Below are 72,089 nucleotides of genomic sequence, written 5' to 3'. Positions count from 1 at the left end.
GTGATATGGCACAAAACATCTCGTGAACAAAATTCATAAAATATCAAATATGTCACTCGTAATTCTTTTCTGGAAACTTTTTGTAGGGTAAATTTTTGTTTTTATGACAATTATCTGTAGTGAAATCATGGCAACTTTTTTATGCATCCGAAAACCTTGATCTAGCATTTTTAGTTGTTGTTTTCATAAGATGGCAAAATTTTGGATTTTTTGTAAAATTATGACCAGGCTAGGAAGAGTACTGAATGGGTTGACTGGGTCTAGTTCACCCTGGGTGGTTCTCTCGGCGAAGGAAAAGCTCTTGGCTCAATCGAAACCCCAAGGAACAATCGTTCGCTGATGCCTCCTCCTCTAAGGAACGACAACCAATTATTGTGGTGTCCGTGCGTTGCAACGGGAGAAAAAAATCATCGCTCATACACATTGGACGACATCAACAAATCCCTTCAAATATTCCACGTCGTACGAGAAACAACATGATATGTGGTGTTACGCATAGACATAAAGTTGGGACGATTTTTCAAGTGTACCGAAGGTGTGTACAATTTATTAGACAACAGAAATATATACCTAGGTTCTTGTATCAATTCATGCCTTTGGTGGTGTTCCTCCTCAATGATGCCCAACAAATAGTGCATTAGACTAAAAGTAGCAAAGTATATTTTAGTACTCAATTATAGGATGTGCATAATAGTAACATATTAGACATCTTCATCGAAAACAATTAATCTGTAAGGACATGCATAACAAATGTTTAGGGTTGCATGTCAACATTGATATTCTTAAAGAAGTCTTTATAGGCACCATTTTTTGGAAATCAGGATTAAGTCATTGGTTTACATAAAGCTCATATGAGTAGTTTAGTGCACATCATCTATATGTGTTGGTTATTGTGCGCTCACCGAAATAGAGAGGATGGTTATGTGCCTGTGTAACCTTTAGCATTGTGACGCCCCCGATTCAATCATACACTAATCATGCAAGCAAATGTGTACGATCAAGATCAGGGACTCACGGGAAGATATCACAACACAACTCTAAAAGTAAAATAAGTCATACAAGCATCATATTACAAGCCAGGGGGCTCGAGGGCTCGAATACAAGTGCTCGAACATAAACGAGTCAGCGGAAGCAACAATATCTGAGTACAAACATAAGTTAAACAAGTTGACATAAGATGGCTAGCACAAACTGGGATATAGATCGAAAGAGATGCAGGCCTCCTTCCTGGAATCCTCCTAAATTACTCATGATCGTCGTCAGCGGCCTGCACGTAGTAGTAGGCACCTCCAGTGTAGTAGGAGTCGTCGTCGACGATGACATCTGGCTCCTGGGCTCCAACATCTGGTTGCGATGTCCGGGAAGAAGAGGAAAAGGGGGAAAAGAGGGAGCGAAGAAACCGTGAGTACTCATCCAATGTACTCGCATGCAAGGATCTACACTACATATACATGGGTATATGTGTAAAGAGGCAATATCGATGGACTGAACTGCACAATGCCAGAATAAGAGGGGGATAGCTAGTCCTACTGAAGACTACGCTTCTGGCAGCCTCCATCTTGCAGCATCTAGAAGAGAGTAGATTGAAGTCCGCCAAGTATCATCGCATAGCATAATCCTACCCAGCGATCCTTTCCTCGTCGCCCTGTGGGAAAGCGATCACCGGGTTGTCTCTGGAACTTGTCTGGGTGTATTTTATTAAGTATCCGGTTCTACTTGTCATAAAGTCAAGGTACAACTCCAGTCGTCCTTTTATCGAGGGACACGACTATTCAAATAGATAAACTTCCCTGCAGGGGTGCACCACATTTCTCAACACGCTCGATCCCTCTGGCCGGACACACTTTCCTGGGTCATGCCCAGCCTCGAAAGATCAACACGTCGCCGCCCTACCTAGGCACAACAGAGAGGTCAGCACGCTGGTCTAAATCCTATGCGCGCAGGGGTCTGGGCCTATCACCCATTGCACACCTACACATTGCATACGCGGCCGGTGAGCAGTCCTAGCAACCTCCATTACAAAGGAAGTTGCGTTACGCGGTCCAACACGGCGTGCGCCGCTCAGTCGCTGACATCAAGAAGGCTTCGGCTGATACCACGACGTCGAGTGCCCATAACTGTTCACATGTAGTTGGTTAGTGCGTATAGGCCAGTGGCCAGACTCAGATCAAATACCAAAATCTCATTAAGCGTGTTATTATGAAGTAACCGCAGACGCCGACCAGGGCCAGGCCCACCTCTCACCTAGGTGGTCTCAACCTGCCCTGTCGCTCCGCCACAAAGATCCACACAAAGGGCCGTCGGGACAAATGTCCTTTTAGCCCCTAATCCGTGAATCACTCGCGGGTACTCTACGAGCCGACCCGACTTTAGTCACCATCTGTATAGTATGTATGTATGTATAGTATATACCCGTGATCACCTCCCGTGATCACGGCCCGATAGTATAGCATGGCAGACGGGCAAGAATGTAGGGCCACAGATGATAAACTAGCATCCTATACTAAGCATTTAGGATTGCAGGTAAGGTAACAACAACTGTAGTAACAATGACATGCTATGCAACAGAATAGGGTCAAATGAAATAGTAACATGCTATACTACTCTAATGCAAGCAGTAGAGGAAAGAATAGGCGATATCTGGTGATCAAGGGGGGGCTTGCCTGGTTTCTCTTGCAAGAAGGAGGGGTCGTCAACTCCATAGTTGAACGGGGCAGCAGCAACGTCAGTCTCGTAGTCTACTGAAGAGAAGAGGGGGAAGAAACAATAAATATAATGCAAACATAAGCATGACGATGCATGACATGACAATGAGCGGTACTAGGTGTGCCCTAACGCGGTAGTAGGTGATACCGGTTAAGGGGGAAACATCCGAGAAAGTATCCCCGGTGTTTCACGTTTTCGGACAGATGAACCGGAGGTGAAAAGTTGCAGGTTCGCTATGCTAGGGATGTGTGGTTCACAAACGGGTTGCGTATTCGGATTCGTCTCGTCGTTCTGAGTAACTATCATGTACAAAGTATTTTCATCCGAGCTATGGATTATTTTATATTAATTTTCAAAGGCTTATTCAATTTATAGATTTATTTATATTCAAATTTAATCAGTAAATATTTTTGCCACATAATGCAGTGCCAGCTACAGTGTATGATGGGTGGGGTCAGGGTCAAAGTCAATAGCCCAGTTAGTAGTTGACTAGGTCAACGTTGACTGGGCAAACTGGCTGGTGGGACCTAGCTGTCATAGAGACGGGGTAAATTAACAGTTTAATTAATTTAACAGATTAAGTGGGGGGGGGGCACACATCATTGACTTAGATACTTTTAAACAGGCTTTTAAATGAAATGGGTCCACATGTCATTTTCAGTTACTCAACTAAACAATTTTATTAGGTTCTAATTAGGTGGTTAAGGGAATGGTTAAACTGGGCAGGCCCACACGTCAGTGGGCCAACCCAGTGTTAGAACGTGCATGCGCGTGAGTTCAGAGGAAGGTGGCGCGCGCGGAGCCGGTGGCTTCGGAGACCAAAAGGGCCAGCCCGGGCGGCAAACAGACAAGTGTGATGCGCCGCGTCGAGTCGTGTCGTTGTCTGGAGCTAGGAGCGGCCGAAACAGCGTCGGGGGCGATGGAAGGCGACGACTATGGCAGAGCTAGCGGAAACTAGCGCTGGAGGGCACGGGGAGGATAGGGGAGAGGCCAGGGGGAGCCGGATGCTCACATCGTTGCAGAGGAGGGCTCGGGGAGGCCGGATGGACCTTGCCGGTGAGGTCCGGCGGCCGGACGGGCCGACAAGCGCGAGGCAGAGTAGAGGCTTGGGGAGGCACGGCGCGGGAACGACGGAGAAGCTGCCTGGCAGCGGCGGCAGCCCTCGGGGAGCCGCGGCGGATGCGACCAAGACCCCGAGGCACCGGCGCGGCAGTGGTGGCGGAGGCGGGCACCGGTCGAGGCCGGACAGGGAGGCGAGCTGGTCGTTGGTGAGGTAGCAGGGTCAACGACGGGCGGAGCAGGAGAGAACAGAGGGAGGAGAGGCTGTGAGGGAGGGTCGGGCATCAGACTTTTCACCTCTGGGCGTGCGACAGCGCGAGGGGTGCTGAGGGGAGCGAGAGGAGTGGGGGGAACGGGAGGGAGTAGGCTCGCTAGGGTTCGATCGCCCCAGGGGGGCTGTAGGCGCCGGCAGGGCCTGCCTAGTTGGCCTAGAGGCCAGCTGGGCCGTGGCCCGGTGGGGGGGGGGTCTCTTTTTACCTTTTTTTGTTATTTCTTTTTTCCTTTTCTTTTGTTTTAGCTACTGTTTTCTAATTAAATGAGTGTCCAAATAATTTTTGCTGAATATTAAATTTGGTACATAAATTCTTTGGAATATTCTGAGGTTGCTCAAAAAGTTTGAGGCCAACTAGGAAAGTTTATAATTGCGTTTGCATTTAATTGGACCACTTCAAATGATGTTGGTACATTCTAAAATTAGTTAGGGGCACTTTAGAAATCTCATAAGTGGGGTTTTTCATGAAAAATATCAGTGGATTATTTGAAATATTATGAACACTTTTGTTATGCAGTTTGAAGAAATGATTTATTTAACTTTACTTTTAAAGTTTGAATTTGAACTCGGTTTGGACTAAGGTGTGGCTTAGCAAATTAATTGTGATGACATGGCACCATTTGTGTGTGATTACTGTAGCTTAACTACCAGGGTGTTACAAATCTCCTCCACTACAAGAAATCTCGTCCCGAGATTTAAGAGGTGGAGTCAAGGGGGAAGGTTCGGGTTACGTAATTCTAGCGAGTGTTCTTGGTCTTGGTTGTTCTTCTCGAAGAGGTCGATCCATACATTGATGTCTTCATTTTCTGTTTCAGGTTGCCATGAAGAAGTCGTCATCCTTTCTTCGGGAATTTCATCGTACTTACGAAAAAGGATAAGGAGTAGCTTCGAAACGGAACTCTACAAGGTTGTTTATCTGGTAGATAACATCGGGGAAGGTGGCGGAAAGTATCTCTTGAATTGAAACTTATGAAAATATCAAGAGCAAAGTAAGGAGGTACCATGAGGAGTTTCGAGCGGGCGGGCAATCGTTCGATGCCTAATCGGAAGGTGAAAGGGTTTCGGAGCAACGACAAATAGTTAGTTTGATACTAGAGTAGATCATCTCTAGGAAGGTGGCTCGTGATCCATATACGAAGCCAAGCGCGAGGAATGACTTTGATAACAGGGGGTATAGGAGAGTCAGGTTTCGATCCTATGGAACTATGGGTTATGGGCCCACCATGTGGGCCAGAGGTAGAAAGGGCGCTCACATATTACACGATCATGTACGCAAGGCAGGTCAGAGGATAGCCTGTCAGCTATGTCGGCGACAACATCGGTACCAAGGGCGAGGGACGAAGAGAACCATTTTCCTGCTCGTTGAACGAGGCGGACCAATAGGCAAAGTTCTCATCCATTCGGTGGCTACCAGAATGTCAACAACAGTAGTAACAGGGTCTTACTGACAGAGTTGTACAGTGAGGTATTTACATAAGCAGTGAATTATTACTGCTTAGATCATATAGATCACTAGAAGGGTTAAACAAAACAATGGAAAGGATAATAAGATTATCAAATTAAACAGAACAATGGAAAGGAAAATGTGTTTAAACACATACTTCAGGGGTATAACCCTCCCAAGGACAAACAGAGCAAGATATCCATGATAGGATATAAAGTAGAAAACCCTTTAGGTAAGGGGAGAGAAATTTCTTGAAATTACCCATACAACGGTGTTTGGATAATTTAGCAAGAAACATTTAGCATTGTGCTTCAAATGTTCTTATTAAAAATCAGAGTACCACAGACATGTTTTGAGATAGCATTGACATGGTCTTCAAGCAAAGGTCGGACTTTGGATACACAAAGGATCCATCAGGAACAACTCATAGAATAAGCCTTACAATTTCCTCATGGAAGAATGGCAATCCTTGCTAAAATGTAAACTGTAACAATAGGCCTCTGGCCAGATGTGCTAGGCATGACACCACCTTACCAGGTCATATAAATACAATTGTCATAACTCTTGGAAATATGTTCCAACCATCATTTCTGACAGAGATTCGGACCTGATTGGTGTCAGGAAACCTTAGACTCGGGATGCCTGAGAAGAAAAGGTGTGACACAATTTGAAGAGATGACATTGTAAGATTCTCGGGAAATGAACTACGGAAGCTATTGGGGAACGTAGCAGAAATTCAAAAATTTCCTACATGTCACCAAGATCTATCTATGGAGAAACCAGCAACGAGGGGAAGGAGAGTGCATCTACATACCCTTGTAGATCGCTAAGCGAAAGCGTTCAAGAGAACGGGGTTGAAGGAGTCGTACTCGTCGTGATCCAAATCACCGGAGATCCTAGTGCCGAACGGACGGCACCTCCGCGTTCAACACACGTACAGCCCGGTGACGTCTCCCATGCCTTGATCCAGCAAGGAGAGAGGGAGAGGTTGAGGAAGACTCCGTCCAGCAGCAGCACAACGGCATGGTGGTGGTGGAGGAGCATGGCAATCCTGCAGGGCTTCGCCAAGCACCGCAAGAGAGGAGAAGGGAGAGAGGTAGGGCTGCGCCAGGGAGAGGTCAAAACTCATCTGTTGGCAGCCCTCAAGACCTCCACTATATATGGGGGAGAGGGAGGGGGGTGCACCCCCTCTAGGGTTTCCACCCCAAGGGGTGCGGCAGCCCCAATCCCATCTAAGGGTGGCGGCCAAGGGGGGGAGAGGGGGGAAACTTGCCCCCCAAGTTAGGTGGAAGCACCCCCTCCCCAAACCCTAGGCGCCTTGGGCCTTGGTGGGGGGGCGCACCAGCCCACCTGGGGCTGGTCCCCTCCCACACTTGGCCCATGCAGCCCTCTGGGGCTGGTGGCCCCACTTGGTGGACCCCCGGGACCCTCCCAGTGGTCCCGGTACGTTACCGATAAAACCCGAAACTTTTCCGGTGACCAAAACGGGACTTCCCATATATAAATCTTTACCTCCGGACCATTCCGGAACTCCTCGTGACGTCCGGGATCTCATCCGAGACTCCGAACAACATTCGGTAACCACATACAAACTTCCTTTATAACCCTAGCGTCATCGAACCTTAAGTGTGTAGACCCTACAGGTTCGGGAGACATGTAGACATGACCGAGACGTTCTCCGGTCAATAACCAACAGCGGGATCTGGATACCCATGTTGGCTCCCACATGTTCCACGATGATCTCATCGGATGAACCACGATGTCAAGGACTCAATCGATCCCGTATACAATTCCCTTTGTCTAGCGGTATTATACTTGCCCGAGATTCGATCGTCGGTATACCGATACCTTGTTCAATCTCGTTACCGGCAAGTCTCTTTACTCGTTCCGTAACACATCATCCCGTGATCAACCCCTTGGTCACATTGTGCACATTATGATGATGTCCTACCGAGTGGGCCCAGAGATACCTCTCCGTTTACACGGAGTGACAAATCCCAGTCTCGATTCGTGCCAACCCAACAGACACTTTCGGAGATAGCTGTAGTGCACCTTTATAGCCACCCAGTTACGTTGTGATGTTTGGTACACCCAAAGCATTCCTACGGTATCCGGGAGTTGCACAATCTCATGGTCTAAGGAAAAGATACTTGACATTAGAAAAGCTTTAGCATACGAACTACACGATCTCTGTGCTAGGCTTAGGATTGGGTCTTGTCCATCACATCATTCTCCTAATGATGTGATCCCATTATCAACGACATCTAATGTCCATGGTCAGGAAACCGTAACCATCTGTTGATCAACGAGCTAGTCAACTAGAGGCTTACTAGGGACATGGTGTTGTCTATGTATCCACACATGTATCTGAGTTTCCTATCAATACAATTATAGCATGGATAATAAACGATTATCATGAACAAGGAAATATAATAATAACTAATTTATTATTGCCTCTAGGGCATATTTCCAACAGTCTCCCACTTGCACTAGAGTCAATAATCTAGTTCACATCGCCATGTGATTAACACTCACATGTCACATCGCCATGTGACCAACATCCAAAGAGTTTACTAGTGTCACTAAACTAGTTCACATCATCATGTGATTAAGACTCAATGAGTTCTGGGGTTTGATCATGTTTTGCTTGCAAGAGAGGTTTTAGTCAACGGGTCTGCAACTTTCAGATCCGTATGTACTTCGCAAATCTCTAGGTCATATTGTAAATGTTGCTTCCACGCTCCACTTGGAGCTATTGCAAATGGTTGCTCCACTATACGTATCTGGTTTGCTACTCAGAGTCACTCGGATAGGTGTTAAAGCTTGCATCAACGTAACCCTTTACGCCGAACTCTTTATCACCTCCATAATCGAGAAACATGTCCTTATTTACTCCAAGGACAATTTTGACCGCTGTCCAATGATCCATTCCTGGATCATTCTTGTACCCCTTGACTGACTCATGGCAAGGCACACTTCCGGTGCGGTACACAGCATAGCATACTATAGAGCCTACGTCTGAAACATAGGGGACGACCTTCGTCCTTTCTCTCTTTTCTGCTGTGGTCGAGCTTTAAGTCTTAACTTCATACCTTACAACTCAGGCAAGAACTCCTTCTTTGACTGATCCATCTTGAACACCTTCAAGATCATGTCAAGGTATGTGCTCATTTCAAAGTACCATTAAGCGTTTTTGATCTATCCTCATAGATCTTGATGCTCAATGTTCAAGTAACTTAATCCAGGGTTTCCCTTGAAAACTCCTTTCAATCAACCCTTTATGCTTTCTAGAAATTCCACATCATTTCTGATCAACAATATGTCAACAACATATACTCATCAGAAATTCTATAGTGCTCCCACTCACTTCTTTGGAAATACAAGTTTATCATAAACTTTGTATAAACCCAAAATCTTTGATCATCTTATCAAAGTACATATTCCAACTCCGAGATGCTTACTCCAGTCCTTAGAAGGATCGCTGGAGCCATCATACCTTTTAGCTTCCTTAGGATCGACAAAAACTTCCTGACTATATCACATACAACCTTTCCTTACGAAGACTGGTAAGGAAACTCGTTTTGACATCCATCTGCCAGATTTCATAAATGCAGCTAATGCTAACATGATTCCGACGGACTTAAGCATCGCTACGGATGAGAAAATCTCATCGTAGTCAACTCCTTGAACTTGTGAAAAACTCTTCGCCACAAGTCGAGCTTCATAGACGGTGACATCACCGTCCACGTCCGTCTTCTTCTTAAAGATCCATTTATCTCAATGGCTTGCCGATCATCAGGCAAGTCCACCAAAGTCCATGCTTTGTTCTGATACATGGATCCTATCTCAGATTTCATGTCTTCTAACCATTTGTCGGAATATGGGCCCACCATTGCTTCTCCATAGCTCGTAGGTTCATTGTTGTCTAGCAACATGACCTTCAAGACAAGATTACTGTACAACTCTGAAGCAGTATGCATCCTTGTCACCCTACGAGGTACGGTAGTGACTTGATCCGAAGTTTCATGATCACTATCATAAGCTTCTACTTCAAATGGTGTAGGTGCCATAGGAACAACTTCCTGTGCCCTGCTATACACTAGTTGTAGTGACGGTTCAATAACCATATCAAGTCTCCACCATCCTCCCACTCAACTTTTTGAGACAAACTTTTCCTCGAGAAAGTACCCGATTCAAGAAACAATCCCTATTGCTTTCAGATCTGAATTAGGAGGTACACCCAACTGTTTTGGGTGTCCTATGAAGATGCATTTTATCCGCTTTGGGTCCGAGCTTATCTACCTGAAACTTTTTCACATAAGCGTCGCAGCCCCAAACTTTTAAGAAACGACTACTTAGGTTTCTCCAAACCATAGTTCATACGGTGTCGTCTCAACGGAGTTACATGGTGCCCTATTTAAAGTGAATGTGGTTGTCTCTAATGCCTAACCCATAAACAATAGTGGTAATTCGATAAGAGACATCATGGTACGCACCATATCCAATAGGGTGCAACTATGATGTTCGGACACACCATCACACTATGGTGTTCCAGGCGGTATTAATTGTGAAACAATTTCCACAATGTCTTAATTGCGTGCCAAAGCTTGTAACCCAGATACTCATCTCTATGATCATATCATAGACATTTTATCCTCTTGTCACGATGATCTTCAACTTCACTCTAAAATTACTTGAACCATTCAATAATTCAGACTTGTGTTTCATCAAGTAAATATACTCAACATCTACTCGAATCATCTGTGAAGTAAGAACATAACGATATTCACTGCATGCCTCAGCACTCATTGGACTGCACACATCAAAATGTGTTACTTCCAACAAGTTGCTATCTTGTTCCATCTTACTGAATACGAGGCTTCTCAGTCATCTTGCCCATGTGGTATGATTTGCATATCTCAAGTGATTCAAAATCAAGTGAGTCCAAACGATCCATCTGCATGGAGTTTCTTCATGCGTATACACCAATAGACGTGGTTCGCATGTCTCAAACTTTTCAAAAACGAGTGAGTCCAAAGATCCATCAACATGGAGCTTATTCATGCGTTTTATACCAATATGACTTACATGGCAGTGCCACAAGTAAGTGGTACTATCATTACTATCTTATATCTTTTGGCATGAAAATGTGTATCACTACGATCGAGATTCAATAAACCATTTGTTTCAGGTGCAAGACCATTGAAGGTATTATTCAAATAAACAGAGTAACCATTATTCTCCTTAAATGAATAATCGTATTGCGATAGACATAATCCAATCATGTCTATGCTCAACACAAACACCAAATGACAATTATTCAGGTTTAATACTAATCTTGATGGTAGAGGGACCGTGCGATGTTTGATCACATCAAACTTGGAAATACTTCCAACACATATCGTCAGCTCACCTTTAGCTAGTCTCCGTTTATTCCGTAGCTCTTTTATTTCGAGTTACTAACACTTAGCGACCGAACCGGTATCTAATACCCTGGTGCTACTGGGAGTACTAGTAAAGTACACATTAACATAATGTATATCCAATATACTTCTATCGACCTTGCCGGCCTTCTCATCTACCAAGTATCTAGGGTAATTCCGCTCTAGTGACTATTCCCCTTGTCACAGAAGCACTTAGTCTCGGGTTTGGGTTCAACCTTGGGTTTCTTCACTGGAGCAGCAGTTGATTTGCCGTTTCATGAACTATCCCTTCTTGCCCTTGCCCTTCTTGAAACTAGTGGTTTCACCAACCATCAACAATTGATGCTCCTTCTTGATTTCTACTTTCGCGGTGTCAAACATCGCGAATACCTCAAGGATCATCATATCTATCCCTGGTATGTTATAGTTCATCACGAAGCTCTAGCAGCTTGGTGGCAATGACTTTGGAGAAACATCACTATCTCTGGAAGATCAACTCCCACTCGATTCAAGTGATTGTCGCACTCAGAGAATCTGAGCACAAGCTCAACGATTGAGCTTTTCTCCCTTAGTTTGCAGGCTAAGAAAATCGTCGGAGGTCCTCTTGACGTGGGCACGAGCCTGAAATCCCAATTTCAGCCCTCGAAACATCTCATATGTTCCGCGACGTTTCGAAAACGTCTTTGGTGCCTCAACTCTAAACCGTTTAACTGAACTATCACGTAGTTATCAAAACGTGTATGTCCGATGTTCACAACATCCACAAACGACGTTTGGGGTTCAGCACACTGAGCGGTGCATTAAGGACATAAGCTTTCTACTGTCCGCATAATCGCTACTGTCAACTTTCAACTATATTTTCTCTAGGAACATATCTAAACAGTGGAACTAAAGCGCGAGCTTACGACATAATTTGCAAAGATCTTTTGACTATGTTCAGGATAATTAAGTTCATCTTATGAACTCCCACTCAGATAGACATCCCTCTAGTCATCTAAGTGATTACATGATCCGAGTCAACTAGGTCATGTCCGATCATCACGTGAGACGGACTAGTCATCATCGGTGAACATCTTCATGTTGATCGTATCTACTATACGACTCATGCTCGACCTTTCGGTCTCTGTGTTCCGAGGCCATGTCTGTACATGCTAGGCTCGTCAAGTTAACCCTAAGTGTTTTGCATGTGTAAAACTGTCTTACACCCGTTGTATGTGAACGTAAGGATCTATCACACCCGATCATCACGTGGTGCTTCGAAACGACGAACTTTAGCAACGGTGCACAGTTAGGGGAGAACACTTCTTGAAATTGTTGTAAGGGATCATCTTATTTACTACCGTCGTTCTAAGTAAACAAGATGCATAAACATAATAAACATCACATGCAATTATATAGTAGTGACATGATATGGCCAATATCATATAGCTCCATTGATCTCCATCTTCGGGGCTCCATGATCATCATCGTCACCGGCATGACACCATGATCTCCCTCATCATGATCTCCATCATCGTGTCTTCATGAAGTTGTCTCGCCAACTATTACTTCTACTACTATGGCTACTGGTTAGCAATAAAGTAAAGTAATTACATGGCATTATTTAATGACACGCAGGTCATACAATAAATTAAGACAACTCCTATGGCTCCTGCCGGTTGTCATACTCATCGACATGCAAGTCGTGATTCCTATTACAAGAACATGATCAATCTTATACATATCATTCATCACATTCTTCTTGGCCATATCACATCACATAGCATACCCTGCAAAAACAAGTTAGACGTCCTCTAATTGTTGTTTGCATGTTTTACGTGGCTGCTATGGGTTTCTAGCAAGAACGTTTCTTACCTACGCAAAACCACAACGTGATATGCCAATTGCTATTTACCCTTCATAAGGACCCTTTTCATCGAATCCGTTCCGACTAAAGTGGGAGAGACTGGCACCCGCTAGCCACCTTATGCACCAAGTGCATGTCAGTCGGTGGAACCTGTCTCACGTAAGAGTACGTGTAAGGTCGGTCCGGGCCGCTTCATCCCACAATACCGTCGAAACAAGATTGGACTAGTAACGGTAAGCATATTGAACAAAATCAACGCCCACAACTACTTTGTGTTCTACTCGTGCAAAGAATCTACGCAATAGACCTAGCTCATGATGCCACTGTTGGGGAACGTAGCAGAAATTCAAAATTTTCCTACGTGTCACCAAGATCTATCTATGGAGAAACCAGCAACGAGGGGAAGGAGAGTGCATCTACATACCCTTGTAGATTGCTAAGCAGAAGCGTTCAAGAGAACGGGGTTGAAGGAGTCGTACTCGTCGTGATCCAAATCATCGGAGATCCTAGTGCCGAACGGACGGCACCTTCGCGTTCAACACACGTACAGAACGGTGACGTCTCCCATGCCTTGATCCAGCAAGGAGAGAGGGAGAGGTTGAGGAAGACTCCGTCCAGCAGCAGCACAATGGCGTGGTGGTGGTGGAGGAGCGTGGCAATCCTGCAGGGCTTCGCCAAGCACCGCAAGAGAGGAGAAGGGAGAGAGGTAGGGCTGCGCCAGGGAGAGGTCAAAACTCATCTGTTGGCAGCCCTCAAGACCTCCACTATATATAGGGGAGAGGGAGGGGAGCGAACCCCCTCTAGGGTTTCCACCCCAAGGGGTGCGGCAGCCCCAATCCCATCTAAGGGTGGCGGCCAAGGGGGGGAGAGGGGGGAAACTTGCCCCCCAAGTTAGGTGGAAGCACCCCCTCCCCAAACCCTAGGCGCCTTGGGCCTTGGTGGGGGGGCGCACCAGCCCACCTGGGGCTGGTCCCCTCCCACACTTGGCCATGCAGCCCTCTGGGGCCGGTGGCCCCACTTGGTGGACCCCCGGGACCCTCCCGGTGGTCCCGGTACGTTACCGATAAAACCTGAAACTTTTCCGGTGACCAAAACGGGACTTCCCATATATAAATCTTTACCTCCGGACCATTCCGGAACTCCTCGTGACGTCCGGGATCTCATCCGAGACTCCGAACAACATTCAGTAACCACATACAAACTTCCTTTATAACCCTAGCGTCATCGAACCTTAAGTGTGTAGACCCTACGGGTTCGGGAGACATGTAGACATGACCGAGACGTTCTCCGGTCAATAACCAACAGCGGGATCTGGATACCCATGTTGGATCCCACATGTTCCACGATGATCTCATCAGATGAACCACGATGTCAAGGACTCAATCGATCCCGTATACAATTCCCTTTGTCTAGCGGTATTATACTTGCCCGAGATTCGATCGTCGGTATACCGATACCTTGTTCAATCTCGTTACCGGCAAGTCTCTTTACTCGTTCCGTAACACATCATCCCGTGATCAACCCCTTGGTCACATTGTGCACATTATGATGATGTCCTACCGAGTGGGCCTAGAGATACCTCTCCGTTTACACGGAGTGACAAATCCCAGTCTCGATTCGTGCCAACCCAACAGACACTTTCAGAGATAGCTGTAGTGCACCTTTATAGCCACCCAGTTACGTTGTGACGTTTGGTACACGCAAAGCATTCCTACGGTATCCGGGAGTTGCACAATCTCATGGTCTAAGGAAAAGATACTTGACATTAGAAAAGCTTTAGCATACGAACTACACGATCTCTGTGCTAGGCTTAGGATTGGGTCTTGTCCATCACATCATTCTCCTAATGATGTGATCCCGTTATCAACGACATCTAATGTCCATGGTCAGGAAACCGTAACCATCTGTTGATCAACGAGCTAGTCAACTAGAGGCTTACTAGGGACATGGTGTTGTCTATGTATCCACACATGTATCTGAGTTTCCTATCAATACAATTATAGCATGGATAATAAACGATTATCATGAACAAGGAAATATAATAATAACTAATTTATTATTGCCTCTAGGGCATATTTCCAACAGAAGCGAGTTCTGAAACAAGAGTTCGTCATTAAACCATGGAGAGGATGAGGGGGTGGCTGATGGACTCAGCGACAATTCCTCGAGATTTCCAAAAGATGGATTTCCACAATTATGTGAACAAGGAGATAACATTTGTCTGATCAACATGATATAATGATGTTTGCTCGAGGAAAACATATACAATTAGATATTGGTTGAAAGGTGCACCCGAAATATGGGCTCAGGTAGCATGATCAATGTTAGAATGGTGATTCAATAACCAATAGTCTAAGAATGAACGGTCGACCGTTAGCTTCAAAGCAATAAGGTGGGCAGAATCCAAACAACACCGTTCACTTGTTGATGTTCCCGGTTAGTCAACACGGGGACCAAGAAAGAATGATGCTTGTGATAAGTATCACTATACCAAGAATTCTTAAGAGGTGGAGCAATCCTTGCAACATCCTTGCCATAAAGGACAGTAATACTTCAAGGTAGAACATAATACAAACTGGATAGCAAGTAGCATCCTTAACATGAACAAGTTTGTGATGAAAGGAAGGTAAAGATGTTGTTGATGGTAACTCAAATTACCAAGGGACGAGGATGGCACTTACCATCATGAATTCAATTGATACCCTGGAAGGATTCAAAACATTGATGATGATCACGGCAAATATGTCGAGAGGTTTCAAGAGGATGTAACCAAACGGTGATGACATCAAGTCAAATGAATGCCAGAGCGAAAGGTTATTGGAACCACGGGTACGTCACAAACTCGGAATCAAGCTTGTTGTTCAAGGCAAAATGATATGACGAGGAAAGTCGACGTAAGCTTAGCTCATCATCGAAAAATGTGCTACGGGAAGAAGGACCAGATAGCACAGTTTAAAATTTAGCTCGCTAATGATATAGCCGATCAGGCTAGGAAAGACTTGAAGGATTATTAAACTCATAAACAATGAAAAATTAATTAGAATTATTGAATCGGAGTGCAAAATTGATTCATTTATCAGTGTTCTCGGTTGACAAACAACCAGAACCCATGAAGTGACAATGACAGTGAAAGGTAGTACTTCATCAAAAGTTCATAAGATGTAGTTCAATGTCATGATATTCTCGAGATACCAGGGGTAATACTCGAAGGTAGATCATAATAGAGTTTGGGCAGGCGCATTGATCTGTAGAAGACATGTGCTTTAACTTATCCGAGAAATGGATCAAAGAAGAACAATCATGGTCGGAACCACGGTTGCAAAGGATCAATTCACCAATACCAGATGATATTATACCATGGAAATAGTTATTATTACAAGAAGCTTCCATGATAGGATCTACATCGTGTCCATGGGCATGAACACAAAGTTCAAGGTCGACTCCCAGTTCTTCAATGCATAATCTTTTGTTCACTTCTCGTGTTTGATGAAGTTGTAGTGTTGAAATTTTATCTGGCAAAATACCAGAAGAGTATGACTCGCGAAAACTTTTGAGTTCACACATATTAAGGAAGTCATAGCTTCAATCCATCGGGACATCGTGGAAACATATACCACAAGCTTCAATAGTAAATATCACCAACTCAAAAGCAGAGCATGGTTGGCCAAATCAGAGAATAGGATTTACCAATGGCATTATGTATAAGGGAAAGAACTTCCAAAGTGATTGAATGTGAAGGACGTTGTTGGATAAAATCCAACAAAGGATCCGATGGTCCTCAAGGGATCTGATGTAAGCATCGGTACTCAACCAGAGGAAGAAACAATGCATAGTCAATGGATTATAGAAACAACTAACTAATTCAAAGCTCAAATGCAAAGGAATTGTGATTTCCAAATCAAGGGATCAGAAGCAAACGCTCTGATTAAGGATGGATAAGTTGAGTAGGCTTAGGGATACAATCAATGATAATTTGATTGGTCGAGATCCAGCTCATGTTTAAAATGATGTATGAGCCAGAAGGATGAATTCTGTGTTGGATTGATGATTGCGAGCATTCACAAACATATTGGATCAAATACTCAAAATGACGGTGACAAAGGATGCTCATGAATATTGCTAGACATATGGAAAGTAACCATAATGCAAGCAGACGAGTATTTGCAGAACAATAGTTGACAATGGATTATCGGAAGACCGAATAGTACTTCAAAGTATCTTGTGGATCACATAATCAACTAGGAATGAACAAATCCTCGAAGAGTGTGAGGAATTGTCCGTAGATGTATTAAAGCGGAAATGGAGCTGTAAGGCAGCAGGCATAATCTATTCTCGGGATATTGGAATGTTTCAGGGAATCTTGTAATAACAAGAGCAATTGGGGATAAAAGTAAGAACGACAGGTGCATGTATTTATACATAGGGATATTTTGGTGGTAGGGAATTGCAAAAGCAACGGGCACAAAGTCTCGAAAGAATATCAGAGAGTAACTTTGAAATCTTCTGGTGCAGCCCGCAATCATCTGGACTGAAGGGGCTCTCCAGGAGAAAGTGTTTTCGAGAAACTAAAGTTAGATTTTAGAAAATCTTTTAGCCCGAATAGAGAGATCAGAATCCCAGAGTATAGATGAGGAATAAAAGATCCTAATACCACCCAATGGCGACGTGGGCCCGTAAACCACACAGCCATGTTAGTAACAGTTTTTGCAATGACTAGACTCAACTTTGGCCAAGGAGTTTGGAAGGGGGGTTCCTATAGGTAGTCGGCTCTAATACCAGCTTGTGATGCCCCCGACTCAATCGTACACTAATCATGTACGCAAATGTGTACGATCAAGATCAAGGACTCATGGGAAGATATCACAACACAACTCTAAAAGTAAAATAAGTCATACAAGCATCATATTACAAGCCAGGGGCCTCGAGGGCTCGAATGCAAGTGCTCGAACATAAACGAGTCAGCGGAAGCAACAATATCTGAGTACAAACATAAGTTAAACAAGTTGCCATAAGATGTGTAGCACAAATTGGGATACATATCGAAAGAGGCGCAGGCCTCCTGCCTGGGATCCTCCTAAACTACTCCTGATCGTCGTCAGCGGCCTACACGTGGTAGTAGGCACCTCCAGTGTAGTAGGAGTCATCGTTGACGATGACGTCTGGCTCTTGGGCTCCAGCATCTAGTTGCGACGTCCGGGAAGAAGAGGAAAAGGGGGAAAAGAGGGAGCAAAGCAACCGTGAGTACTCATCCAAAGTACTCGCATGTAAGGATCTACACTACATATGCATAGGTATATGTGTAAAGAGGCAATATCAGTGGACTGAACTGCAGAATGCCAGAATAAGAGGGGGATAGCTAGTCCTACCGAAGACTACGCTTCTCGCAGCCTCCATCTTGCAGCATGTAGAAGAGAGTAGATTGAAGTCCACCAAGTATCATGGCATAGCATAATCCTACCCGGCAATCCTCCCCTCGTCGCCCTGTGGGAAAGCGATCACCGGGTTGTCTCTGGAACTTGTCTGGGTGTGTTTTATTAAGTATCTGGTTCTAGTTGTCATAAGGTCAAGGTACAACTCCGGGTCATCCTTTTACCGAGGTACACGGCTATTCGAATAGATAAACTTCCCTGCAGGGGTGCACCACATTTCCCAACACGCTCGATCCCTCTGGCCGGACACACTTTCCTGGGTCATGCCCGTCCTCGGAAGATCAATACGTCGCCGCCCTACCTAGGCACAACACAGACGTCAGCACGCCGGTCTAAATCCTATGCGCGCAGGGGTCTGGGCCCATCACCCATTGCACACCTGCACGTTGCGTACGCGACCGGTGAGCACACCTAGCAACCTTCATTACAAAGGAAGTTGCATTACTCAGTCCAACCCGGTGCGCGCCGCTCAGTTGCTGACGTTAAGAAGGCTTCGGCTGATGCCACGACGTCGAGTGCCCATAACAGTTCCTGCGTAGTTGGTTAGTGTGTATAGGCCAGTGGCCAGACTCAGATCAAATACCAAGATCTTGTTAAGCGTGTTATTTTGAAGTAACCGCGGACACCGACCAGGGCCAGGCCCACCTCTCACCTAGGTGGTCTCAACCTGCCCTGTCGCTCCGCCATAGAGATCCACATAGAGGGTCATCGGGACAAATGTCCTTATATCCCCCAATCAATGAATCACTCGCGGGTACTCTACGAGCCGACCCGACCTTAGTCACCATCTGTATAGTATGTATGTATGTATGTATGCATGTATAGTATATACCCATGATCACCCGCCGAGTGATCACGGCCCGATAGTATAGCATGGCAGACGAACAAGAATGTAGGGCCACATATGATAAACTAGCATGCTATACTAAGCATTTAGGATTGCAGGTAAGGTAACAACAACTGTAGTAACAATGACAGGCTATGCAATGGAATGGGATCAACCGAAATAGTAACATGCTATACTACTCTAATGCAAGCAGTAGAGGAAAGAAATAGGCGATATCTGGTGATCAAGGGGGGGGGGCTGCCTGGTTGCTCTGGCAAGAAGGAGGGGTTGTCAACTTCGTAGTCAAACGGGGCAGCAGCAGTGTCGGTCTCGTAGTCTACCGGAGAGAAGAGGGGGAAGAAACAATAAATATAATGCAAACATAAGCATGATGATGCATGACATGACAATGAGCGGTGCTAGGTGTGCCCTAACGCAGTAGTAGGTGATACCGGTTAAGGGGGGAAACATCCGGGAAAGTATCCCTGATGTTTCGCGTTTTCGGACAGATGAACCGGAGGTGAAAAGTTACACGTTCGCTATGCTAGGTACGTGTGGCTGACGAACGGGCTGCATATTCGGATTCGTCTCGTCGTTCTGAGTAACTTTCATGTACAAAGTATTTTCATCCGAGCTACGAATTATTTTATATTAATTTTTGAAGGTTTACTCAATTTATGGATTTATTTATATTCTAAATTTAATCAGTAAATACTTTTGCCACATAATGTAGTGCCAGCTACAGTGTATGACGGGTGGGGTCATGGTCAAGTCAATAGTCCAGTCACCAGTTGACTAGGTCAACGTTGACTGGTCAAACTGGCTAGTGGGACCGAGTTGTCATAGAAACAGGGTAAATTAACAGTTTAATTAATTTAACACATTAAGTGGGGGGCCACATGTCGTTGACTTAGAAATTTTTAAACAGGCTTTTAAATGAAATGGGTCCACATGTCATTTTCAGTTACTCAACTAAACAATTTTATTAGGTTCTAATTAGGTGGTTGAAAGTGCTAGTGTCACTTATGCTTTATTTTGGTGTGATGACAATGTGGTTAGTTGAACTAATATCGGTTGCTAAAGTTTATCTCAGGTTATTGGTTCTAAGTGCCCGCGATGGAGATGTGCGACCCCCCATTTCAAAAAGGACAAAGGCGTTGTCTTTCGACGCTTCGAAGGTTTAGTTTTGGTTTGCTTCGAGTCGTAGGAAAGACCGCACTATTAAGAGGGGTTTGTGTGGATAAATGTCGTGTGGGAATGCCATTGCCGAGCCTTACTCTCTTACCCTTCCCACTCCGACCACCTAATAAGGACCTAGTGTGTATGCTGTGGTACTCAGAAAGTTGCAACAGAAAGTTACTGGGTACCCCGTGCGCACGGGGTCTTTTGACCCCCGTGCGCACGGGGTACTGCGTAACTCTCTGGGTACCCCGTGCGCACGGGGTATTTTGACCCCCGTGCGCACGGGGTGGCGTGATTGTCTCTGAGTACCCCGTGCGCACGGGGCTGACTTAGCCCGTGCGCACGGGGTCCAACGGGCAGAAATCCCCACCAGCCCCTGAACACTATATAAAGGCCCTTCTTCCACCTCCAACCCCTTAACCCTAATGTCTTGTTGAGCTCCACCATTGCTACACCCCCTTTTGCTCAATACTCTCAATCCCTCCACCCAAACTTGTTGAAACTTTGGGGATTGGGAGAGCAAGACGATCTACATCTTGACCAAACCAAATCGCGTTCCCCGCAACATTTCTTCCCCATTGACTTGTTACTCTTGGAGCTTGGGCTCCTAGGCGGCTAGAGGTTCCTCCGGAAGCTTCCTTGCTTGTGGTGTGCTCCGGAGAAGTTTGTAGAGGTGTGGTGGTCGCCTTCAAGACCAACCCCGAGTGTTTCGAGGCTCATCCGTTGGTGGTGACTCGAAGGGGAATACGGTGAGACTTTGGTGGCGTTCCGCAAGCTTTGGCTCCGGCACCGCTCCAAACGGAGATTAGCTCTTCCCCAAGGAAGAGTGAACTTTGGGTTAAAATCCGCGTCCTCGTCTCACTAGTGGTTAATCCTTTCCCGCACCTTTCCTTGTTGTTGTATGCTTGTTGGCTTGCTAAGTAGTTTGTTGCCTAGCATATTTATCTTGGAGCTTGCTTGTCATATAGGTTGCATTCACCTAGTTGCATATCTAGTGAACTCTTTTATCCGCTAAGCCTTAAAATCTACAAGAAAGATTAAAATTTGTAGTCTCCTTTTCACCCCCCCCTCTAGTCGACCGTATCGATCCTTTCAATTGGTATCAGAGCCTCGTGCTCTAATATAAGGTTTTACAACCTTAGAGGATATGGTCGATCTAGGGAATGAGGGAGGTGGCTTACCCATTGCGGAGGATGGTCAAAACCAACCCCCCGCCGCGACCAAGACACTTGGTGCTCCTGTCGTTGCTCCCGCCGCTCCTCCTAACCCGAATATCCCCTTGACCGCGGCCGATCTTCTTTCAATGTTTGCGGACCTCAAAGTCTCTATGATGAAAGAGGTTCGGGCCTCGGTCAAGGAGGAAATTGCTGCCCGCTTAAAGCCATCAACGTCCGCATCAAACTCATTTAATCCAAATGAAGTTCATGATGCGGATGACTCGAGGGAACCTCTTTCTTCTCCGGCTCGTACTCAAGTTCCCAAGTACAATGCCGTGGAACCCTTTTACTCTCCTCAACCCTTGCAACATCCCCACATTAATCATGTTGGGCCTCCTCCCCCTTTGAAAGCTAATGCCTTTGCTACGTGGAAGCTAGATATGGAGTCTCACATGCGCAGTGCTTCAACTCAATTGTGGTGGATTGTGGTCAATGGATTCAACCCCAAGGACCCAATGAATCTCACTCCAAGAGAAGCAGTTGACGATCAACTCAATGCTACCGCACACAACATGCTTCACAACACTGTGACTGAAGACTATAGTGATTCCATTGCTCTTCTCAAAACTGCAAAGGAAATTTGGGATTTCCTTGAGGAGGCTCTTGAAGGATATGAAGCAATTCGAAGATCTCGTTTGGCCTTGCTCAAACAAGAAGTCAATCTCTTTGTGAGGAATGAGGGTGAGTCCGCAGAAGAGGTTTACTGAAGGTTGAAGTCTCTTGTGCTCAACTTGAGAACCTTTGGGTGCACTTGGGCAAATGATGACTTCATCAAGGACAAGCTCATAGATGCTATGGTTCTCACGGAACATACCATGGTCATGATGGTTCATCAACGTCCGGACTATCACAAGCTGACTTCAGCTCAAGTTGTTTCCACCTTCTCTACCCATGTTCTTTTGGAAACCAAGTCCAAGAAAACATTTGCAATAGCTCAAGCAACCAAGAACTCCAATCTTGCCTTGAAGGCCAAGAAAGTGGTGAGCCAACCCTCGAGGGAGGAAGAAGTGAGTGAAGAGATAGGTGAGGAGAATAATGACACCTCATGTCCGGCAAATGATTTTGCGGAAGACTTGGCTCTCTTAGTCAAAAAGTACCCCGGGACCATGGCAAACAAAGGAAGAAATCTTCAAGGAAGATCTTTTGGACGAAGGAAATGCTACAATTGTGATAGCCCAAGACACTTTGTTCATGATTGTCCATATGAGAGACGTGAAGGCAAGTCCGAGAAGCTTGTGCTTAAGAAGAAGAAGTTCACCAAGTTTGCAAAGAGGAAGGATGACAAGGCTCTTGTTCATGAAGAATACATGTCTGGAGATGAAGATGACGGTGATGATGATCAAGTGGGCACGACCGCCTTTGCCATGCATGCCACTACCTCCTCCTCCACCACTGGCCTCTTCGACTCTCCAAACGAGGACAAGCCATTCACTCATCGGTGCCTCATGGCCAAAGAGGTAAAAACAAAGTCCGAACCCAAGAAACCCGACAACTACACTCCCAATGTCTCATGTGAGATAGTGGAGGATGAGTGTGAGGAGGGTGTGGATAATGATGAGGAATCCTTAATGGCTTTCATGAAAACTCTTCATGGTGAAGCTCGTGCTCGTTTTGGCGATCCCCTTAAGTCACTTGCCGAACGCGATGAATTTATTGAGAACGTTGAGAACCTCCTTATAGAGGAAAAAGAGAGAGTGGATCTCCTCGAGCACGAACTTAATGAAGAGAGTGTCATGAGAGCATCACTTGAGGAAGCCTTACATGCTCATCAAATTGACTTTGTTAAAACCAACGATGCTTTGCAACTTGCTCTTGAGAATAAAGATGCTCTTAACGTTAGAGTTGAAAAGCTTCTAGTTGACCATACAAGACTTGTTGAGGAGCATGAGTTCCTTGTGATTAGTTCCAAGGTTGTCAAAGGTGACCTCATTGCCCTCACCGAGTCTTATGCCCAACCAAAAGCTACAACCATTAAGGCTCTCACTTGCGTACCTCATATTGATTTAAATGATGATGCTTGTACTGCTAACTTTGCTCATGATTGCACTTTCCTTCAAGAGGAACATAAGAAGTTGAAAGCTCAAATTGAGAAAGGGCTTGTATCATGCATCCAAGGGGAGAAAAATCTAAACGACCTCTTGAGCAACCAAAAGGAGTGTGTTGCCAAGGAGGGAGTTGGGTTTAATCCCGCATCTAAGAGTGGTAAGAAAAAGAAGAAGAAGAACAACAAGAAGATCGGTCCGACTCCTTCCCCTCCCCAAAAGGTAGTGTTTGTGCATGAAGGGCACAAGGAGAAGGAGATGAAGGGTGTGGGGAATGGAAAGGTCATTAGGGACAAGGCCATTCCCAAGAATTTTGCCGGCAAGAACAATCCATCATATGTTCTCATGAGAGGAGATGATGGCCATACCTTTGCAAAATTTGTTGGAACTAACTATGATGATTATGCTTGGACTATTTGGGTTCCCAAGATCCTTGTTGCTAACTCACCAGGACCCATTGCAAAATGGGTACCTATAACCGAAGCTTGATTATTGTAGGACTATGTCTCCGGTGGAACTCAATGGGTGATCGACAGTGGATGCACCAATCATATGACCGGAGAAAGGGAGATGCTCATGGAGTTCGTTGATTCACTCAAGGCCTCTTCGAACATCTCTTCGGTGAAAATAGCAAGGGCAAGGTATTAGGTTTGGGCAAGGTGGTAATCTCTAATGATTCATCTCTTTCAAATGTCATGCTTGTCCAATCCCTTCACTACAATTTACTTTCAACTATTCAATTATCTCGTGCCGGATATGATTCACATTTTGGTGAATTCCATGTGACCGTCTTTAAGAGAAGAAATCTCAAAGTGGTCTTTGTTGGGCATGTTGAATACAACCTTTACGTGGTTGATTTCTCGAAAGAGAAAACTCATCTTGCAACATGCCTAATGGCCAAGGCCGACGTGGGGTGGCTATGGCACCGTAGGCTAGCCCACGTGGGCATGAGAAATTTACAAGCTCTCTTAAAGGGGGAGCACATTCTTGGACTAACCAATGTGTCTTTTGCCAAAGATCGTCCTTGTAGTGCTTGCATTGCCGGAAAGCTTCATGAAAAAGCTCACAAGGTGAAGACTATCATCACCACCTTGAGGCCCCTCGAGCTTATCCATTTGTATCTATTTGGGCCTCCAACATATGATAGTTTGGGAAGAAGGAGATGTTGCCTTGTCATTGTTGATGACTTCACAAGATATACTTGGGTGTTCTTTCTCAAGACTAAAGATGAAACTCAAGAAACCTTCATCAACTTTGCCAAAGAAGCTCAACGTCAACATAACTGTGAGATCAAGGCAATCCGGAGTGACAATGGCACCGAGTTCAAAAACTATAAAATGGATGATTTCATGAGTGAAGAGGGGATAAAGCACCAATATGCCTCACCATATACTCCCCAACAAAATGGGGTTGCGGAGAGGAAGAATCGGACTCTTATTGAGATGGCTAGGACCATGCTTGATGAGTACAAATCACCATAGCTTTGGGCAGAAGCCATCAACACCGCGTGCCATGCTTCAAACCAGCTTTATCTTCACAAGCTCAAGAATAAGACCCCTTATGAGCTCCTAATCGGGAGAAAGCCCAACGTCAAATACTTTCAGGTATTTGGTTGTAAGTGTTTCATTTTAAACAAAAAATCCCGGTTAGCTAAATTTGAGTCTAGAACTTATGAGGGCATATTTGTTGGATATGCATCAAACTCTCATGCTTACCGAATTCTCAATAAATCACCGGATGCATTGAGGAAACGGTAAATGTGGAGTTTGATGAAGATAACGGCTCCCGCATGGAGCAAATTGTTCCTAGTGTTGTAGGTGATGAGGCTCCTTCACAAGCTATAAGGACAATGGGGATAGGCCACATTCTCCCACAAGAAACACCCCATGTCCAAGTAGAAGAAGAAGGAGTAAGAGCCCCTCTTGAGGATTCTCCACAAGGGAAGTCATCACCGACGCCACTTGTCCAAGATGCTTCGGGAAATAATGAACCTATCCAAGAACAAGATCAAGACCCTCATATTCCTGAGCAAGATCAAGAGCAAACTCTTCCGAATAATGAAGAACCAATCGTTGAGGCTCAAGATCAAGCTCAAAGTCATGATCATGATCAAGATCAACCCCAACCACATGTGTCTTCATCGTCATCACTTCCTACAAAGCAAGAACCTGTGGTTGCAAAGAGAAGAGTGTCTCCAAGGTTAAAGCAATCTCAAGGGCAAGCCTCTTCATCAAGTCCAAAACCAAGTGAAGAAGAGCTTGACCGCAAAGAGCAAAAAGTGGCCGCCAAGCTGAACATCTTCAACACCTCACCGAGAACATCTATGGAAGCATCAAAAAGGGGGTAACTACTCGTAGACGTTTGGCAAAGTTTTGTGAACATCACTCGTTTGTCTCTTGTGTTGAACCCCTTAAGGTGGAAGATGCACTTGACCATCCGGATTGGATAGATGCCATGCATGAAGAACTCAACAACTTCACACACAACAAAGTATGGACCCTTGTAGAAAGACCCAAGGAATTTCATAATGTCATTGGAACAAAGTGGATTTTCAAGAACAAACAAGATGAATATGGACAAGTAATAAGGAACAAGGCAAGGTTAGTGGCACAAGGTTTCACCCAAGTTGAAGGTTTGGACTTTGGTGAAACTTTTGCCCCCGTTGCCCGTCTCGAATCCATTCGCATCTTGCTTGCTTATGCCTCTCATCATGATTTCAAATTATATCAAATGGATGTTAAGAGCGCTTTTCTTAATGGTCATCTTAAGGAGTTAGTGTATGTCAAGCAACCTCCCGGTTTTGAAGACCCTGATCATCCCTCTCACATTTATGAACTCCATAAGGCACTCTATGGACTCAAACAAGCACCTAGTGCTTGGTATGATCACCTTACGGCGTTCCTAAGCGAGAAAGGGTTCCAGATTGGGGTAATAGATTCCACTCTCTTTACAAAGAGGGTAAAAGGAGAGTTGTTTGTCTGCCAAATATATGTTGATGATATTATCTTTGGGTCAACTAACCATGCTATTAACGTTGAGTTTGAGAATCTTATGACTAAGGAATTTGCGATGAGCATGATGGGAGAGTTGAAGTTCTTTCTCGGTTTTCAAGTGAAGCAATTGAGAGGCGGAACCTTCATCAATCAATCTCGTTATATCCATGACATGCTCAAGAGATTCAAAATGCAAGATATCCAGCCAAAGAAGACACCCATGGCCACAAATGGTCAACTTCATCTTGATCCAAATGGTAAAGAAGTGGATCAAAAGGTATATCGCTCTATGATCGGTTCCTTGCTTTACCTTTGTGCATCTAGGCCAGATATTATGTTGAGTGTGTGTATGTGTGCAAGATTTCAATCTGCTCCTAAGGAGAGCCACTATTCGGCAGTGAAAAGGATCCTTCATATTTGGTTCATACCCCAAACTTGGGCCTTTGGTATCCCAAGGGATCATCATTTGAGTTAATGGGTTACTCGGATTCGGATTGGGCCGGAGACAAGGTTGATCGCAAGTCCACCTCCAGTTCATGTCAATTTCTAGGGAGGTCGTTGGTAAGTTGGTCTTCAAAGAAGCAAAATTGTATATCTCTCTCCACAGCCGAAGCCGAGTATATTGCTGCCGGAAGTTGTTGTGCCCAATTATTATGGATGAGGCAAACTTTGATGGATTATGGTGTCAAATGTGACAAAGTGCCTCTTTGGTGTGACAATGAAAGTGCCATCAAGATCGCCGAGAATCCGGTTCAACATAGCAAGACCAAGCATATTGAGACTCGTCATCATTTCATTAGAGATCATGTGGCCAAGGGAAACATTGAGTTACTCCATGTCAACACCGAGAATCAACTTGCAAACATTTTCACCAATCCCCTTGACGAAGCAAGATTCTGCGAGTTAAGGCATGAGCTAAATATCGTGGATATTAGTAACTTCGGATGAAACTCTTGCTCATACACACATACTCATGTACCATCTTGCTTAGATGTAGGCACATGTCTAGGGGGAGCTAGCTCAACCCATGAGCTATCTTATCCTGGAAGTGCATAAAACAAACTCAATCTTTCACATTAGCCACTTTAGGTGGTACTTGTGCTTCAAAGATGAGTATTGGTCTTGGGCCCAAGGTTCATATCTTCGCGGTGCCATACCAAGTAAACTCAAACATGGTGGCCTCGGCCACCGCCCTCGCTTGAGGGTTGTGTCCGTGTTTGTTTCGCTTGTGTGGTGTGTTGTTTCTTTTCCTTTTTTGTTTGGTTCTCCTTGCTTCTCTTTTGGTACAAGTGCTCCACATATACCCTTTCCATAGTGATAGGTCTTTCCTCGTGGCATATTCAGAAATGTAGGCCGAGTGCTTTGTGAAGTAGGGGTAAGAGTATACACTTAGCCCTGTATTTAAAACAAATCCACTCATGTCAAAGTTCCTGATTACCCCATGCGCACGGGCCTGTACCATGCACACGGGCCCCCCGTGCCCACGGGCTCTGTACCGTGCGCACGGGACCCCCGTGCGCACGGGGTCTGCGGTTTCTGGTCCTGAGGAGGTGGGGCGTGGGGGGGCTCGGGTTCATTTCCACCCATTCGCCCCCTCCACTCCCCAGAAAGCCTCCAGCGCCGCCGCCGTTGCCTCCCCTCGCCGGAGCTCCTCCGGGCTTCGTCGGGGTTCTTCCTCAGTGGATCTGCATCCAGATGGGGTCCTCCTCCGGTTGGTCTTGCCTCCTTGGTCTATCTCCTTGTGTTCCTATATTTTTCTCTAGCTTTAGGGTTTCTTTGCTCCCTAGATTCGTTTGGCCTCAACTGTTTGTAGATAGAAGTCTAGTGCTTAGATCCTCTGGTCCCTCTGCTACACCCACTCCCGGAGTTCATTCTGGTAGTGGCTGCTGCTGGGAGACCCTCGTGTCCACGGGGTGTTTGACCCTCATGTGCACGGGGCCCCGTGCCCACGGTCCTGTACCGTGCGCACGGGACCCCCGTGCCCACGGGGTCTAAACCCCTGTGTGCACGGGCTATCCAGGAACTTTTGCCTAGATTTTTTTCTATCTCCTTGCCATTCATCGTGCACTTGTACTCATTTGTGTTTCGTGCTTTGTGTCGTTGGGTGTTTGCGTGTGTTTCAGACTCCGATGACAAGAGGTCTGAGCTTCGTCGCAAGCGTGGAAAAAGAGGATCAGAGGACTTCACCATTGCTCGTTGTCAACCGTCTGAAGGCATGGGTCAGGGGTCTGGGTCTAGTCAGGGCCGTGTTCGCCGTGCTGCCTCACAGAGGCCCGTTGTAGAGGCTTCCGATAATTCTGAGGAAGAATATGACTCGCAAGATGATGTTTACTACGCCAATACCAATAATGATGATGAGATAGAAGAAGAAGATGATCGTGGTGAGGAAGATGAAGAATAGGATGAGGAGTCTAGTCCGGAGCAAGCCATTCCGGGCGGGCGTGACCTCCGGAATTTGCCTCTTGTCAAGTGGACCAAGCTAGAGATCTGGGCAGAGAGACAGAGCCATCCGTATGTTGCTGCCACTGGTATGGGAGTGGATCCCCGGTTCAAGAATGAGTTTCAGCAAAGGGTCTATCATGAGCTTCTTATGACCAAGTCAAAGAAGTTTGCTCCTCACAAGCAAGTCAACACTGAGAGTTTGCGCGACAATGATCATCTGTATCCCGGTGCGTACTCCGCTCTTGGACGACTGGGTCTGATTCCGTTTGTCACCTTCAACCACCCCTATAATGAAGATCTAGTGATGCAGTTCTTTGCCACTCTGTACTTCTCCAATGATTATGCTCGCACCCTCACATGGATGTCCGGAACGCATCAGTGCTCAGCTCCTATGGCAAAGTTCTCCGAGATCATTCCCTACCCGTTCATGGATGAAGAGACCGTTTCTGATGAGTTTGGCGTTGTTCGGGAAAGTGGGCAGCGCACTAAAGATGAGATTGCCTTTTCTTACAAACAAGAGAAGTCGTTTGTGACTGGGTCAATCAAAGACCTCTTGCCCCTCTATGATACCATGCACCATATCGTGAGGTATACCCTCACTCCAAAGGCCGGGAATTCCCATAACATTCAGAGCTCCATGCTTGATGTCTTTGTGTATCTTCATCAGAAGAAGAAAGTGGATGTTCTGGATTTCATGTACTACGAGCTGCGTCAGTGTGTACAAGAGAACAAGTCCTTGATCTATGCTCCTTTCATACAGGCGTTGATTGAGACCGTCTGTCCAGCAAAGTACATTGCCAGCTTCAAGACTTCTGTTCCCAAGCGCAACTCCAATTGGACCCCAGCTGCTCCTGCTCCCTATGTGCCTGTCAAGAAGGGGCGCAACCCTAGGCCTGAGGATCGTGATACCCACACTCCAGGCATGTCCTCTACTGCACGGATCCCTCGTGGTCGGGCCAAGTCTGTTGGCTCTGAGGCCATCTTTGCCAAGGGAGAGAAGAAGTCACTGTTCAAGACCTTGAGCAACATGTTCAAGATGTGTCAGTCGATTCAGCGTCGTCAGATCAAGGAAATCAACAAGGAGAAGCTTGTTCAGCGTGAGCAGAAGGCAGCAAGGGCTACTGCTGGTGAGGAGGTCGGTCCAGGTTCAGAGGACGTCGACTGTGAGGCCACTGCTCGGTCTTTCCCAATGGCCGGGTGGCGTTTTGATGATGATGATGATGCCTCGAGTGCTCCTCCTCTTGTCTAATGGGTCTCGTGTCGCCATTTGTCTCCTTTTTGTTGTCTTGATGACAAAGGGGGAGAAGTGGTGTGTGGTGTGCGTTCGTGGGTGTGTTGAGATATCAAGCCTCGTGTTTCTCGCTGTTGGTTGGTTTTAGTTGGCTTGAGATACTCTTATTTACCTTCTGTCTGTGTGGTTGTGAGACTCTAGCTTTATTATTGAACCTTGCCATTATCCTCTTATGCTTATTGGGTCTCACATTATTTGCTCACCACACTGTGTCATGAGTTCTAGGCACTGTTATAGGTTTATTTTGTTGAATCTCATGACTTTTCAATAATGATCTTGGTCGAACCTCCTATGGGTGTTCTAGATGCATTCTTGTTTTCGGGCACACATATAGGGGGAGCTATCATGATCATTATTTGTTTCATGGCTTTCTATATATTTATCCTCTATGCCATGCTCTAACCACGTTGTCATCAATGCACCAAAAAGGGGGAGATTGAAAGTGCTAGTGGCACTTATACTTTATTTTGGTGTGATGACAATGTGGTTAGTTGAACTAATATTGGTTGCTAAAGTTTATCTCAGGTTATTGGTTCTACGTGCCCGCGATGGAGATGTGCGACCCCGCATTTCAAAAAGGACAAAGGCGTTGTCTTTCGACGCTTCGAAGATTTAGTTTTGGTTTGCTTCGAGTCGTAGGAAAGACCGCACTATTAAGAGGGGTTTGTGTGGATAAATGTCGTGTGGGAATGCCATTGCCGAGCCTTACTCTCTTACCCTTCCCACTCTGACCACCTAATAAGGACCTAGTGTGTATGCTGTGGTACTCAGAAAGTTGCAATAGAAAGTTACTGGGTACCCCGTGCGCACGGGGTCTTTTGACCCCCATGCGCACGGGGTACTGCGTAACTCTCTGGGTACCCCGTGCGCACGGGGTCTTTTGACCCCCGTGCGCACGGGGTACTGCGTAACTCTCTGGGTACCCCGTGCGCACGGGGTCTTTTGACCCCCGTGCGCACGGGGTGGCGTGATTGTCTCTGAGTACCCCGTGCGCACGGGGCTGACTTAGCCCGTGCGCACGGGGTCCAACGGGCAGAAATCCCCACCAGCCCCTGAACACTATATAAAGGCCCTTCTTCCACCTCCAACCCCTAACCCTAATGTCTTGTTGAGCTCCACCATTGCTACACCCCCTTTTGCTCAATACTCTCAATCCCTCCACCCAAACTTGTTGAAACTTTGGGGATTGGGAGAGCAAGACGATCTACATCTTGACCAAACCAAATCGCGCTCCCCGCAACATTTCTTCCCCATTGACTTGTTACTCTTGGAGCTTGGGCTCCTAGGCGGCTAGAGGTTCCTCCGGAAGCTTCCTTGCTTGTGGTGTGCTCCGGAGAAGTTTGTAAAGGTGTGGTGGTCGCCTTCAAGACCAACCCCGAGTGTTTCGCGGCTCATCCGTTGGTGGTGACTCGAAGGGGAATACGGTGAGACTTTGGTGGCGTTCCGCAAGCTTTGGCTCCGGCACCGCTCCAAACGGAGATTAGCTCTTCCCCAAGGAAGAGTGAACTTTGGGTTAAAATCCGCGTCCTCGTCTCACTTGTGGTTAATCCTTTCCCGCACCTTTCCTTGTTGTTGTATGCTTGTTGGCTTGCTAAGTAGTTTGTTGCCTAGCATATTTATCTTGGAGCTTGCTTGTCATATAGGTTGCATTCACCTAGTTGCATATCTAGTGAACTCTTTTATCCTCTAAGCCTTAAAATCTACAAGAAAGATTAAAATTTGTAGTCTCCTTTTCACCCCCCTCTAGTCGACCGTATTGATCCTTTCAGTGGTTAAGGGGATGGTTAAACCGGGCGGGCGCACATGTCAGTGGGTCAACCTAGTGTTAGAACGTGCGTGAGTGTGAGTTGAGAGAACGGCGGCGCGTGCGGAGCCGGCGGCTCCGGAGACCAAAAGGGCCAGCCCGGGCGTCAAACAGACAAGCGCGATGCGCCGCGTCGAGCCGTGCCGTCATGTGGAGCTAGGAGCGGCCGAAATAGCGCCTGGAGCGACAGAAGGCGACGACTACGACGGAGCTAGCGGCAACTGGCCTTGGAGGGCACGGGGAGGAGAGGGGAGAGGCAAGGGGGAGCCGGATGCTCACATCGTTGTAGAGGAGGGCTCGGGGAGGCCGGATGGACCCTGCTGGTGAGGTCCGGCAGCCGGACATGCCGGCAGGCGCGATACAGAGCAGAGGCTTGGGGAGGCACAACACATGGACGACGGAGAAGCCGCGTGGCGGCGGCGGCAGCCCTCGGGTGCAGGCGTGAGTCGCTGCGGACGCGATCGAGATCGCGAGGCGCTGGCGCGGCAGTGGTGGCGGAGGCGGGCACTGGTCGAGGCCGGACAGGGAGGCGAGCTGGTCGTCGGTGAGGCAGCAGGGTCGACGACGGGCGGAGCATGAGAGAACGGAGGGAGGAGAGGCTGCGAGAGAGGGTCAGGCATGAGGCTCTTCGCCTCTGGGTGTGCGGCGGCGCGAGGGGTGGTGAGGGGAGCAAGAGGAGTGGGGTGAACGGGAGAGAGTAGGCTCGCTAGGGTTCGATCGCCCCCGGGGGGGGAGGGGGTCTCTCTTTACCTTTTTTTTGTTATTTTCTTTTTTCCTTTTCTTTTGTTTTAGCTACTATTTTCTAATTAAATGAGTGTCCAAATAATTTTTGCTGAATATTAAACTTGGTACATAAATTCGTTGGAATATTCTGAGGTTGCTCAAAAAGTTTGAGGCCAACTGGGAAAGTTTATAGTTGCGTTTGCATTTAATTGGACCAGTTTAAATGATGTCAGTACATTCTAAAATTAGTTAGGGGCACTTTAGAAACTCTCACAAGTGGGGTTTCTTCATGAAAAATATCAGTGGATTATTTGAAATATTATGAACACTTTTTTTATGCAATTTGAAGAAATGATTCATTTAACTTTACTTTTAATATTTGAATTTGAACTCGGTTTGGACTAAGGTGTGGTTTAGCAAATTAATTGTGATGACATGGCACCATTTGTGTGTGATTACTGTAGCTTAACTACCGGGGTGTTACAAGCATATACATCCCCTATGGTACCAATGATTGACTTTTTGAGAGCATCAAACTATCCTATCTAGCCAATTTAAACAGCAGAAAAAATATATAATAAGCATTTTCAAAATACACCATATAAGTAAAAGAATTAACTAAGTGTACATCCTAAACAAAAAATTAGAACTAATTAGCGTACATAATAATAGCATATTTGAAATTCACATATTTTTCTGGGTGATTTCCATATATAACATGTTTAATTTCAAGTTACGGTTTAAAAAATATGAGAAGTACTTAAACTCCGGAAAAGGTTAAAAGGGACAGTTGTTGGGCGGAAATTACAACATGGTGCAGCCCATCTGCTAAGCGACGCTCAGGCGGTGCAACTTTATTGTACGCCAACTAAAATTTTTATAGAAAAGGGCGCGATGTAACGGAAATCTAATTCGGTGTCCAGGCTCATCTGCTCCCGCTCAGAAAAAAACAAAAAGAAAATTAAAGAAAATCCAAATTTTTTTGTGTGGTAGAAATTTGATGCGTGAGGCCGGCTCCAAATTTAAACTCATTTGAACATCTGAGCAGCTTTCGGCAAAAAAGACAAATCAGATCAGAACATTGCGTGAACAGTAAACTATTTTACAAACCCCGATTTTATCCTTTTTGCCGAGAGCTGCTCAGATGTTCAAATGAGTAAAAATTTAAAGCGGATCTCACGCATCAAAATATCTATCATACAAAAAAATTGGATTTTTTGAACTTTTCTAATATTTGTTTTTTTTAGCGCAGGTGCAGATGAGCCCGGGAGCAGAAACTCCGTTTCCGCGTTGTAACTCTATTCTACGCCTACAAAAAATATAGAGTGAAAAGGCAAAAAAGAGGGTGAAGCAGGATGTTCAAATGAGTAAAAATTTTAAAGCGGATCTCACGCATCAAAATATCTATCATACAAAAAAATTGGATTTTTTGAACTTTTCTAATATTTGTTTTTTTTAGCGCAGGTGCAGATGAGCCCGGGAGCAGAAACTCCGTTTCCGCGTTGTAACTCTATTCTACGCCTACAAAAAATATAGAGTGAAAAGGCAAAAAAGAGGGTGAAGCAGGATGTTCAAATGAGTAAAATTTTTAAAGCGGATCTCACGCATCAAAATATCTATCATACAAAAAAATTGGATTTTTTGAACTTTTCTAATATTTGTTTTTTTTAGCGCAGGTGCAGATGAGCCCGGGAGCAGAAACTCCGTTTCCGCGTTGTAACTCTATTCTACGCCTACAAAAAATATAGAGTGAAATGGCAAAAAAGAGGGTGAAGCAGGATTCGAACTCAGGTCTTCCGGTTGGAACCTCGAGTCAATAGCCACTCGTGCACCCATGTGCATGTGATTGAAAGAGCGATAACTCTATATGAATCTAAGGCGCCGGCCAACCACTTAAGCGAAAAAAGTATCATTTTTTCATTTATCAATGGCATTGGATGTAATTTGTGACAAATTTAGGGAAAATATTACGACGGACGGGCAGAAGCGCTAATGACTTTGTTAGTATATATATATATATATATATATATATATATATATATATAATATAATATATATATATATAGGTATAGGTATATATATAGATTTAAATATATATAAGCCACGCTGGTCACCCTAGGGGCCACATCAAATGCCGAATAAGTACTCCCTCCTTGGTCCTGAATTACTTATTTTGGATTTGTCTAGATAGGGATGTATCTAAACATATTTCATTATCTTAGCACAACAGCATGGTCTTTAGAGTTCGTGTCCTGCAGCATGGTCATGTCAGGATGCCGGTGGACGAGGACGTGTGCGAGCCCGCTCCGCCTACGTTGTCTAAATCACGTAAATGGATTAACGGACAAGCCACGAAAAATAAAAGGACTTCATGAACACATTCAAGCAGTCGCGCACTTGGCATTCACCATTTGTCCTTTTAGTGAATCGTGATTTGGTCCGCCGTCCCCTTCATTATAGTCCTCCTCGTCTTCCAATTCCTTCCATTCAACCAAAAAATTCTCTATAATAACTCGCAAATCCAAATCTGCCACAGCCGTCGTCTGCCCGACCTTCCCCGACAGCCTTCTCTTGACCGTCCAATGCCACCTGGCTCTCTTGACCGTCCAATGCCACCTGGCTTCGCTCGTCTCCGCCCTCTCTATGCCAACCTGTGCCCCACTCGTCGCCGTCCAACGAGCGCGCTTTCATCGACGTGCATGCAAAGCAAAACAAGCTATCGAGCGCGACCATGTAGGGAGGGGGGAGGAATCCAACATCGGTCTAAGAATCGCCGAGAGAGGTTATTCATTGCCCCAGTGACGATGACAATAGGGTGCTTGTCGGTGACGAGGAGATAATGCTCGTGTTGAGGTAGCTCCTTGCGCCAATTGACGAGTTGTAGTAGGATGGAGACAGGGACATGCTTCTCAGGATGGAGTGTGTGCAGGCATGCCGTAGAGCTACTCTAGATTCTGAGACATGGGCGAAGAAGCAGGTTTGCACGACTACATGTGGTAGCGCGTATATGTGTATTTGAGCGATTTCGACTATGATGGTGGCGTGCCTCCGACTGTAGTTAACCCTAGCACTGCCAAGAGTCTTTTAATACGCCGCCGCCCGACAACACTCAAAATGACCGATCTCAGAATACCTTCAAAAGCCAAGGTGACTCAAAGGACCTTGAATGGGGTAGTTTGAGATGCTCTGCTAGGTATTTATGCATATATTTGTTCTCGGGTCTTTTCAAAGCAGTTCACCGATGATTACCTCTCAAACCACATGTATGGTCAAGAGGCGGGGAAGATATTCATAAAACACCCACGGAACAATATTAAACTATTACTCAAGAGGACAAAGGATGGGCGGTCAATCATCCACATGCACTGGTCTAAAATTGCAAAGACCTTCAACATCATTGAAGGCGCAATACCCGCCTTTCGCTTAAGCAGTTTTCCGGATGAGATTCATCTGTCTATCTATCATATATGATGCTAATTTACAGAGGTTTTAGATGTTGCATGTGAAATGTAATGGGATAGCTAGCTATATGTCTATATGGTGTAACTGAGTGCTGAAGTTGTATGATGTTGTACTCTGATGTATTTCGATTATGAAATCCTAGTTGCCTTAATACGAAAATGAAATATATTGTGTGTTTAATATGAAATGTCAATTTGATTAATAAATGGATTAAAAATAATAATCCAATTAGCCTGCTTATTGGGTTTTCTATTGCGGACAGTTATTAAGACAACACCGTGGGTGATGACCTCAGGCAACCCACACAGTTTTCTAGAAAGTAAACGTGTTGGATCAACGAACAATCACACACAACTTTCTCTGGACAACTGTTTGTGCTAGGCCACCTTGCACAAACATTTCAACATAAAAAGTATGTGTGATGGACGTCCTATGACATACAGTTTCTTCTAGGCACCAGATGTGATGCATTCAATAACGCAAACGATAGACTTATAAATATCGTCTGCAATGGCAACACTATCACAGACGATGTGATGCGGAAAATTGTGTGTGATGTGCATATATACGAACGGAAACGTTTATCTGGCATTCATTATGTGGGATGTTAAGTATATCTCACAAGATTGGGCCCGTATAATTGTTTGGGATGGCTCGCCGAAGCGCACACGAGCTTTTTTTGCCCCGCATGTGTGACCGGAGGAGCTATCGCTGACGGTTTCTGGGTTGTGTAGGATGGAGCCCCCTATCGCACACACAGACAAGGTGACGGTTTAAAACCCTGGCACAAAAAGGCAGTAAAAACCGTTTGTATATGACTCGCTTGCACTAGTGACATAATCACTATATGAACTACAATACAAAGCAATGATTTTGTGGTCGTCAAGTATGTGATAATGTCTTCATAATCGGTCCGTAAATAGAGAGTACAAATGTGAAATGACGATTCTTCCTAACCTAGATCTTCGTAAAACCATGTTTTCAATTGGCTAGACCAAGTACACTCAACTGTAAATGCTTGTACGGTGCCTAAATTGTAATACTTCAAAGGAACGCCATGTGAGTAACAACATGCGAATAAATTACGACATTCGATCGCGAGACTTGTTGGTGAAGGGTCGTCGGGGTCAGAGGCCGAAGATTGATGTGTATTTGAAATAGTGTCGCGTTATTTCAAACTTAGTTGGATTGTAATATTTACATTTGAAATAGTGTTGCATTTGAATATTTTAACTCATCAAAGATTTGATATGCTATTATTTTGAGTGATGTGGACTTAATAAAAATAAGGGTTAATTATCCTTTTGCCCTCAGTGGTGTCCATGTGCTCAGTTTTGCCCTCAGATGCAAATTGTCCTCAGTTTTGCCCCTAGTCCGTGCACAGCAACTACGACGAGGCCAAACGGCCATATTTGAGTCCATTCCGTCCGCCGACGTTAGTAGTTGTGGGTCCGGAGCTTACACGTGGGACCGCGTGGACGTGGGTCCGGAGCTGACATGTAGGCCCCTGCAACTAAATCCCCAAATCATTCTAGCTCACACCCATCCGCCCGGCCGGCTGTCATGCGCCGCCGCCGCCGCCACCTGCGCCGCGGCCAGCACCTGCCCCGCCACCAGCTGCACGCCCTGCTCCGCCGCTACCTCCCTGCGCCTACGCTCCACGGCTCATTGTGACGCCCACCACCTTCCTGTGACGCCACGGGTGGGGCGCCCGCCACCTGCTCGACCCGCGACGCGGCCTCCTTCCGTGCGCCCGGCCGGAGCGCTCAAAGGTGGGGGGCTGCTGGAGCTATTTGAACTAGGAGGAAGAACCCTAGGGCGAAATGGAGAGAAGCGGCGACCCCGGAGTATTTGGCGAGGCAGGCATCGGGCCGGAGATCCGCCGCGTCCACGACTGGGTTCCCGAGGGGTAAGTCTCGCCTCTTGTTTAGATTGAGCTTAGTTGTGCATTTGAACACTCGATTCGAGTAGGTTTGCCCAATTAGTGTGCTGATTGCGTCTCTGTTTTTCGCCGGTTAGGATGGAGTTGCGGTTTGCTTTCATGGTGCACATTAGAAGGGACCGGTACATGTTCGATGCAAAGGATAAGAAGAAATACCAAGGAGGTTTTGATTATCGGTTGCCAATGGCTAGTAATTGGAGTTTCAGACAATTTGAGGAGGTGATTTGTAGCCAATATCCTTGGGGTTTGCTTGATGAAGTGGTTTACAAATACTATGATGGGGGAAAGAATTGGGTGACAGTTAGTAATGATGAAGAGCTAGCTACCATGTTTGTTAGACATAAAGAGAAAGATAATTTCCATGTGAGGCTGCAAGTTGATGTGCTTGAGCAGGCATTTGGACCTAGGATGGCGGGTGCAACATCTCGGGGAGAATGAAGTCGTCGTAATGGCATCTCTAGCCAGAACAGTTCAGTTGGTGCACGGCGACGTGATGGCTCGACAAGTGTGGGCAACAGCAGTAGGGTCCCCCTTGAAGTGGAGCCTGATGGCTACAATTCTGGGGTTGATGAAGAGAAGTTATATTCTGATGTTATTCAGAATTTACGACGGGCACCTAGGGCTGAAAACCAAGATAAGGCTCACAATGCAGTCCGTGTGGATGATGACGCGATGGGTGAGGACGAAGACCTTGCAGCTGTTCAATGGGACCCTTTGAACCCTCAAATGGAAGAAGGTACAGTTTTTGCATCCATGAATGAGTGTAGAAATGCACTTGTGACATACTGCATCAAGGTAGAACGTACTTTCAAAGTTGACAAGAGCGATCAAGTACGTTACAGAGTGCACTGTCCGACTGAGGGTTGTCCATGGAGGCTGCTTGCAGCTAAAATGCGGAATAGCACTAATGTTCAGGTCAAAGTGAATCCTTTTAAGCACACATGTCAGGAATCAACCCTTAGGAAGGATACAATCAGTAGAGCCAAGTCAAGATGGGTGGCAGAAGAAGTAAAAAAGTGGGTGAAAGAAAACCAGCAAGTGGGTCCAAAGGAATTGCAGAAGAACATCAAAGATAAGTTCAAGATAGATTTACCATACATGAGGTTGTTCAATGGTAAACAATATGCTATGGATTCTATTTATGGTAACTGGCAGGAAAGTTTTCAATTGTTGTATTCATTCAAAGGTGAAGTGGAGAGGACAAGCCCAGGTAGTATTGTAGATATTGATCACCACACCGTGGAGTACACATTCAGGGGAGTGACAAAGACCAAGGAATGTTTTAGAAGGGTTTTTGTCTGCTTTGAGGCTTGTCGCCGGGTTTTTTTGGCAGGCTGCAGGCCTTATTTGGCTATTGATGCCACTTTTCTCACAGGAAGGTTTAAAGGACAGTTAGTAGCAGCTTGTGCAGTTGATGCACATAGTTTTGTATTTCCAGTTGCCTATGGTGTGCTAGAGACAGAGTCTGAGGAGAGCTGGACTTGGTTTTTGCATAATCTCCGCCGGGCTATTGCACATCCCAATGGGTTGGTCATTCATACAGATGCCTGCAAAGGTTTAGAAGTGGCCGTGGACAATGTGTTCCCTGGAGTAGAGCATAGGGAATGCATGCGTCACCTTGCTGCAAATTTCATGAAGAAATTCAAAGGAAAGGTGTATACCGACAATTTATGGCCAGCATCTTTGACATGCAGTGTGAAGAAGCACAACTACCACTTGAGGCAGTTATACATGAATCCCAAAGTGAAAGAATACTTGGAAACACACCACTCCAAGTTATGGGTTAGAAGCCAATTCAGTGAAGTGAGCAAAGTTGACTATGTGCACAATAATCTAGCAGAGTCTTTCAACTCAACGATCCGGAAACTAAAGGGTCATTATGTGGTGGATTTGCTTGACAGAATAAAGATAGAATACATGCAGAAATTTCATTATCGTGCAGGAATAGCCGAGGCAAAATTCATGGGCCACATTATCATCCCTGCCGTGATGAATGAACTGAAGCAGAAGACAACAGGCTTGGAAATGAACATGACGCTTTGCTCGGGTAGCACAGCAGAGATATCATATTTGGATAAAGAGAAGAGGGAATGGAGATATCCAGTGGATTTAGAAGCTAGAACTTGCAGTTGTAGGCAATGGCAGATAACTGGGTTGCCATGCATTCATGCCTTGTTTTTCATCACTTCTCTCCCAGGTCCAGCAGGGAACATACAACAGTATGTGCATGATTACTACTCTGTTGCAAGGTTCAAAGCCACATATGCTTATGCCTTGCCTGCTATGGAGGGAAAACAACAATGGGACATGGTGGACCCTGGATTCAAGCTTTGCGCTCCAGTTCTGAAGAGAGCAGCAGGTAGACCAAGGAAGAGTCGAATAAGACCTCGCAGCGAAGGAGCTGGACTTGGAGCGAGGAAGCGTAAGTGCACAAGATGTGGTGGGTCTGGTCATTTCGGTAAGTATTGTGATAACACAGTAGATCCAGCATTCGGAGAGAGTTTCGATGAAGGCTTCGATGAAAATGTTGGTCAGCAGCCGGTTGCCTCAACAGATGATGAAAATGTTGGTCAACAGCCGGTTGCCTCAACAGATGATGAAAATGATGGTCAACAGCCGGATGATTTTGACGATGATCCAAAATATCCTCCAAATAATGATTCAAGTGAGGCTCCAAATGGTAATCCAAGTGAGGCTCTAAATGGTGATCATGGTGATCCAAGTGAGGCTCCAAATGATGATCCAAGTGAGGCTCCAAATGGTGATCAACCTTCTGTTGTTGTGAGTTCTGCTAGGTATGTAAATCTTGCAAGGGTCAAATACTACTGTACATCTATCACTTGACACGATCTCATTACCGTTTATGTTTGGACCCTTTATGTTTTGCACATCTTTATGGTAGGTTTGAAGAAGACGCGCAAGGTACCGACAACCAAGAGAAGAAGAGAAGAAACAATGAGCGCACGGTGCACGAGGAGCAAAGTGATGACAAGAAGCTCAAGGAACAGACAGAAGCCCCAACGCTATCTATGAACAATTATGAAACATTATGAATAAGGAATGATGTTGTATTATGAAACATTTATCACTTGACATGTTGTATTTCTGTTGGATGATGTTGGACCTATGTTAGAAGTATGTTTGACATGATGTTTAAATATCTGTTGGATGATGTTTGAATGAGCACATGATTTTTCCTTTTTTTTTTGATTTTTTTGAATTTTATTTTGCTCATTTAAATTCTGGTCAAACCTAACTTTGACCAAGATTTAAGCAAGTCTAAAACATCAAAATGAAAAACTAAGCCTGGATACTTCTTAGTCAATCCAAAATGAAGTTGTGGTGAGGTTTTTGAAATTTTCATGAAAAATGTGCTAAAAAGAGGGGTCCAAAGGTAGGGTAAACGGCCTCATTTCTAAGCAAGGTTTTTTTCGACCTTATCTAAATCAGTCAAATAACTTTCCTACACATATATTCTATATGTACAGACTATGTGCGCTGGTTTTTCCATTTTTTGATTTTTTTTAAATTTGTTTTGCTCATTTGAATTCTGGTCAAACTTAACTTTGACCAAGATTTAAACAAGTGTAAAACATCAAAATGAAAAACTAAGCCTGGATCCTTCTTAGTCACTTCAAAATGAAGCTGTGGTGAGTTTTTTGAAATTTTCATGTTCATTTCCCCAAAACACTTCTCTTCACTTCATACAAGAGAGTTTGAGATACTCGAGATATCATACAATACACATGAACTTATCATTTAAATGTATGTACATCTTGTTTATCAACTTAAATCGTTAGTATATGACATAAGAAGACTATGTGCGCAGGTTTTTCATTTTTCTGATTTTTATTTAATTTATTATGCTCATTTGAAATCTGGTCAAACATAGCTTTGACTGCTCCAAACCCCTCCCAAACCCCGCTAACCCTAGCGCTGAATAAGGACCGTTCATCTATCCCTAGCGGTGATCAAGGGCCGTCGATCTAACCCTTCTAGAAGGAATCTGCGGGGAGGAGGGGGGCGATCCGCGAGATGCAATCTGATTGGCTGGGAGATTGTTTTTTTAACAAATATCGGGCGCGCTGGATGGACCGTTGGGCCGTCTCGTTGTCTGGGCCTGAGACTGCAGTAAATAGCCCGTCTCAGCCTTTCCAGGCCTTGCATGCATGGAGGCGGCTACGTGGGTTTGCGCATGCGCGGGAGGCGGCGACGTGCATGCATGTGAGTGAGGCAAGCGAGGCGCGCTAGGCGAGCTAGGCTAGCGAGGCGAGCTAGGTGGTTCAGGGCAGTGGTTCAGGGCAGCGGTTCACATGCACTGCCCGGTCAAAGATGCATCGTTTTCGTGCAAAAATTTAAGTGTGCAAAACGTAACGGATACACACACGCGTCCGGATTCACACACGCACCGTTCTCATCCTTTCTCTCTTCCTCTCCCACCCACAGGCCTATAAATGGGGTGCCTCTCTTCCTCTCCCACCCACAAGCCAGATCCGATCCTCTCCAACTTCAAACACCCAAGCGACCGAGCCCTCCCCAAGCGAGACCAAGTGAAGAAGATGCAGTTCAACGGGCCGACCTTCAGCCGTCCGCCTGTGGTGCCGGAGCTGCGCTACCCGCCGGGCGTGCTCGTGGAGAGGGAGCTCCGTGTGTGGGCTATTTCAAGGTGGAGGGGTTCCGTCGAACTCACCCGCGCCTTCCTCAGAGCCGGCTATGCCCACCTCCCACGGGGCTCGCCGAGGATGTTCACCCTCAACGAGGTTCGTGACCGCGGCGGCATCCTCCTACTGCTCACGGTCACCTTCACCAACATTTTTGACGCGCGCGAGCTCCTCGGCCAAGTCTTTTGGTGCGGCTGCGAGGCCATCTTCTTCACCGTCTACAACATCTACACCAACTACGAGCGCATCTTCCCCGCTCCAGGCCAGATGCACTCCCTTCCCTACGACGAGGAGGAGGAGGTGTGAAGATGAAGACGGTGTTGAAGGGGCGCGCGCGGCCAAGGTGGAAGAAGGAGGTCAAGATGAAGATGTTCAAGCCCGGAGTCAAGCTCGTCATGTTTGGTTTTTTATTTTGTTGCTTTTCTATGTCGTGTCGTGTCGTGTCATGTTTCATCATGTGTCCGTGAACTGTCCGTGAACTTATCTAAGTTATTGTAATGGTACGGTGTGTTCCATCTTATTATGTGTGTTAAAAAATGTCCGTGCCCAAACTTATCATTTCTTCCCTAAACAAGTCATGAAGTTCGAGAACTTGTGGTTTTCGGAGGGGGTGAGAAGCCCTCTGTTTCATTCAAACAAAAAGTCATGAACTAACATGCAAATTTATTCCCTTTAAATCCTAAACCAAGTGCCACTCTAACCCTAAACCAAGTGCCACTCTGACCAAAATCATGTGGTAGTGCAACATACATTTTCAACCTTCCAACCCTCCAAAATTTAAGTGCAAAACAAAGGAAAACCACTCTCACGCGTGTGCAACATTCACGGTCTCACTATTTTTTTTAAAAAAAATTCACAGTCTCACTATGTATACCTTCTTTCCCTACCCATATCAAAGTCTTGCCATCTGTCCTAGCGGTTACCAGCGTAGCCCTAAACACCACAAACCCACGCGGTCCTGGGTTCGAGTCCCCAGGCGCACCAATTTTTTGTGCATTTTCCACCCTTCATTTTTTAGACATATTATGTTTTTCTCAATGTAATGCCCTTAAAAAATGTTCATTTATTTTGGCACCTGGCGTAAACCTCTACCAGAGCTGAGGCACATTTTTCATGACATTTTGGTCTTTGATTTAAATCATGGTGTATTTGAATTGGATTAATTAACAGCTCCAAAAAATTTCTAACATTAATTGTTTGGCTCCGGAATAATTCAATTAGCTTCCACAAAAAGTTTCAGCATTATGATTTACTGCCTAAATTAAATCAGAATAGAAAACAGAAAAATACGCAAGAAAACCCCTGAATGGGCCTAATTGGATGCAGTTGGCCCATTAGTCTAGCCTGCACTTGGCTCTACGCTCTGAATTTGGCCCAAGAGCAACCTTTTTTTGGACAGAAAGGCAGAGCAGAGAGCTGCATTTCATTGATCAAAAGTTTCTGAATTCCTAATTTCTTCTCTTTTTTTCCAACATATTTAAATGTTGGTCACTTCTTCTCTTTTTGTTTCAACATTTAAACAACTTTAACCAACATTTAAACTAGGTGAATTTCTCAAACAATTTCAAGATTACAAATTCCTTCATAATTCATGCCTTTCCATACATTTTCAACATTACAACCAGTGCGATTACCATACCTACAAATGCCCAAAAGTATTTGCAAATGGGTATTGGTAGTGCTTGATCTTCAAGCTTCCTAACCTTCTTCTTCAACATCCTAAGCTCAATAGCTAGCTCTCTGTCAGTGCGTGCTTCTCCATCCATCTCTTCTTCCGGAGCTCGTGGTGTGGCCACTGCCGTTCGTGGCAACATGCGCAACCATTCTTCATGCTCTTCTTGCAGTTCATTCATCAGAGTCTTGGCCAGAGCATCGACCCAAAGAAAGAAGCATGTCACCTGCATGAACACTAAACAGATCAACCCATTGCTCAAACATCCCGACGACGAAAATGGTGCAATTGCCCCGATTCTTACCCCATTCTCGCTGCACACGTAGAACGGACGATTCTGGTTCCTCGGTGTCTGAGAAACCCTTCGAAACGCCCGCCCGGCACCGCGGACAGACGAAGACAGGCATGTCCACACGCGCCCGGCTCTGCATCCGCGAGGTGGCGCGGGAGCTTGAGGAAGACATGGAGCTCGGAGCCGAAGGGGATCTCAACGCCGCCGCGCCCTCCACTGCCAGCTTCCCACCGCCGCGCCCTCCACAGCTAGCTTCCCGCCGCCGTGCTCTCTCTCTCGCCGTGGTCACCACCGTGCTCTCTGTCGCCGTGGTCACCACCGCTGTCGCCCGCTTATATAGCACACCCGCCAACGGCTCTCTGCTCAACGGCTCTTTGCTGGGTCCCACAAGCCACGCGTGCAACGGTCTGAATAAAATTGGCCGTTTCTGCCGCCTGGTCCCACCTGTAAGGGCCGAGTCAAAAGGTTGACCTGACGGAGACGGCAGAGTTCACGGAACGAGTCGGTGCGCACGGACTAGGGGCAAAACTGAGCACAATTCGCATCTGAGGGCAAAACTGAGCATATGGACACCACTGAGGGCAAAAGGATAATTAGCCCTAAAAATAAAAACGAATGTTGGAGGGCAGGGTTGAATAACCCTGTATCCGCGTCCACGGACAAATAATGGGTCTGTTTTGAAGGTCGGCGTTGAAGATGCCCTAGCTCCCTCTTCTAAGCTCCTGCAAGCCTCTACTGATCCTATCTATACCGAGATGTCTGCCGGCGCCAACTGTCATGCAACTCTTGCCGACGGCGATGGAGAGTGGAGGAGAAAGGGAGCTAGGCCGCAGGTCGGATGACTGTCGCGGTGTAGTCTAAGAGAGACATCCGATGGCAATCCACAATTTTCCAGAAGTCAAAATTCAATCATGTAAAAATATAACCTACCAAATTTGGTACTACGTAACACGATTGCATATTACTGGACAGTTAGTGGATAAAGCTTGACTTTAGACAACACGTACGTTGGTCAAAGTTGGAATTTAAGCAACAACCTAGAGGAATACTACCCCATTATGGTTTACTCGTACCTCTCGTATTTTAGATCATATTTTGACCATAATTTTAACTAACAAAATATAAAACTATACATAGCAAAATTAATATCACCAAAATCTACATTCAAATATGAATCCAATAATACACACACACACACACACATGTGTGTGTGTGTGTGTGTGTGTGTGAGACATGCATTAGCCTTGTTGTAGTCAAATATGTAGTCAAAATTTGCTTCAAAACATGATGAGGTTAATAAACCCAAACGGAGGTAGTAATAGGTACTCTCTTTGTTATTGGACCCCTCGTATTTTGGGTCATACTTTGACCATCGTAGAACTAAGAAAATATAAATTATATGATACAAAAAGCATATTGTTGGATTTTTATTTGAAAAAGGTTTGAAACAAAAAAGATGTAAGAGACACGCAATTAAGGCACAGAAATAAATCCACTCTTCATGCAACGTTATACAGAATAAGGGATCAGAATCATTACTTAGACCTGCGACATCACAGATCGATAAGCTAGAGATGGCCTAGCTAGTTCATCTCGGTCAATCAACACCTAGCAACTCCCCCGCAAGGAAAAAAAAACACTAGCAACTGGTCTTCCGCCCCATTTATTCGAGAAAGACAAGTAGACAACCATATATCCATGCGAATCTAGCTAGCACAGAAGCACTCCATTTCCGTCGTCAAAACGAGCAAAGAACACAATAGCCGAGCCGTCACCTAGATATGGCAGAAACATCTGTAGTGGTAGGCGCTGTTCATCGGATCGGTGGCGTCGACGGGGACTCCACGAGCGCTGCACCTGTGCCGGCAACCCCGGCACTCGTTGTACGTGCACGTCGGAGCCCTCGACCCCACCAGCCGCCGCCTCTTCTCGCTCCGCTCCCTCAGCGCCGTCGGCCAACTCCCCGCGGCAGGTGGTCCTCCTTCTGGTCTCGTTAAGCCCTGCATCATATGTATGTTCATACAAGAATGGCGTCCAAAATCAAATAACAGCTGGTCTGAACTTTCCCAGAGCATCCTTAATTTCATCGTACTACTATACATACTCACGGAGATGGGATGAGAGGAAGATATACATGTACTCCTATTTCCTATCCTAAATGTAAAAATAGATCTTTTTTTGCGGGGATGTAAAAATAGATCTAACAGCTGGCTTGCTTGCTTGCTTGCAGTGGTACTGAGTGTGATTTGCATGGAGCTAGGCATCATTGGATTTGATAATACATAATCACTTAATCAGAGAGTGTACGTGGGCATGCATCCGCGAAGTACACCGGCCATGCATATGCATTACCTGATGTTCTGTCTCGAGAGTCCATGCCGAGAACGGACGAGCAGCTAGAACACCACCGCCACCTTCCGTCCATGTAGAATACATGATAGAAGAAGAAGATACAAATCAGTGAGCTACTACCAGCTTTTGAATGAGTTAATTAACAAGAGAAGGCAGGCAGCAGTAGAACGTGTGCATGCATGCTAAGAGTACGTAGAACGCACCAGTGATAAGCATAGCAAGGAGGAGGAGATAGCACATCAACAGCAGCCTATTTCTTCCCACTCCAGTCATTTTCTTTTTCCCTTGAGAGTGACCTAGCTAGGTACATGTGATCACTCGAACAGAAGGCAGGCTGGTTTATATAATATTGTCCATGCGCCTCTTCAAGGAGGAGTAGAAGTGAACGATAAAAAGATGAAGGAAGAGAAAGGAGGGGTCTCGAAAGGAAGGAAGGTAAAAAGCTCGGATGCATGGTACCGTAAAGAGAAAAAGACAAGGCATACAGTGCACGATTCGTACGTTCTATGGTTCTGGGGGCTTCCAGGAAAATTACGAAACTACCCGCCATGAATGTGTACTCGTGATACCTCGCATAGTTGTATTTCGTATGTTCTAGTTTCAAGGTATCGAAAGCTGCAGACCGTTTATAAACATGTGACCGAAGTTAATTAGTCGATTGAGCGTGTAAGCCAGGCCACTGTGAATGCTCCACGCCTCCTCCTTACCTTGTATCGGTGCTAAGCCATACCACGTAAGGGGGGAAAGTGATATGACAGGGTCACAGGGTAATTAAGTAGGAGAGATGGTGTTAGGGTCTCTAGAAAAAGTGAAAAAATGTCTCTCGTTGTGGGTATGATAAGTTAAGTATCAAGAATGATACCACTTTTGTTGTCCCTCTTCTTGTTGCATTGTACTCCCTTTGTTTCTTTTTGTCTATATATAAATCTTAATTATTTGAAGTCAAACTTCGTAACGATAACTTTATAGAAAAATATATTAACATTCACAATAAAGAAATCGATATCATGGATGCATCATGAAATCAATTTTCATAATACATAACATTAGTGTTGTCAATGTTCATATATTAAAAATATAAATTTGATCACACTTTGTGTAGTTTGACTTCAAACAAATCTTATATGCGAACTAAAACCAAATGGAGGCAGTATCATAATGCCACCTTATTTAATTATTTGTAGAATCTTGATGTAAAATTGTGTACACGATTTATTTGGCATTAAATTTTCTCGGTTTTTTGCCACATGATAGTATATCATAGCATGATACTACTGTCACGTCTCTCATCATTAGTTATAACGCCACGAAACGCTAATTCTTTTCATAGGTGGAACTACAGAATACTTGTATACCTCTCAAAATGGATATCATCATAAAATAGTTCCATACATATGATACTAGTCTATGATATTACTTCCTTAATGCATAGTATCACAAAGTAGTATCATATCATCATTTTATTTATTTGTTTGTAGAACTCCGATACAAAGTTGTGGCTAGGATCTATTTCTTATTAGTTTTTTCTCATTAGACACGCTATGATATGGTATCATAATATGATACTCAGTCCAGTTCTTTTACTTCGTATATTAGTTTCTTCTTAAGTCAATTTAATATAAATTTTGATCAAATTTACATTAAAAATATTAACATCTCCAATACCAAATCTTTACCTAATAATAAAGCAAATTGAGTTTCTTTCGTCCATCATGGCATTTTTCAGAAAAGTCCCTCTATTTCAAAGAATTGAACCCGCAGTCCTATTTTAAGTTAAAACGAATCGTTTTTCATATTTTATACAAAAGTCCCTGTGTTTTGTTGAAATCAACCCGCAGTCCGGATTTAAGTCACACCCGAACCGTTATTTTACATTTTCCGACCCCCCCCCCCCCCCCCCGATGTTTTAGGTAATTCATCAGCGGATCTTATTTAAGTCAAACAGTGTTTTCTTAAATCATCCATATCTTTTAAACCGTAACTCCGATTTGAACATGTTATATATGAAATTTGACTAGAAAATTTTGTAGAATATGAATATGAGATTATTTTCACCTGTTAAGTATTTTTAAATATTATTTTGGAATATATTTAAGTCAAACAAATGATTTTCTAAATTATTCGTATCTTTTAAACCGTAACTTCGATTTTAACATATTATATATGAAATTTTATTAGAAAAATATGTGGAGTCTAAATATGATGTTAATTTTACCTGTTAAATATTTTAAAATATTGTTTTGGGAGCAAACTTATAATTTATAGCGTAAGATCCGTTTTCCTTTCGTACAGGCGGCGACCCGGATTACAAATAAACACCCCACTATAACAATATAGAGAAAAGAAAACATCGATAACTACACATGCATACCTCTGAAAAATGTCGTAGGGGAAAACAACAGATTTCTCATCGCGAGAGTGAGAGAAAGCGAGAGAGAGAGAGAGAGAGAGAGAGAGAGAGAGAGAGAGAGAGAGAGAGGGAGGGAGGGAGGGAGAGGGAGGAGAGCGAGACACCTTAGGATTAAACATATTCAAACACGTTTTTTTGGTTTTGTGTGAACACCGAGGCCATCGCCGGCGAGGGTAAGAAGGAGGATAAGCGGCAACACAAATATGATGCCTCGCAAAAATAAAGGAGATGGACCTATTGTGGTCTTGAGTGATGGTTGTTGGGTTAAGAGTGTGTGTTATATTTTCTCTCCTGCTGCAACGCATGTGCTCTTTTGCTAGTAAATACAATATAAAGTTTATTCAATGATGGATCTAATGATATTGATTTGATATTGTGAATGTTGATATTTTCCTTATAAATTCAATCAAACTTCAAAAGGTTTGACTTAAGATAAAATTACTATGTGAAGTAAAAGAAACAAGGCAGTACTAGAATATTCTTTCACATCCTTAATTACAGTGTCACGTCATGTTTTATCTTAGGTGAAAATGCATGATACTCTTAGGATACTTGCACTCTGATAGGTCTAAGGGCATCTCCAGTGTTTGTTTCTTAAGTTGGACTTAAGGTGGGTCGCATCATAGTTGCTATAACTAACTAAAAATTCTTCGACATATAATACCTCCATGTGCCTTAAGCTAGAGCTGACATGTCAGTCTTTTCTCCATTAGCTATAGCCCTCAAATCACGCGAGAGAAGAGAAAAGAGTACTTTATTCCATGTCAGTCTTTTCTCTATTAGCTATAGCCCCACTCCAGACCCCCTCGCGCAGCCACCCCAGGGGGATCAGATCCCAGTGCCACCCGTCCCCAACCCCACCCCGGCAGATCCTGCCGCCGGCGTTGGCCACGGTGGCGGCGACACCCGGAGCCAGAGGTGCTAGGGCATGAGGATGTGGTGGCAATCCTGGAGGTGGCTGGGGCGTCTCGGGCAGGGTGCTTCCCGCAGCGGCCAAGGCGGCTTCCTGGCCGTGCGGCGGCAATCGACGACCCCATGGCCGGCGGGGTACTCTGGTGGGTTCCCTGGCTTTGCGATGGGCGGGAGCGACGTCCCTGGATCGGCATCTCAGCCAGATCCGGTGTCCATCCGTCACGTGGATGGTCGGCGACGCGATGAGGGCTCGGGTGAAGGGATGGAGGATCTCCGCTGGAGTATCGGTGACGGCATACGTCTGAGGCTCCATGCAATTCCAGTCAGCCGCGAGATCGAGATGACGTGGCTTCTGGTGAAAATCACGCCAAATTGCGGTCTTGGCCGGTGACGGCAACGTCTTTGACGTCATTTCCTTCTTGAGGCATCATCATTGCAGGTCACGTCAACTTGATCGGGATGTTTCGGAGGAAACCCTAGATCTGGGCCTGCCGGATTGGGCAATGACGGTGCCTTTAATGCTGTTCTTCCCCCCTAGGGGCATCGTTTTGAAGCAAGTGCTGGCTGGAGGGGACAAGAGGAGGAGCAGTGTTACATCTACCACAAGGTCGACGATGGATCTCGGTGGCATGGCGCTGCGGAGTTTCAACGACGGGCACGTGCAGATGGATATGTGCAGGATGGTGGCGTTGCTTGGCGCCGTGGTGGCGTCGACAGCAGGCCTGGCTAGGTTGATGCGTCAGTGCCTTCTCTGGAGATGGATTGGTGGAACACGGCGACAGTGCCTCTTAGAGTGCATCGGACCGGTGTGTGCCTCAGCAACGCGGCTTGGTTGGGGCCTCTGGCTTTAGATGTTAGGATTTGGTGTGATGTAGGTTTGGTATTCAGCTAGGACAATCGGCACTCGTTCATCAAGTGGATAGGAATAGCGATAGATGTTGCCAAGATGGTGGCTTCAGGCTACCTGATGTGTTACTTTGTAAGATCTTTGTGAATAATTAATAAAATGGCTGCATGCATCGCCGAGGGGTCATCCTCCTTTTCAAAAAAAGAAAATCCTTATGACTTGGTCTTAGCACTATGACCTAGTCTTAAGACTTTGTTGCTAAGACTCCTTTTGACAATACTTGAGGGTTGGTCTTAAGGCTATTATTTGGCTCAAGTCCCATGTTTTTTGAACATTGGAGACACCCTAATAGTATAGCCCTCTGATGGATATGTCATGTTGCTATGTCATCTAGAGACATTACTCACTAGGACTCATATAATGAGGTTTGCTATTAGATGAGTCATTTTCCCATCTTCTCTCTTACTCTTTCTCCAAAAAAAGTTGTTAGGGATACGTGTAGAGGCGGACTCTTGCACAAGATCACACTCGTCTCTTTCTCTTATCTCTTCTTCCTGTGGACAAAAGTGTCACTTGTGCTAAGAAATTACTGATAATATGAGAACTATGCATACGGTTACATGCAGAGATTACACTCCATCCAAGGTAGCAGAGGAAATGTAGAGGAAATAGAAATGGTGAAGTGAAAATGATGACTAAGTGGTATGTTTTGCCTTTTTTCTTTGTTTTTGTCATGTTTGTACTATATACTGGATATGTTGAAAAAATACATGTGTCCATCACAATGATGCAGATGCTGGGGGGTATACTCTTCATTAAAAAAAAGATTAGCCGACCCTATTATATAAGTGATTGATAATGATGACTCTTGATGACATGACAACCATATATAGCTAAATGGTAACTATATTATTAGCCATGTTTTAAGATAACTGATGGCTGTATCTTCCTTCTCCTCATTAATTAAGTTGCATGTAGACTAAAAAACTGATGTGGCAACACTCCTAGTGCTTGATTCTTAGACAAGTCATAGTGAAAGTAACATAAGTAGTAACATGCATGCCACATAAGTATGTGGCAAGTAAATTAAGAGGAGAGAGACAAACAAAGTAACATAATATGTTACCATCACATAGCACTTTCCAAAGAAAAAATGAGTCTACAAAGTAATAAATTAAGGTCTCTATGCTACCACACCTATGACACTACCCATTATAGAGGTAGTAACATAGACTAGTAACTTATCCATGTTACTTGCCTAAGTTACTCTCCACTATGGCTATAACACCTCTTCATGGACAAAATGTTAAGGTGGCACAATAATTAAAGAGGAGAGAGAGAGAGAGAGAGAGAGAGAGAGAGAGAGAGAGATGAATTGTATTTTAGTGAAGATACAACTCTTAGCTTAGTTCCCTAACCAGCGAAATTAATTATCTGATCCAGTATGACTGCCATTGCATTTTTTCTGCTCACAACTAGCACAATGTTAAGACCATGGTTAATAATACAACCAACAGTTAGCTATAAGGATTTGCCATGTCATCTAAAGACAACCTCATAGCCGACATGTACAATAGTAAGTTTCAAATGTGTACTACTTTATTAGTAGTTAGCCCACCTTACAGCCTCACAAAGCGTCTTGGAGCTCGTGTTGCAGCTGGCTACTAACCAAGAGCCCACTTCTCTTCTCTCTTCCAACTAAGCAAAGATACAATATTCTAGTCCTTATAGCCTGCTTATGTCACCTTATTGTACTTGTTTTAAGATGCAAGCATGATCCTTGAGTCAATTAATGCAATATGACTTAAAAGACAATTCATGAAGTGGTTGTTTCTTAACAATGTACTCCCTACGTTCCTCTTTTCATTGCGTATAACTCTCAGTCCAAATACCAAGGAGCTCTTTGGATAAGACATTTTGGACTATTCTACCCTTAAGCTGGTGCTATTTGCATGGGAGGATTGGCTCGCTCCTGCCGCTGCTTCGTTCGGCTCACTCGACCCTGCACACGCCCAATCTCCTCTCTGCATGCAGCTGTCTATCAATGCAGAGGAGTAATTGCTATGAAATGGAAGGGGGGGGGGGTAAAGTAGGAAAGTAGTGCAAAAAGTAACTTTGGAACCTGGGTGCATTGCAGCCCTATTTTTTGAACTGTGCCAAAATGCTATTTTGAAGTTTCAAAAAATTCTAAAAACAAATCAACATGTTTATATGAATGTATATTACACATGTCTAAATTTTGATGCTAAAATAAGTAACCATGTGAGTTACACAAAAATGACAAAATCGTGATTCTGGAAAGATGAACAGTGCATGCATTATTCACTATTTGGAAATCACCATTTTGTCATTTTTGTATAGATCGCATATATACTTATTTCATCACCAAACTTTACACATGTGTAATATACATCCATATGATCACGTAGAATTTTTTTCAGAACTTTTGGAACCTTAAATGTGAATTTCAAAGTATTTAAAATAAGGTCCTCCAATACACCCGGGTTCCAAAAATTCACCCTCGAAAGTAGTGCTTGTTTCAGCTCATGCGCATAATAAATAGGGAAAACCACAAAAGGTTATACTCAAACTATTTAGGATCAGAGGGAGTAGCACATAGGATTGTCGTACACTTAATGTTTTTGCTATTTTTTATAACTGAGCAATAACTATTTCAATATAAACTTTCAGAATCATCCAATCAAACTTAAAGATAGTTTTCAGTTCTAATAAGATCTTCAGCTCATGAGAGAGCAATGACCGACTAGTCAAAGCTCGTCTTTGGGTGATTGCGGGTGTGAAAATAATGGGTGCCATCATACTGGGAGAGTAATCGTTATGTATCTTTTTTTTTTTGCGAGGGAATCATTTTGTATCTTGAGGCTTGTAACCAACTCTTAATTCCTCTTTGAATTAATATATAAGGCAACTTTTTTGCCTCCATCTAAAAAAAAGACTGACGAGTCGTAAAATGGAATATCACTAGGTTGTGGTAGGATCTATAGTAGTAGAGATTCACGCAGTGATGGTTCGCTATGCTCACAATATACAATGAGCAAAACAACAAAACGTACGGAGCCTGGGCAACAAAGCGCCTCCGCTGAGGACGTTTACAGTAGGACATGTCGAAGAGGATCTTTCAACGCTCATGGAGAATCCAGGCAGCATCCGTCCCATTCTCATGCGTATATGAATACGGCCTGATCGATTCTGTTGCACTGTCTTCATGTTGTCCTTTAACCAAGAGGAAACCGGGTGCTGTCTTACCGTTTACCCGGCCACTCCAGGGTAGGCAACAAATACGAGATTCCAAATCCAGGCAGCATATGCAGCCAGCGGCCGTCGCGACGCTTCCACGTGACCCCGGACCCCAGGGACGATAAAAGGCGCTATCTGGTGCATGCAGCGGCAATTTGCACTGCTCTTTCTGCGCCCAATTTAATCCGCTGAGAGATTTGAGCTGCAGGAGTTACGTATGTATATCGAGAGCACGCCTCCCTGCACCGATCTGACGGGGCAGCAGCGTGCAGACCAGGATGGCGCCACTGGCCGCTGGCTAAAGCCAAGTACAGTACCGCTCCTGGACCATGTCAATGCCACATGACGGCAATAATTACCGGCTTGCAAAACAGCAGGGCGGACTGAGAAAATGCCGGGCGATAAGGCCAACTCCCGCCCACAACCCCAAACAGACGTCCGTTTTGCGTGAATTCTGTCCGTTTGGGTAAGGCAATGAGATCGTGTCCGGATCTGTCCTGGGATGCGGTGGTCGTGCGTCCAGTGCGCGGCCGCATCCTTTGGCCCCATCCTATCCGCCACGGCCAAAAATGCCCATATAGTCATATTTCAATGTTCAAAACAAGTTTGCACGTTCAAATAAAAATAGTTTTACAACCCATTCGAAATTGTGTCTAAATAAAATAGTTTTACAACCATATCAATTGTCTTGAATGAATCAATACATCTATTGGTTGTCAATGTGAGCCCACACGTGCTCAACCAAGTCATTTTGAAGATCCAAATGAGTGTGTCAATCACGCATTTCACGATGAAATTGGGCAAATTGTTCAAACGTGACCGGTTCTTGGTGCAAGGGCTCAACATTTTCACCTTGATAATCAAATCCTTGGTCGAAGATGCTGTCATCACGCTCGTCCTCGATGATCATGTTGTGCATGATCACACAAGCAGTCATCACCTCCCAAAGCTTCCCTTCATCCCATGTGAGCGCAGGGTTTCGAATGATACCCCATCGGGATTGAAGCACACCAAAAGCACGTTCCACATCCTTTCTAGCACTCTATTGCATTTGGGCAAATCTCTTTCTCTTGTCACCTTGGGGGTTCGAGATTGTCTTCACAAAAGTTGACCACTCAGGATATATACCATCAGCTAGGTAGTATCCCTTGTTGTACTGGTGGCCGTTGATCTCAAAGTTGACAGATGGGGAGTGGCCTTCTGCAAGCCTTGTGAAGACTGGAGAACACTGCATCATGTTGATATCATTGTGAGAACCTGCCATGCCGAAGAATGAATGCCATATCCAAAGATCCTGCAAACCGCTTCTAATATGACAGTGCACGCTTTAACATGCCCTTTGTACTGGCCCTGCCAAGCAAATGGACAGTTCTTCCAATCCCAGTGCATACAGTCTATGCTGCCAAGCATGCTTGGAAAATCTCTAGCTGTGTTGGTCGCCAACAATCTCTCTGTATCAGCGGCAGTTGGCTGCCTCAAGTACTCTGGGCCACACTGCCACCACAGCCTTGCAGAAGTTGTACAATGACAGCATATATGTGGACTCACTCATACGCACATACTGATCCACCAGATCGCCTGGAATTCCATATGCAAGCATGCGGATGACGGCAGTGCATTTCTGGTAAGAGGAGAATCCAACCTTGCCAAGGGCATCTGTCTTGCACTGGAAGTATGGGTCATGAGCAACCACTCCCCCTCTGATACGATTGAACACATGCCTTGCCATACGAAAACGGCGACGAAATTTATCCAGCTTGAAGAGCAGGGTGTTTGCAAAGTAATCGGCATAGAGTAGGGCGTGGCCTCTCTCCCTGTTGCGGTTCAGGTTGGGAGCACGACCAGGGAGTGACCCCCTGTACCGAGGAAGTTGCCGTTCAATTTGGTCGTGAACCACCAGTGCGGGCACCACAAGATCTTCATCATCCAACGACGAATCGTCCGATGAATAAATGAAGTGGTGGAAGAAAAATTCATCTCCACTGTCCATACCTTTGTGGGCAAGTGTCGAACACCTTGTGGTCGTGGTGGCAAAGAGGCCGCGATGATCACCTCGATGCAGCAGGGGTGGCTTGCGGCCGGCTACTGGCCGATCTGGAGCACTCGTCGGAAGCTGCCGTGGCCGCCGTGGTACGTCGCTGGCGGTCGTATCCCCTCTGCCACTGACTACGACGGCGACGACCAAATCTCCTCCAATCGACGGCTAAAACTACGGCGAAAGCGCGGGCGTGATGGCGGCCATGTCGAGGCGTGGTTTGGTATGGACGGCCGGGGGGTGTGCAGTGAGGAGGCGGCCGGAGAATAGTGGCGGAGCCGGCGGCGGGGTGGGGTGGGGAGAGGGAGGTGGACGCGTTGGAAGCGAAGGGACTTCTACTGTCCCCGACAGGCGGGCCACGGGGGGACAAGGGCGTGCATCGAGCCCGTCCGCGTGATGTCCATTTCACCCCAAACTCGGCGCAAGTTTGTGCCGAAATGGGTCAAAAACGGACGGAATCCGGACATTTGTCCGTTTAGGGCCACACGTTGGTCCGTGCTATTTGTTCGTTCTACCCCAAACAGACGCACCTGGACAGGATGAGATCGCGCGTTGAAGTTGGTCTAAGTCGTGTGGGGGGACGGATGGTCGTCCCACCGCCCGCCCGAAGACAGCGATCCGGCTCATGGGAATCATCATGCACCGCACGGGGGCAATAATACTACACACAGACGTGTTACTCGCGTTTTTACACGATCTTCAATCTTGTTCAAAAAGTAAGGAATCTACCGCGGGCCCACCTCGTACGCAAAACACGGAACGACAATTGAGGCGATTGCAAGGCGATCGTTGTGAGCGCTAGGGTTAGGGTTTTGCGAGCGGTGGTGGTTGGTTTCTCCGGCGACAGGGGAGGGATCGACGGCGATCCTGAACGTGTGGGCTGGAGTGACGCTATCTCTCCGGTGGGACGGCCATGGCGGAGAGGATGAAGGATGGAGGTGCGGCACTGGGGAGCGCCACGAAGACTGCAGCGACGGCGGAGACGGCGGGTTCGAAGCCACAGGGAACGACGGCAACACCGAGACCGCCGCCACAGAAGGGGACACCTGTTGGATCGGTGAGGACGCCACTGGGCCCTCACAGCAGGATTAGCTCTGTATCTCCGGTAGATGGAAAAGCAACGGTGGTCTCACCGGGGCTGACGGCTCGACTGGGTGGCCTGGTGCGAACGGAGAAGGAGTCCATGGGGTTTGTCTTCAAGGAATCAGAACAGGAACATGCTCGGCCGCCGAAGTGGTCGGCGATTGGCAAAGCGTTTACCCCTCGTCCGATGAATAAGCGAGCTCTGGAGATGTCGATGGCAAGGGCGTGGGGGCTGCATAGAGAAGCCCAGTTCAAGATCATCGGGAGGAATCTGTTCTCGGTGACGTTCGGAAGTGAAGGAGATTGGAGACACGCCCTAAACAACGGCCCATGGCAATTCGATTTTAATGTTCTAATACTCAAGGATTATGATGGTGTAACTAGACCGTCGGAGATGACATTCGAAACAGTGGATATGTGGGTGCGTGTTGACGATTTGCCCCTGGACAAACGGTCGAAGGCTTTTGGGGAAGCACTTGGGAACTGGCTGGGCAAGATCGTGCGTGTGGATGTGGAGAAAGATGGATTTGCGAAGGTCTCCGAACTGCGATTCAGAGCTAAACTCTCTGTCTTCGAGCCGCTGGTGAGAGGGTTCTATCTTAAGAAGGACGAAGATGACCTAGAGAAAACTTGGTTTGACTTTAAGTATGAAAAGATCCCACATTTCTGCTTTGAGTGTGGTCGGCTTGTTCATGGCGCATGTGGATGCACTCCGGCCGTGGAGCCGGATCAGCAGTGGGGAGAGTTGCTCAGGGCCTCGCTGGGACGTTCATTGGGACCAAAGGAGGAATCTAACCGTGCACCATCAGGCAGTGCAAATAGCTATGGAAGTGCGAGGTCTAGTGACGGAGAAAGGAACGGAAGGAAGACCGGAACAGTCCGCGATCTTCCCACCAAACGTAATCTGCAAAGGGAGTTCACTACTCCGGCTGCATCCCACACTGGTGGGGGTGGTAGAGGAGAAAATGAGGATATTTCCAGTCCAAGTATACGGAGGCAGGGAGTGAATGCTACTCAGGAACGGGATCTACGTGATGACTTAGAACAGAGAAGGGAAAGAGTGCTTCATTCTGAGCTGAGGCAGCGACAACAGGAGAAGCAGGCGGATATCAGAAACAAGTACAAGCAGCAGGGTTCAAGTCACCGTGATACTGCTGGATGCTCGGACCAGTTCAGAGGATGAGAATGCAGGCAGGGATACTATGTACGGAAACCTAGGTCTGGGTACTATACGGAACAACGCCATCCCTTGAGCCCAAGACATGAATTCAAGGGAGAGAGGAAGAGGTGGCCGAAGCAGTATTGGGTGGCTAAGGGAGACGTGGACAGGCATGTTGGTAATGATATCTTCATTCGCGAGACGAGGCAAAAAACCTCCTCTGTGTTTGACCATATCTCTGAGCAACACGACGAAGCGGCGGACCCTGCCAGGCAGGGCCGCCGGACGCCATGAATCTTCTGGCCTGGAACTGTCGAGGCTTGGGGTTGGACTCGACAGTAGGCGAACTACGTGACCTGGTACGGTCCCACAACCCGGCGGTGGTTTTCTTGAGTGAAACGAAAAAGAAATCAAGGGCGATGGACAGACTCAAATGGAGTCTGGGGTTCTCAAACGGGGTGGCGATGGATTGTGTAGGCCGGAGTGGTGGCCTAGCTCTATGGTGGAGGGATCATGTTCAAGTCAAGGTGAGGCCATGGTGCCAATATTATATTGATGCGGAGGTGGAATGTGAGGGGAAACTCTATAGGATCACTGGATTTTACGGAGAACCAAATAAAGAGCTAAGGAAGAAATCATGGGATGCAATACGATATCTAAGGGCACAAGATGATCTCCCATGGATTTGTTTGGGTGATTTTAATGAGGCTCTTTTTCAAACGGATCAGCGTGGGGGTAATCCAAGGAGTTTCTCACAGATGGAAGACTTTCGGGACTGCCTCGCCGACTGCGGCTTGGCGGATCTTGGGTTCTCGGGCTACCCTTTCACATGGGATAACAAGAGGGATGGTCAAGATAATATTCAAGTTCGGCTGGATCGGGGTACATGCAATGATGATTTTTTGTCCACCTTCCCGGAGACGACGGTCGAGCACATATTGACGGAGGAGTCGGACCACCAAGCTCTCCTGGTGCATGCTGTGGAGACGGCTCCGCAGCTTGGTAGGGGAGCGGACAGACCTTTTCGTTATGAGGAGGCTTGGACTCGTCACGAAAAGTACGATGAGATGGTCGCGCAAGCTTGGGAAGCGGCGGGCACTAGAGAACAGGGGCTTGGTGCGGTTTGGAATAGGCTGGCTGCTATGTCGGGGTCCATGCAAAGATGGGCTCGGGAGGTCTTTGGCTCCATCAGGCGACAAATAAAGAGGCTTAGGGTGCAGCTACTTGATGCAAAACAACGAGCTCTTACCACTGGATTCTCACTGGAGGTCCGGGAGCTAGAGGAACAGCTTAGGGAAATTTATGCCAGAGAGGAAATCTTGTATAAGCAGTGGTCTAGGGTGGATTGGCTCCGGGCGGGCGACCAGAACACTCGGTATTTTCAGAACAGGGCGTCCCACAGGAAGAGGAAAAATACGGTGAAAGCGTTAAAACGAGATGATGGCTCGGTGTGTCGGGTTGATGAGGAGATGCACAACATGGCGGCCAATTTTTATGAAAGTCTCTTCACGTCGGATGGTGCCCAGGGTGTCGAAGCCGTTTTACAGAATATTGCTCAGCTCGTTACGCCGGAGATGAATGAGTCACGGTTGGCGCCTATTTCAGATGAGGAGATTGAGAAAGCTTTATTTCAGATGGGCCCAACGAAGGCGCCGGGGCCGGATGGGATTCCAGCCCTTTTCTATCAGCGACACTGGTCGCTAGTCCGAGATGATGTTTGTCGGGCGGTTAAGGACTTTCTGTACGGAGTGGGAGCGCCTAATGCTTTTAATGCAACAATTATTGTGATGATACCAAAATGCAACTCGCCAGATCTCCTCTCACAGTTCAGGCCTATTAGCCTATGTAATGTCCTGTACAAGATTGCAACAAAAATTCTTGCTAATAGACTGAAGGTGATTCTGCCTATTCTTATTTCGGAGGAGCAGAGTGCATTTGTTCCGGGTCGTCTGATCACGGACAACGTCCTGGTGGCTTATGAGTGTGTCCATGCGATTCGGAAGAGGAAGAGGAGGAAGCCGCTATGTGCTGTGAAGTTAGACATGATGAAAGCGTATGATAGAGTTGAATGGGTTTTCCTCTAGCGGATGTTGGAACATTATGGGTTTGCACAGGAATGGATTAATATGATCATGCGATGTGTGCGGTCGGCCACCTTTTGTGTGAAGCTCAATGGTGGTTTATCTAGAGGTTTTTCACCTTCCCGTGGACTTAGACAGGGCGACCCTTTATCGCCATACCTGTTCCTCTTCTGTGTTGAAGGTTTCTCCGCTCTGCTGAAAAAAGCACAAGAAGAGGGTAGCATCAAGGGAGTGTCGTTTGGGATCACTGGCCCCCAAGTTACACATCTATTGTTTGCGGATGACAGTGTGGTTTTTCTTGAAGGATCGCAGGATAATATGGTTATGTTGAAAGATATTCTGGTGAGATATGAGGAGGCTTCGGGCCAAAGAGTTAACTTACAAAAGTCCTCTATTTTCTTTGGGAGGGGTTTTCAGGAAGGGGACAAGAATGCGCTAAAAGATGCATTGGGTGTCCAATCTGAAGCGTTGAGTGAACGGTATTTGGGACTGCCAACACTGGTTGGACAGTCTAAGGAGGGTACTTTCAAATATGTGACAGAGAGCTCGAAAGGTAAAGTAGGTGGATGGAAGGGCCAAGGTCTGTCAAAAGCAGCGAGGGACGTATTGATCAAGTCTGGATTACAAGCAGTACCTAACCACACCATGAGTTGTTTTCAGCTTACGAAGAAGATGTGCCGGAACCTGACCTCGATCTCTTCAAAATTCTGGTGGGTGGCAACACATGGTGAGCGTAAGGTACACTGGATTTCTTGGCGGAAAATGTGTACATCGAAGCGGGATGGGGGAATGGGTTTTAGAGACCCCGAGGCTTTCAATCAAGCGCTGCTGGCAAAGCAAGCGTGGAGGATTCTGCAGGTCCCATTTCTCTGTGTTCTAGAGTGCTCAAGGCAAGATATTTCAGCAACGACTCAATCATGATGGCAACCGCAACCTCGTCTGCCTCGTTTACCTTTCGGAGCATTTTACATGGAAGGGATCTACTGCGGGAGGGACTTATATGGCGCATTGGGGATGGTACTTCAGTGAATATACACCATGCGAACTGGATCCCTAGAGCAGGAAGTATGCACCCCTTGGGGCACGTTTTTATTCCAGGTATGACCAAAGTTGCTCACCTCCTAACTGCAGATGGCGCAAGATGGGACATAAACAAATTGCAAGCCATGTTCTCTGAAGATGACGTGAAAGATATCCAACAAATCGCCATTGGGGGCCCTGGTACTGAAGACTACCCGGCTTGGAATTTTACAAAAAATGGTGACTTTGCCGTGCGCTCTGCATATCACTTGTGTATGACCTTGAACAATGCGAAATCCGGACAGCCGGAAGGTTCAAGTTCTGTGATGAAACATAGAGGATATTTGGCACTTTGGGACACTTTTGCTCCGGCCAAGGCTAAGATACACATGTGGAGACTGATTCGAAATGGCCTCGCTATGGGGGCTGAGCTTCACCGTCGGAGGATTAAACCCGGTGTTTTTTGTGTAGCGTGTGGACGGGAGGAGACGGTGCTGCACCATTTTTGGTCGTGTCAATACTCTGCACGGTTCTGGCAGCTTTTGCATTCGGAAAAGGAAGTTCCGGTGGCGATCCCACCGAGTCCGATCGACTCTCAGAGTGCGTTAGCGAGCTGGCTGCTCGGGTGGCTTGCAGAAGCTTCGGATGACGAGAAGGCGTCCATGATCCAAGCGACGTACGGGCTATGGTTGGCACGTAACGAGGCGAGGGATGGAAGAATGATATCACCACCACATGAAATCATGGAGACGGTTGCTACTCACATGAGGGATTGGCAGGATGCTCACGTACGTGACCCGTGCCCGGCAATGGTGCAGCCCAAGGTGAAATGGCGACCGCCGGATGGTGGTTGGCTAAAGGTAAACGCTGATGGTGCAGTCTCTAAGGTGAGCAAGAACGGAGGAGGCGGAGCGGTGATCCGAGACCAAGATGGGGCATTCCGGGCGGGGCTCTGCCATTGTTTCAGGGGTGTTGACGATCCTGAATCGGTGGAGATTCTGTCCTGCAAGAGAGCCCTTGAGGTGGCGAAGGAGATTAATGCCGAGAAGGTACACGTCGAGCTTGATTCCCAGCGAGTGGTACGGATGCTAACGAGTCATCAAAAGGAGTTGTCGAGTGTTGGGCCGTGGATACAAGAGATCAAGTCTATGCTTACTTTGTTTTCCGATTTTAAAGTTACTTGGGTTCGTAGGTTTGCTAACGTTGCCGCGCATAAGTTAGCGAGAGTCGGTGTCGGTGATGAACTTTGTAAGGTTTGGTTGGGGCTTCCCCCGGATTGTGTGCTTGATGTAATTTCGGATGAGATTCCGAACGCATACGATCAAATAAAGCGGCAGTAGTTTCCCTCAAAAAAAAAAATCTTGTTCAAAAAAAAAAACAATCTTCAATTAACTAATCTTTTCCTGATTTTCAGCCGGGATGGGGGTGGGACGACCCTAAATTGGACTACCAGTTCAATTTAGTTAGCCCGTAAAATCATCAAGTAAACCTCCATACGTCAAGCATTGCTCGTAAGTAGGTGAGTGAGCACTTGGTCCTATCGGCCGTGAAGAGGTTTGGCCGATTCGACAGGTGGCCACCTACGCTAGCGCACGGCCTCTTCCCTTCGATCGGGTGCCCCAGCGGCACACCAGTGAGTAACCACTGCGCCTCTCTGGCGAGACTACCACGGGAAGGAGGGAGACCAAAAGATAAAAAAAGGGCATGTCACCCCTGGCATCACAGTGCCATCATTAACACGCTGCATGTAGTACATCGTTGTGTGACAATTGTTGGCATCAGATTTTGGCTTGCAAAAAAAAAAGACACAAATGGGATGGCCTTTAATGAAGAAGTGAATCCCGCAAAGAAAAAAGAATGAAAAAGTGATCCACATGAAAAATCTCCAACTCATCCAAACGGACAATTTTGATGTTTAGGCCATCTCCATCCAACTTTATATCGAGGGCTGAAATAGTGCTCGGGTGCTGAAAGTTGCTGCTAGGAGTACTGATCGGCTGATTACACGCCCAAGATCACCTCAAATGAAAAACTGTTCTACACGAAAAATCTTCATCTCGCTGAGGCGAACAACTTTGACATGTGAACCAACTCAATCCAAAATCGTATGCAAAAGTTAGGGCTAACACAGTGCAGCCCGACCATTAAGTAAAAACTAGTAAAATGCCCGCCACAGGCTTTTAGTATTTTGATTAGATATATATAGTGATGATATTCATCACCCACAGTGCCGAATAAGTTATTTTGCACTCAGGTAATTTTACGATCTTTTCATAAAAAATTATGCTTGATATAGAAATAGTACATCCGTGTTGATTTACTACACAAAATTGGACATCATATAAGATGTGAGTCATAAGATCACAAAATTTACATTTATATGTATATTATGTACTATGTTTTTACGGTCATAATTTCCGTCATGTAAATTATATTTTTTGACTGACATACATTTTTTTCTTAGATTCGCTTTTCACTTCCGACGTAGGATAAATTCAATGGAGCGTAAATATATGGTGTAATGATGTAATAAGGGAGGGGTGAAGAATAACCATTCTACATCCTATTTTTTGTTGTTGTATAAAACTCGGCAATTTTTTAGCCCCTTCCAACAACATTGCCTTGGGACCCTTGTTGATAGTTCTTTTTTAACATCGACATAATCCATGTCCATCTCTTTCATACTTTGTAAAAAAACAAAAATCGACATGACAAATTGTCAGCTCTTACTTACACATATCTACTGTTAGCAGTCCACATTCTTCTCTGGGCTGGTCACATATCTACTATTACTAGTAGAATGCCCGTGCGTTGCCACGGGCTTTTGAAATATTTTGTGAAGTTCTATAAAAACAATGCATGTTAAATTTCACATGTAGAGAAAAAAATAGTGTGGGCATAATTGGGTAATATTTGAAGTCCACTTCACTTGCAATGTAAATTGATTAAAAAAGAAATTTGACGATATATACATATAGGGCGATCATCGAACTAAAAATATGTTACAAATTAAAATTTACTTGATGCACTTAAGAATTCTCGCACAATCAGGAATATTGTCTATCCAGTTTTTTTGCTTACCTGCTCAGCCTTATTCTGACCTCAGCTACTCTCTCACCACAACCAACCCTCTCACTCTCTCACCCCACTCACCCCTCACTCTATGTGTTCCTGTGCCGACAAGGCTGACAATACGTGGACGATGAAAGTGACCGTCATGAACTACATTATTCCTCATCTCTTCACTAAAGATCTTTCTAACATAGTTCCACCAATTTCTTCTATTTCCATGATTGCTCGGGATGGATGGTGCAAACAAAATGCTGTAACATGATGTGTCGGCCATCCGTCTAAACACTACCACCATCTCCGCCACCTGAGATCTCTTGTACCCTGCCTTCAAATCCGTTAATCCCCCGCCCCTTCTCATCCAATGATGACCCTCCTCTAGTTTTCAATCCAATCCATTATAGTTACGTCAGTGACTTTGTGGATCGACATTTTCAAAGCATCATTTGAAGCCATCGGTTTTTACCTCTGATCTACAAAGGTGAACATATAAACATATATTAAAATTAAAAAATAAAAATAAGTACATATACAATATATATCCATTAGTCTAGATGCAAGCAGGCGGCCGTTTTTAAGTTAGAGTGAGTAGCATCGTGCCTTTAGTAGAGTGAGATGAATCCGAATTTTAATAACATATAGTGAGTAGCATCGTGCTTTTTAGTAGAGTGAGTTGCATCCCAATTTTAATAACACATAGGTTCACCTCTAAATCACTTGTTGGTAGTTATTCTCCAGAAATGACTTTTTAGGGTATGTGATATTTTTCACTAAATAAAAAAGTACGTGACATTTCTATCATAACAAACAATCGCTTTTCCTCAAAGCCACTTCACTTCTTATCTTAAAAATAGCAATTCACCCTCTCACACTCTCATGGCACGACACAACGCTCACATCTCATTCCCCTGGCCTGCTCTGCCCACCATGGCTTCTCACTGTCGCCTCCCCTCGACGCCACATCATTTAACTCGCCTTGCTCTCACTGTCGTGTCCGCTACTGTCCACGACGTCTCCCACCCCCTTTCTCCCCCTCCACAACACCCCAGACTGATCTTGGTGCTAAGGAGTGCAAACCATCGTAGCCGAGGCGACCTCCACGGCAACACAACCTGCCACTCACCGCAACGCCACACCTTCTCCGAGTACGGTGGCCAATCTAGGCCGGGGGCATGTGATGTCTCCACGTGTCGCCAAATAGGGAAACAACATGCATGGGAAGGTCGTCGGCATGGGGATGCAGCACCCACGGGAGAATGGGAGAAGGCATAGTGCGTTATGCAAGGAGGCGCCATGAAATCTAGTGAGCCAACGCTTGATTTACCTAGTAAAGTCATGCAATCAAATCGGATCGCGTGTAGGAGAAACATGCATTACGGGAATTAACATGAGAGATTGCATCACAATTTCCTTTCCCTTGGAAGATCTTGTGTGATTCTGGGCAGATGGACGAACAAGGAAAACTCGAGGGGAGGGATGGGTGTATGAACGATGACATACTAACGTACCATCACTATCACAGACTCACCTTTAATAGTAAAGATACCCCCCTCTCTCCCTTCCTATGATCCCCATCCATCCCACCCTCTCTCGCTACTTGTCGCGGGCTACAGGGATGAACATGGATTCCCTTTCTTCGATCCCCATCCATCCGACCCTCTCTTGTTTCTTGTCGCAGGCTACGGGGACGGACATGGATGCCAAGCATGTCGTATGGGTAGGGTTAGGTGGGGGTAGAAACATGAGAGCAATTGGGGATAGGAGTCAGAGGAACTCCAGCAGCTCCCCTAATTTACTATATATGGGACTCCCCTAAATATTGTTTAATTCCAACGTCACCCCATTTTGTATCTTAACCTTCATATCTCCTATATTTCGTCGGTCTTGTGAAATTATCAAATCCATATGTACATCATTTTAATACCCTACATTTTCAGTTGTATTATCAAATTCATATGTTTATCTTTCAAAGAACAACCAAAAACAACACATTTTCAGCAGCAACGTACACATCTAGTGGCATATAGCTATCGCAGTCAGTGCACACACACATTTTATCTCTCTAGCAATCAACAATTACTATACAAAATCAGTAATCAGTAGAAACCTTAGGCAATCAACCCCTATATAAACTGCCACGACACCTCCTTATATTCAGCTTGTATAATTAGCAGCAGCATTAGGCAATCAGCGACATCAACCTCTCTCTCTCTCTCTCTCTCTCTCTCTCTCTCTCTCTCTCTTCTTCTTCTTTCAGGATCACATTCTTCTTCTATTCCTCCTCTCACTATCTTTGTCTCTCCACCTCTCGGACCCAAGATCACCACATTTTTGAATGGTGCATCCAGCTCTCAATCACTCCTTCCACCTCTAACCACTTACACTTTGAATTTCAAACACATAATCATGCACTTGTGTTGTAGTCCAAACAACTGGATCTCAATTTCATACACTTGTTCTGTAGTCCAAACAAATGGCTCTCAATTTCAAAAGTAAGACATGCATAAAATAAATTTCACTTCTTAGTATACATAATAACACAAGAAGCAGCGAAGTGGAACTTGACCAGTGTCAATCCCAAAATCTTTTGGTGGAAAACACATAAATAACATCTCTATCTATGTAATAAGGAGTGATGCTATGTAAAATCATGGTAACCAGAAGACCACCTTTTTAGGAATTGTAGGCTCTCAACAAGGATTCCATTCTTTCTCTCCCCATTGCCACCTCGGTATCATAAAGAGTTAAAATGTTACAAGTGTTAGTGTTGAATAATCCTATACAGGTGTATAATAAAATATTTGGTGACGACCCTTACCAATCCCAAAACACTCATGTCTTTCAAAAATTCATGACAATTTTTTTAAATTTAACAATAAAAATAGTACAGAGGAAGTATAATTAAATCTGAACTGAACTTGACAAGATTCTAAATCAAAACTGAACTCATGGCTTCTGTAGCAAAGAATGGAAGGCAGGGATGGAAATATCCTTCCAACTATGTGCCAAGCAAGAAATGGATACGGTATTGCCCATGGACTCGCTAAGATTGAATGACTGTTTTTATTCATTCATTGTCAGAATGAATATGTCTAATTTTCCAAAATTTCAAAAACATTTCTAGTCACAAATGACTGCTAACAGAAATCAATGAATACAAATCCAAGAGATATACAAAAAAATAGTACGTACCTATATAATATCATATGATCATAATAAGCACACCCCATTCACCTCATGACAACTATATATAAGAGTAAGGCTCCTGTAACATATATTCATTTCAGATTTACAAGGCTATTTGATGCACCATTTATATGCAAATATATATTAGATAAAAGACGACTGAATTCCCAATTAGCATTTGCACCACATCATATGAAGTATTGTCATACGATCTAGCACCAAATTTTGAATACTACACCATGACCATAAATATTACCTAGCATGATGTCACAAGCACACACATGGCCACGGCTACAACATATCCACACAGGCGACACACATCACACCTAACCGAACACAAGACAAATCCTGCAATGTGGAGAATCAACGAATATGATACCCCAAGATCTTACATGACATATTAGAATCAAGCGACCCGTTAATCAGGGAGCCACGGCTGCGGCGGTACTACACGAGTTGCCGAGATGTCTTCATTTTTTTGAGTTAGCGATGCCCGTTAATCAGGCAGCCGCGGCGGTGTCCCATACGCCCGTCAGAGTTGTCTCCCAGTCTCGTGCCATGGGCTCAAATGGCGGCGGAAGTGAGGCATGGAATCAAGTGGCGGCGGTGGCTAGTGGAGACGTGAGATCAAGTGGATGCCCCGGCCTCCTCCACCACCGAATCATACCGCCGGCTGTCACGCCAGGCCAGAGCCACCCTGCACCAGCCACCCTCCATGGCACCCAGCTCTAGCCGGACCTCCTCCGGAAAGGCCACCACCTGACCTTGCGTCTGCACTTCTGAGGCTGGGGACATCCGCCTCAGGTGCCTAGCCGTCCGACCACCTGATCCCAGCCGCTCAGCCTGCCCTCCGCCAGCCGATGGCCACCTTGCCATGGATGTCGAGGTTGCATGGTCGAGGTGCGTGGGCACCATGGAGGCTGCTTGATGGTGCGTGCGGGCAGCGAGTGCTACGGCAAAGTGGAGAGGGTAGCAGGGCACGGCGGCATGGTGAGCCGGTGAGTAGGGGTCGTTGGAAAGAATGCCTCACGTCTGATTTGGCTGACAAATAGATGAAAATAATGCCTCACATATCTGATTAGGATATCCACGATTGGTTATTTTATTTCCTAATTAATGTGATTGAGCGATTTAAGGTGAGGTTAATTAATTTAGATTTGATCTTTAGAGATTGATCGTGATTGATTCTTTCACATAAAGACATTACTAAATAACTTGCGTCAGCATGAAAAGTTCTGATCCGTTCAGATTTTTTTCGTTGTGTGAGAGGGTGACGCAAAACTAAACCGGGGGTGGGGGAGGGTATGAAAAAAACCCAGCAAAATGAAATAGACGAAAGTGATGGGACCAAAATAAACCGTGAATGCTATTCACCAACTCAGACATTAGGAGTAGAGAAATTTTCAGCTCTTACTTACACATATAAAAGTTAAACAAAGAATAATAAATTTAGTCATGACAAAGTAAGTAACAGTCAGGCTCGTTAGACATGATTTGTAAATCCTTCGCTACACGTCACTTGTGCCATTTGGTAGCTAGACTGTTTCTGTGATGCTATAGCTACATTAACATAGCACATTATACGGAGTAGAAACAAACATTTCTGGTGAAATTCAGAAGTCTAAGCACCACACAATGCTACTCATATTTTCACCATGATACACAAATTTACTAACCTATTCAGCCTTTTGTTACGCCTACAACCTACATAATAGTTCCTTCCTAACTCACTTAGTCGATGCCACTTCCTAGATCGTCTTTTCCTCACTATACCTATGGCAGTGACACTGGCTTGACTAATTATGTCGAACATGTACATTAGGATCCTAGTGTATATCAACCCACATTATTAGCTTCTCTATTACTCCCTCCATCCTAAATGATTGTCATCAAAATGGATAAAAAAGGATGTATCTAGAACTAGTATACGTCTAGATACATCCCCTTTTATTCATTTTGATGAAAAGTATTTCCAGACAGAGGGAGTATATCGTTAAATCACTTTTCTTCTTTTTCCTTCACCCACTATCTTCACCTATCGAATCGAATCCCATCACCATAATCAAGGACACATCCAACTCACAATCAAAATTCAGTACACAGATATTTCAGTAGCTTTGGAGTTTTTTATGATGAGTAGTTCCCATTAAAGAAAGTTAATGGCAATTTACATCATGTTATATTTCACAATGAAGGTACATACACAAGAAATAAGGTAATAAATAAAAGAAAACAACCCCTAATTTGTCACTGATGTTAAAATGTTTTGATCTATGTATTCATTTGTTCTTCCGAATAAAGGGGTGTCATTTCATAAATTTGATGGAGGCAAAGAATATACATTTACAATCTAATTTTCCTCTACAAAACAACATTCACTTATGCATAGCATAGTCTAAATCAAATAGCTTCGACTTGAGACTTGATGGTCATTGTGATATGTCCTGGTTAACATATACCTGAAAGCAAAATAACGAGCTCTTTGAAGAAATTCATCCTTGCTACCTGTACCGAAACCCACATGGCAAAAACACTTTTAGGTCCACAACCATGAGTCCATAACAAGGTTCGGACTCTAGGGCATGTATGAATGATCTTGATTCACGATGACACGCTACGCGCCACCCTCACGGCCTGATCTCGTCGAGTAAGCGCGAGCGGGAAGAAGAAGTGGACACGACGGTTTACCCAGCTTCGGGCCACCTTGCGGTGTAAAACCCTACTACTGGTTTGTGGTGGATTGCCTCACGAGGAGGTTGTGGATGAACTAGTAAAGTGAATGAGCTACCTCGGGAGAGCTCAAGATCAGACTTGGGATCCAAGGTTTCGACCTTCTTGTCTGGTGGAGACTAGCCTATACTTATACTAGTCTTGGCCCTCTTCCCTCATAACTTAGGCGGGGATACCACAATGGCCAATTTTGAAGGGGGACAAGAGTACACCCTATCCTGACTAAAGGTGGTCTTCACTTATTGGTCGTGACGCAGTGGTGGGCTTGGTGATGACCTCCGTCCCGCCGAACCCATGGTCTTGGTCTTATTGCACTGGAATGGAAACCTTTAGGGGATTCCTCGGGAACCCGCGCTCATCCTTGCCTCCTTAGCACCAAAGAGGAAACTGACCTGGACTGCACCCATTGGTGCCCTTCTGGCCTTGGTCATCATGGCTCACGTCACCGCGAGCCTCACGAGGAAGGGTGCCTACAAAGAGATGTATGTCCCTCATGAGACAGCTTCAGGAGGCTGCTCTTCGGAGGCCTTGATGTTGTTCGGCTCGCGAGGTGGGGGCCCTCGCGAGGGTCTTGTCTGTGAGACCTTGGAGTTGGGCCATGCCGGGCCATTGGTGAAGCCACATGCTGGGCCGCAGGCAGGCGGGCCTGGGTACCCCCATTCCCAAAACACCGACAGTAGCCGCTGGGCCCATGGCGCGCTCGGCCTAGCTTCGAAGAGAAGGCAAGGAAGGGATGGCGAAGCGATGCAGGCCCTAAATGCCTGCGGGCTAGGTTTGACGCGTGGCGCATGACGTGATGCTGATGACTCCATGTCCCCTTGTCGCCTTGGCAACTGCCCAGGCTGACAAAAAGCCTGGCACACATCATAGGACCATCATTGCAAGAAGGAGGAAGGGCGCCGGTTGGCCTTCTGATCGCCTATAAAAGGGCGAAGGGGCAGAGCCCTTAACCCATCTTCGTCTTCTCGACCATTCGCCTCCAAAACTTCGCCGTAGTAGCCATTGCGCCTGTGAGGATGTTTACCGCCGAGGAGAAGGGCAAGGCGCCGTGGGAAGATCCGGAGCTGCCGCCGCCCAAGAGAGGGCGGGACCGCCCCTGCAAGTCTGCGGCTAGCAATGATGTCTTGGGGGCGGGGCGTCCTACATTGGCGGTTCACACACGCTCCGACAGCCGCGAGAAGGACCCCTCCCACGGAAGCGGCCTCGAGAGTCGCAGTGGC

At 45.5% G+C, this 72,089-nt stretch overlaps 1 protein-coding gene across 1 annotated transcript; it reads right to left on the bottom strand.

The window, feature by feature from the left end:
• Positions 1-46,301: 46,301 nt before the first annotated feature.
• LOC123156002 (uncharacterized) lies at positions 46,302-47,377 on the bottom strand. Its single transcript, XM_044574172.1, has 3 exons — positions 47,283-47,377; positions 47,080-47,141; positions 46,302-46,727 (listed from the first exon to the last, which is right to left on the bottom strand). Exons 1-3 carry the CDS (start codon positions 47,350-47,352, stop codon positions 46,503-46,505), a joined length of 357 nt encoding a protein of 118 aa, XP_044430107.1. The 5' UTR covers positions 47,353-47,377; the 3' UTR covers positions 46,302-46,502.
• Between the last annotated feature and the right edge of the window lie 24,712 nt (positions 47,378-72,089).

Source organism: Triticum aestivum, chromosome 7B, assembly GCF_018294505.1.
Source record: "Triticum aestivum cultivar Chinese Spring chromosome 7B, IWGSC CS RefSeq v2.1, whole genome shotgun sequence".
Lineage (NCBI taxonomy): Eukaryota > Viridiplantae > Streptophyta > Magnoliopsida > Poales > Poaceae > Triticum > Triticum aestivum.
The sequence above is the reverse complement of the archived record's forward strand: the minus strand, read 5'-3'. Positions and strand labels throughout refer to the sequence as shown.

Excerpts from the sequence above, each read along its gene's own strand:
- LOC123156002 (XM_044574172.1), bottom strand. The coding sequence starts at position 47,352 with ATGACTGGAGTGGGAAGAAATAGGCTGCTGTTGATGTGCTATCTCCTC. Across the intron at positions 47,142-47,282 it reads CCTTGCTATGCTTATCACTG|GTGGCGGTGGTGTTCTAGCT; the intron begins GTGCGTTCTACG and ends CATGGACGGAAG. Across the intron at positions 46,728-47,079 it reads CTCTCGAGACAGAACATCAG|GGCTTAACGAGACCAGAAGG; the intron begins GTAATGCATATG and ends CATATGATGCAG.